At 36.6% G+C, this 60490-nt stretch overlaps 2 protein-coding genes and 1 long non-coding RNA gene across 3 annotated transcripts; 2 read left to right on the top strand and 1 right to left on the bottom strand.

Moving 5' to 3' along the window:
- The first annotated feature begins 2791 nt into the window (after positions 1-2791).
- On the top strand, positions 2792-24695 carry LOC137393486 (uncharacterized). The gene is made up of 9 exons (XM_068080060.1): positions 2792-2837; positions 14295-14355; positions 14514-15469; positions 16321-16359; positions 17635-17733; positions 18192-18212; positions 22959-23077; positions 23537-23669; positions 24402-24695. Exons 2-9 carry the CDS (start codon positions 14315-14317, stop codon positions 24482-24484), a joined length of 1491 nt encoding a protein of 496 aa, XP_067936161.1. The 5' UTR covers positions 2792-2837; positions 14295-14314; the 3' UTR covers positions 24485-24695.
- Positions 24696-26972: 2277 nt separating this feature from the next.
- LOC137394088 (uncharacterized) lies at positions 26973-50062 on the bottom strand. The gene is made up of 11 exons (XM_068080807.1): positions 49864-50062; positions 49537-49728; positions 48301-48473; positions 45758-45927; positions 43722-44025; positions 40934-41171; positions 40686-40834; positions 38655-38828; positions 37651-38359; positions 36654-36707; positions 26973-27274 (listed from the first exon to the last, which is right to left on the bottom strand). The coding sequence occupies exons 1-11, from the start codon at positions 50057-50059 to the stop codon at positions 26973-26975; spliced, it is 2661 nt and encodes an 886-aa protein (XP_067936908.1). The 5' UTR covers positions 50060-50062.
- An 813-nt stretch (positions 50063-50875) lies between these two features.
- LOC137393158 (uncharacterized) lies at positions 50876-53303 on the top strand. The gene is made up of 2 exons (XR_010978277.1): positions 50876-50980; positions 52910-53303. It is a non-coding gene; the product is annotated as an uncharacterized lncRNA (long non-coding RNA).
- The last annotated feature ends 7187 nt before the right edge of the window (positions 53304-60490 follow it).

The following is a 60490-nucleotide window of genomic DNA, read 5'->3' as shown; positions in this document are numbered from 1 at the left end:
CTCAAAATCTGCTATTGCATTTTATTATCAGTTTATATTTTGCCATATTATTTATGGTATCCACATTTATTATAATCTAGCTCCAAGATATGTCACTAAGGATTTATTTTTGTTGCAAAAAAGAGCATTTCGACTCATTGCAAATTTACATCATATGCCTGCATATATTATTCCAACAAAGGATCTTTCCAAATCTCTGCGTCTTCTTACTCTGCCTATGCTAAATATTTATTTTACTTCAATTCAATGTTTCAAGATTTTTCATGGTTTGTGTCCTCGTTTTTTACATGACAATTACAGGTTCTTAACTCATTTCAACTTACGTGATATGAACAAATTGCATACAATCACTAACAATCATTTTGAAAATATCATTGCCAGCTGCTTTAACAATCTTCCACTGAATATCCGTTCTCTTAGCAGAGAGAGGCATTTTAAACACTATTTGCCAGACTATTTATTCAATTTTAATGGCTAACTGTTGCTTTTTTCCATTTTTTTTTGTTTTTTTGTTCTACTATTGTTGTATGGCCTAATTTGAAAAACATTTCTATTTGTGAAATGAAATTATTGCCAATAAAGTACTATATATATATATATTATGAGAAAGCAGATACGAGCTCAAAACTAACTTGAAATAGGGAGAAACAGCATGATATGAGTTTCTATCAGAGTTGAGCAGGCATTTTTTCAATCTGATGATCACAAGTAATTATATAGACATCATTTGTTATTTTACGGTAAAATATGAAGAAGGAAGCAGAAAGAGCCAAATAAATAAGTCAAACTTTAATGTGATACGCAAGCCTCTCGTGAAGATAGATGATAGATCTATGATATTTAGATATAAATTTAGATGATCACATATAGACGATCAAAAGCAGATAGGTTGGCTCTGAAGCCTCTCTAATTGCTTTTTTTAGTGAAGCTAAGCCTTATAAATTCTTTTTAAAACCAAGCCACCCGCTTGCTACTCTTAGCGAATGTAAAAAGACCTAAAAGATGATAGCTTGTTGTTGAGCCGATCATAAGAAGTGCGGCATTGTAAAGTGCTCCGATGTATAATTTGGCTATATTTAAAATAGACTTGCAAGATAACAGGCTAAACATTTCATATGTATAAAATTGTTAGTTTTATTGTTTTCTTCTATAAATATAAATCTCAAAGTCTGTCGTTCAGTCTGTCCTGCTATAGCAGACTAGAGTTTAACAGTGAAGAATCTGTATAGCAGAATATTTGATCTTGGAACATCTCGTTCACCAGGCGATAAACTAACCTATTGAGCTACGCGGGATGCAGTGGTTTCTTTGGGCAATATAACTTACGTGTTACGCCACAATGTCACTAAAGCTTGCTCTTACGGCTCTTATTACTAAGTTTAGCAATACGAATACTAGCTTACTCAAATTTGCCATTGACAATGTGCCAGGCTAATGGCAAGTGGCAAGCAACTACATTACCTGCCATTGTTTATAAGCTGTATTTTAATACTCGTGCAACGCCGGACATTTGGCTAGTTTATAATAAAGAGAGATATGAAACTATAGATGAATTCAAGTGCTTTCATATAGTGCAATATTATGCTAAGTTTTGTGGAGTGAGCTACAGGTATGAAATACGGTATTTCACTGGCTTATTTTCCTTTTTTTTATTGATTGAGAGAGTGAGGGAGAAAAGGAAAGGGAAAGAGGAAACAAATCCATTGATATGACTTAGCCTAAAAATTTAGAATACGAATTTAACTTCTGAAACTTTGGTTTAACATTTAAATGTTAGAACACTTGTGAAAACTGATTGGGCCATTTTGCTAAAACAAACAAAAAAAATATATAATTATCAGTGAGACTAATTAAGAAGATGGCTGCCTTAACTCTTATGGTAAAGAGAAGGATAAAAATTGAACTGAGATTCTAATTTAAATAGGACAATAGCATTCTCTACTAAGATAGTCTAACACACTTGCTATCCAGAGGAGTCATGAAGCTACCTAAATGATGTCATGAGCTTTTGACTGGCACATTCTGTAATGAAGAGTGATAGAATGTGTCTTAAGCAACTGAGATAAAACTTTTATGTAACACGAGTCTATCTGATCATTGTATCAACAACAGTTTGTTTATTTTTTATACAAAAGTCTAATTGATACAATGACGAGATCGATTATCAAACTTGAAGAGGTAGTTTTGTCGCCTTTGCTTAGCTGTCATCACATAAACTGATATTTTTTATAGCTAACTGGCTTACTGTGTTTCATATTACTATCTAGTGCAGAGCGTATTTCTCTCAAAGCAAACTTGTAAAAGCTCAGTCTGAAACCCAAGAGTGTTTTATACAATTATGATGTTTTGTTGGTGTTTTCGATAGGTCAGTTAAACATAGTTGTTGATAACAATATTTTGTAATATTAATAACAATATTACACAATATTTTAATATAGTCTTCAAATAGTTCAATGCGTTTGCTGAAAACATAAAACATACGCTTATTTCTTTCAACTGTATTAACTATTGCTATAAAACAAACTCTTTGATGTCTTTTTTATCAAAACAAGATATCAAAGAGTCATCTTTGATTGTGAGAGTGATCTTTGACAACAAAACATCTAAACATGACACCATAGTCTAGTCATCTGCAATGTCTTGTTTAATTAAACACTCAGTATCTGTTTGTTTTCCAAGGGTTTTATCTATTGTTGTAGGTATTTCGCTAATCAAGACATTTTCCTGTTACAAAATCTTACTTTATCAAGTTTTACTGCTTCTACTTCTAGTGTCCCTGGGAACTATTTCATCAAACATCTGTTGGTGCAACTCAACATCCTATAGACTACCACAAGGTACTTTTATGTGTGGATTTCTCCCTAAGCTGTGGTTAGCTCGGTTAACCTAAGTGCACTTTTAATATTTATTTGAATTTTCTGGTTCCAACTCTTCAGTTTATCTCTTCGTTGAAATAAGTACCTGGTAAATGTTTAGTTTAGCATTCTCAACTGTGCTTAACTATGAGATGATGGTTAGAAGTATATTTTCTACAATGAGATAAACATTAATTTATAATCGGAAAGATTTCAAACATGAAAATGGGATGTAGTAAAGTTCATACTAGTAACCATGTATGACAAGAGTACAAGCTGCTTATAGTTTCTCATCATTCAAGTCATAGAACCAATCTGATTCGACAGTTGTGAAAAAAAGTTGTTGAAGAGTGATTGACACGTACGAGTTGATGCCTTAGTGGTTGACACATGTGAGTTGATCTCTTAGTTATTAACACGTGTAAATTGATGTTTTAGTGATTAACATGTGCGAGTTGATGTCTTAGTGATTGACATGTGCGAGTTGATGTCTTAGTGATTGACATGTGTGAGTTGATGTCTTAGTGATTGACATGTGCGAGTTGATGGCTTAGTGATTGACACGTGTGAGTTGATGTTTTAGTGATTGACATGTGCGAGTTGATGTCTTAGTGATTGACACGTGTGAGTTGATGGCTTAGTTATTGATACTGAATAAGTTGATGTTTTAGTGATAGACATGTGTGAGTTGATATTGATTTAATATTGATTTGAAGCAAGTTACACCTGTATAGTTATTGGTAAACATAACCTTAACCTTTAGCAGTATCTTCGAGATTCACTCCATGAGAATCAACATTTAGACTATAACAAATATGGATCTGTCAGTTTATATTCTGCATTAGACATACCGTAAAGCTGTAATACTCTAGCTTATATCCAAATTATTTTAATGGGTCACAATATATTTGGACTTTAAACCAACCAATGCCACCATATCATTTTTCTTTCTGCTTGCTGATTTCTCTGTATATCTCATTTGCAATTCGACCACTTATGTTGATAATGATAATTCATCCAACAGGAATAGGACTAAAAGTAAATCATGTTTACATCAAGCTGCAGCCATGTTGACTATAATGAAGGCTGTGTTCGTTCCTTTGTTTGAAGCCACTGGCTAAAGGTTGCAAAAATGATTACTTCATAATGGATTTGAACCCACAACATTTCAAACATCTACCTGGTACACTACCACTTGGCCCAATCATTCATCTATCAAGTTTTATTATCATTGTGCAGTTAGTAATTCTCTGTTCTTTATTTGGATATCTGATGATCTTTCTGATGATCGGCTAGCCGGGTCACGCACTCAAGGCTTTTCGCCACGCACATACAAAACAAAAACAACAGGGTAGACCCACTTTTCGCGGTCTTCGGCACGAATATTCAAAAGTACTAACATATGTCAATTCAACCGGCCAAACACAACCTAAAATTTGGTGAGCAACCTATTAATGTATCCGAATATCTCATATGAAATAGGCCAACCAAGTTGCATAATGGTTAATACCCATCTTTTTTCTGGAAATATACCTACCCGCGATTTTTGGCCAAGAATAACCAGGGTTCATCATACACCAAAATGCCTCTCACGGGTTCTGGAGGTAGCCCGTTCTGTTTATTAAGTTCGGGCGTTCATACAAACACCCTGCCCCAAATAGAGGCTACAATGTAAGCTAATCACAACACCATACAATACCTACGCGCTAGTTGTAATAGTGGAGTGGTAGTTCATTTACGTGTTCATGATTTATTCAACACGTGAATTTGATTGGCTTAAAAATAGTTTAAGTTTCGGTATGGGGACAATAAACCCACTCGATAATGTTAGATAACGGACTACCTCCGAAACCCGTATGAGACATTTTGGTGTATAATGAACCCTGGTTATTCTTGGCCAAAAATCGCGGGCAGGTATATTTCTAGAGAAAAAATGGGTATTAACCATTATGCAACTTGGTTGGCCTATTTCATATGAGATATTCGGATACATTAATAGGTTGCTCACCAAATTTTAGGTTGTGTTTGGCCGGTTGAATGGACATCTGTTAGTATTTTTGAATATTTGTGCGGAAGACCGCGAAAAGTGGGTCTACCCTGCTGTTTTTGTTTTGTATGTGCGTGGCGAAAATCCTTGAGTGCGTGACCCGGCTAGCACGTGTTCCCGAGACTGCCACCCAGAGTACTATAATAATGGCCTTAGTCGTTCGTCCAAAGCCACGATTATAAATTTGAGTAAAATATTATTTCATACAATATTAAAACTTATGGCATTCAGCTTAGTAGCCTGGCACTCGAACACCTGCACTAGTGGTATTTCTGAATAATTGTGCACATACTTATACTCTGTACCTTATCAGTGCATCTTTGGATCAATGGATTGCCAGAGTAAAGCTGTTCCAGATTTTTTACAACAGTGCTATTGCCTGTCTAACAAGCTTAGCTTTTTGTTATAAGTATTGCTATTATCTATTATTATGATGACTTTAGCTTATATAAACAGTTTAGCTTCTAACACTGGTCATTAGTTAATTTGTGAGGCCATCCCAAAGGATTACCTGAAAGTGTGCAAGTTTTATCAACTTCTCATCATGAGGGAAATCTGATTTTACAGTAAGCTCATCTGTCTCTATTTTTACTCCATGTGTTTTGGAGCACGTTCATCATGTAATTGTGCACTTTTATTAATGTCCTTTTACACATGTATTAAGTTGGACTTAACTGTTATATTCCAGGATACAATCTTTACTGGTCAATTGATTCACACGCAACAGCTAGTCTTTATTTTATCTCACCTACTTTAACTGGGGCAATTTACAGTCTTACTAATGTTTGTAGGATATCTCCTAACTATTGTATGTGATAATAACATATGTTCAATTCCATGGATGCATATGCCCGTTTTTTACCAACAGCTCTGTATATTTTGATAATATTTGTGCACATTCCTTTTGTGTTGATATGCATGATTTGCTGTATGCAGGACACAATTAAACAAATAAAGCGAATAAACCACATCAACTGATGAGAACATCTATTCGTTTGCCACCATCCATATATCCCAACCAGATACTAGCACGCTAGTGCACATACTATGCAGTGGGCAAAATGTTCTCAATTTGAAATCATGTCATCCATATCATTCCTTTGTATGACAAATAAGATTACGCTGGGTGTCCATTAGGCACCATGGAATTTTAAGTTTTTTAAAGTTAATTGTAAGTCACTTAATTTTCTATGACAGGAATGACAACTAGATAATTTTTCTGGCTATGGTGGTGTGATGAATATCATTTTGTCATGCCATAATAAAGAAACATGTTAATTAGCAACGTATCATTATTTGTCATTTTGATGGGGACCAATTAGACAAACGACTTTCAAAAAATTGCTGGCAAAATAATCTCACTTATATTAGATGAAATAGTCAAAGATGATTTGTTAATTTATAAAATTTCCTTTTTTTATACACGTTTGGTTTAAAACTGAAGTCATCATTCAAAAAAAAATTTGCTAATGAACACAGATTGGCTTACAGAATTAATATCATTTCATTGCTTTTTTCCAGTTTAGTGACTTTTAACAAAGTTTTATTATTTTGTTACTGCATGGGCACACTTTAACTCAAGATATGCCATAGCATTTTGTTACTGCATGGGCACACTTTAACTCAAGATATGCCATAGCATTTTATTACTGCATGGGCACACTTTAACTCAAGATATGCCATAGCATTTTGTTACTGCATGGGCACACTTTAACTCAAGATATGCCATAGCATTTTGTTACTGCATGGGCACACTTTAACTCAAGATATGCCATAGCATTTTATTACTGCATGGGCACACTTTAACTCAAGATATGCCATAGCATTTTGTTACTGCATGGGCACACTTTAACTCAAGATATGCCATAGCATTTTGTTACTGCATGGGCACACTTTAACTCAAGATATGCCATAGCATTTTATTATCAGTTTATTTTTTGCCGTATTATTCATGATTAATACATTTGTCTAGCTTTTAAATCTGTTTAATCTACTTAATCCATTAATCTATTTAATCTATCTCCAAGATATGTCACTGATTTATTTTTATTGCAAAAAAAAAGAATTCCTACTAATTGAAAATCTACATCATATTGCAGCACATTTTATTCCAACAAATGATCTTTCCAAATCTTTGCATTTTCTTACTTTATTATGCTAGATGTTTATTTTACGTCAATTAAAGGTATCCAAATCTTTCATGGTTTGTGTCCTTAGTTTTACAGGGCAGCTACAAGCTTTCAGCTCATTTCACCTTACACCATATGAACAAATATCGTACAATTATTTTGAACATATTATTGCCAGCTCCTTTAACAATGTTTTACCTAATATCCCTTCTCTTAGTAGAGAAAGATATTTTAAAAACTACATTTACATGTCAAACCATTTATTTGATTTTAATGGCTTCCTGTTGCCGTTTTTATGATTCTCAAGTGGTGTACTTTGGAAAAAATATTTTAATGAAATTATTTCCGACACAGTAATATATATATAGGCCCTACATATATATATATATATATTATATATATATTAAAGGTTGACTTGCAACAAAATTCACATTAAAGTTATTTGGTATCAAAAGATTCACCATGTCTTACTCTGTTGTGTTGTAGGTGTAAAATATATGGAAATGTGATTGCAAGCTCTTCAAAGCTCAAAAATGAAAAGTTAATTGCAGCCACACGAGACCACCGTAGTTTGGATTCTCTTTCCAAAATGGCTCAAATGTGATGTAGTTGTGAGGGATGGTTTCTGTTTACACTTTCATGAAACCTTATTCGTCGAAATATTTTCACAAATATACTTCACGCATTCAATAAAACTATGTCTATTGTTCTTACCCGTCTGCTTTATCGTCATTGTAATGCTTTCACTTTTAGCAGTGATATCTTATAACTTACCGTAAAAATTCGTTTAATTTTTTAGCCTTAGCTTGAAGGAGCACATATCATTGTCTGATAATCATGACGAGCCTGTTGGTCACTTTTGATAATCGAAAAGTGCTGCAGAAATTATTTGCAAAACATTGGGTCACATGATCAGATTACGACTTGCCGATTAGACCAAACCGAAACAAAACTGTATAAAGTAGCGAGCATCTACATTTGATACGGGGTCTTCGGTAAAACCCGAAATGTTTGTCATAAACTAGTGCTACGATAAATTTTATATTGAGCTTTTTATTGGCCTTTCAATTCGCGTGAGGACATCACGTGACAAGACAACAAATAAATTTTTTGGCTACGTCAGAAAAATAAAGAGATTCCAATCTACGGCGGCTTTTTGTTTTTGAGCTTTTAAGAGCTTGTATTCACATTTTCACATATTTGGCACCTGCAAAACAACAGAGTAAGACATGGTGAATCTTTTGATACCAAATAGCTGTAATGTGAATTTTGTTGCAAGTCAACCTTTAAAGATTGGTTTGAAAACTTATGTTGACATATTGAAGTGCTTGTAACTTACCTCAGCCTGCGGTCTACTGCACAATGCTTGTAACTTACCTCAGCCTGTCTACAGCACAATGCTTTTAACTTACCTCGGCCTGCTGTCTACCGCACAATGCTTGTAACTTATCTCGGCCTGCTGTCTACCGCACAATGCTTGTAACTTATCTCGGCCTGCTGTCTACTGCACAGTGCTTGTAACTTACTTCAGTCTGCTGTCTACTGCACAATGCTTGTAACTTACCTCAGCCTGCTGTCTACCACACAATACTTGTAACTTAATTACCTCAGCCTAAATCAATCTACTTCTAAACTACTTGGCTTTATCATCAACGACTCTTTATCATGGCTAGACCTCATCTCATTCATTTCAAATAAAATATCATCTAACCTACGTTTATTTTATAATATTCGTCATCTTATGAACTTTGATACAGCCAGACTATATTACTATAATTTTATCTATTTTTATCTTATATAGGCCTACATATGTTCTACCCTACAACACCTGTAAAATATACCGACACACTATTTATGTTACATAAAAGCTTTACGAATTACATGTATATACAAAGACCTAAACATACCCCATAAAAACCATAACTTACCACATACCAACAATAACAAGCACTACTGGTGTTCTTCCCTTACCTAAGCTATCACAGCACTTTACCTGCCTCACTGCTCATTCAATACTCCACAATAACTGCCTTAAATATCTCAGCTATAGCTTTCAAACCATAAACCATGATCACAAAACCAGGACCAGATTTAAATTACCAAGTGCCATAAACCTCAACAAACTCAACAGTAACCTGCTAAATTCCTTTAACAACCTCTGCACTTATTTAAGAACTCTTCCTCTGCAATCTTTTAAAACAAAACTCAAACTACATCTACTATCCTTTGACCAATAATACCATTCACCACCTAGCCTTACCTATTTTAAGATTCTTATATTATACATTTTTCATAACTAGTCATTTGTTGCCATAGATATGCATAACTATTTTCACAAAGCTTTTATGTGCCAACTTTTTGTTTAAAGGTTGACTTGCGACAAAATTCACATTACAGTTATTTGGTATCAAAAGATTCATCAAGTCTTACTCTGTTACGTTGTAGGTGCCAAATATGTGGAAATGTGATTACAAGCTCTTAAAAGCTCAAAAACGAAAAGCCGTCGTAGATTGGAACTCGTTTATTTCTCTGATGTAGCCATGACAGTTTGGTTATTGTCTTGTCACGTGATGTCCTCATATGAAATGAAAGGCCAATAAAAAACTCAATATAAACTTATCGTAGCACTAGTTTATGACAAACACTTCGGGTTTTACCGAAGACCCTGTATCAAATATAGATGCTCGCTACTTTACAGTTTTGTTTCGGCTTGAGCTAATTGTCAAGTCATAATCTGATCATGTGACCCAATACTCGAAAATAATTTTTGCAGCACTTTTCAATTATCACAGCTGACTAACAGGCTCGTCATGATTATCAGACAATGATATGTACTCTTTCGAGCTAAGGTTAAAAAATTAGATGAATTTTTACGGTAAGTTATAAGGTATCACTGCTAAAAATGACAGCATTACAATGACGATAAAACAGATGCATAAGAACAATAGACATGGTTTCATTGAATGCGTGAAGTATATTTGTGAAAATATTTCGACGAATAAGGTTGCATGAAAGTGTAAACAGAAACCATTTCCCACAGCTAGGTCATATTTGAGCTGTTTTGGAAAGAGAATCCAAACTACAGCGGTCTCGAGTGGCTGCGATCATCTGTTCATTTTTGAGCTTTTAAGAGCTTGTAATCATATTTCCACATATTTTGCACCTACAACACAACAGAGTAAGACATGGCGAATCTTTTCATATCAAATAACTGTAATGTGAATTTTGTTGCAAGTCAACCTTTAAACAACACTCATATCAATCCTCAAACTTGCTTTTTACATATTCCATGCTTTCAGTTCCAACATTATTATATTAGTTAGACTTAGTTTTAGTCTTTTAGTTAGACTATAGTTTTTGTGTTGTTCTTCTTTGTTGTTTTTTTGTACACTGCTTTTCAGTTAGTTAACCTGCTGTGGTACCTTGTGGACAACATGTTGAAAAATATTACTATTGGTTACCACAATAAAGTTTGCTCATATATATATATATATATATATATATATATATATATATATATATATATATATATATATATATATATATATATATATATATATATATCTATATATATATATATATATCTATATATATATATATATCTATATATATATATATATATATATATATATATATATATATATATATATATATATATATATATATATATATATATATATATATATATATATAGCCTGCTGCACAATGTTAATGTTATGTCCCAAAAATAACATACTATGGACTGATGGGTCAATCATTCCCGGTGATAGTATCCTCACTTCTGAAGAGGTAGTTTTGTTTCTGGCTCAACATGTACGCCATGTCTTCTTCAAATTGAATGCCTAATTGAACTTCTCACACAAATCTTTTGAATTGGAAAGATATCTGCTATAGAACAAATTGGATAGACAACTCAAAAGACACATTAAAGCATTTGCAGGAAGGAAAACAGTTGCAAGTTGCCGAAATAGGCTTCCTATTCTATTGATGGCTGTTCTTGCTGTCACCTACTTGCTAATCTGACAAAGAAAATAGGTTTACACGCTGCCGGACTGGCTACTAACACTAAAATATGACCAAATTCTCTCAATAAGCCATCTATAGTTTATAATAGTGTCTCACTTTCTATATACAGTGTGCCAAAGTGATAGGGAGGCTATTAACTCTATTAAACCATCATCTGCTACAACTCCCTTCGAATGCTGAGTATCTCTATGCATAACACCTAATGTGAATAAAACTTGGTGAAAGCTTGGTTAAGTTCTTCTAGAATGTTCTGGTGAAATTTCTTTCACTTTAATTTCATGAAAAAGGAAGACAGACTCGTTCTAGATCGTGTGTCTGAAGTAGTGTTAGGCCGGTATATATTTTAGTGTCGGATAGGATATCCTTGCATCTTTTTATCGGTTTTCCCGGTGTCGGTATCCTTGGTATTTACCATCTTCAGTATCCTTTGCCAACGACAAAAGTTTGGTATTGTCGGTATTGTAGTTCGGTATATGGTTTTCAGTGTCTGTTTGACTTCAGCTTACCTACTGCCCATTTTTATATAACGCTTTATTACACAACAAGCATGTCACAAGGTCGCCGTTAGTGTTTTTTTACTTCCTCCCATCTTTGGAGAAGAACTCCCAAACCTTTGAGGCTGGTGGCATTATCAATGTAAGACGTAACATAATAGTAGATACCTATAGGTAAGCGTGGAAATGTTCTTTGGCAAAAGAGTTATAATATAAATCGCAAGTGTTGTGTTTTCAGAATGACTGAGAAAAAAGTTGTGATTGCCAATGTGCGCTGAGCGACTCTTTTTGATTAGCGTGTTCGTCAAAGAGGCATTTTTGCAATTAATCATAACATCAATTGAAGCGCAATTGTAATCTCATTCCGTTACATGGCGATTGTGCGCCAGGCGTCAAATGAGCTCTTTCATAAGCAGCTCATTGCGCAATATATTTGTCCGCGCATCACGTCGCTGGTAATGCTGTAGCCTGTCAAAAACAAAAATCTATCCGGATAACCATTTACCGAGAGGCTTTTACGAATAAATACTGATTATATCAAACCGGCCGCGGATAACTAGCTCTGTCACCCAAAATGATTGGTTTTCCTGGATACCGAGAATCTTTCGGTGTCGGTTAGAGCGGATGACTCCTTACCGGCTCAACACAAGTCTGAACTCTGAAGCTACAATTAATCAGCTTTATTTAAATACCCTGCTCAGAGAGAGGCTGCTCTATTCAAATCTGACCATAGTTTCCTAGCTATGCCAGCTCTACGCTGGAACAAGGCCAAGAGGGCAGAGAAACAGATGCAGGCAATTTGTTCTGAACCTAAACTCCCAATGCTTTTGTAGGTAGGTCTGTTCACTAGTGATGCAACCTTGCACAAGGAAACATTAGCTTGACTACTTTTTCACACTTGACTGGCTGCCCCTCTCCAATACAGATACGCCAGTTATAGCTCTCTTCAAATGTCAAGAGTAGCTACTTGCATATCGACTAACAGCTATCAACAGGAGAAGTTTATGAACAAGTACATGAATAAGATAATTTGGCTCTGCCACTTTGAATAATGATAATATTTGGGTGGTGTGAAACTGAGAAGGCAGTTTTATTAAGATTTTGTAAAACTATGAGCAAAGACATAAATTTACAATTTATGATAGCCTCAGCTGACGTACAGATCTGCTGGACTTTATTAGATTCACTCCTATTCGCTAGAATTCTATTAGCCTGTCTTGACAAGCTGTTGTTTTTGCGTAGTTGTCCCCCCGTCGAGCGGCGAGCAACAACAGCTTGTCACAGGACGTACTGCACCTGATGCATCAGCTGCACTTATAGGGAGTTGTTCTCTTCCGTCTACGCGGCTCGGCTGCGATGTTATTCCGGTCGCTCCATTGGTAATCATAACGAATTTAACGAAATTAAGATAAGAACGTTTAACTGGCGACCCCTCTCTGCAGTAAACTTTATTAGAATATGAGAACTTAGGCAACAACAGCGACTAAACATGTCGTTATTTGTGCGCTCAGTCAGTTTTATTTCTATTTTTGTATCAGTCAGTTTTATTTGCTCTTATGGATTTTATTTTGAGTTTATTTTATTCTTAAGTTCTACTAAAGTTTATCACAAAAACTGGTCTTTGGTTAAACGTTGTAATCTTGTTTTTTTTTACATAAATTTTTGCGTGCAATCCGTTATGATTACCGATGGAGCGACCGACATAACATCGCGGCCAAGCCACGTAGACGGAAGAGAACAACTCCCTATAAGTGCAGCTGATGCATCAGGTGCAGTACGTCTTGTGACAAGCTGTTGTTGCTCGCCGCTCGACGGGGGGACAACTACGCAAAAACAACAGCTTGTCAAGACAGGCTAGAATTCTATAGGCTTATAGGTTTCAACAAAGTTGCCTTCATTTGCTATTCATGAGCAGTGACCTCAGTCTATTTGCTCTTGTAGAGGGAGCTAATATGTATTATATATATATATTTTATATATATCGTATATATTGTATATACTGTATATATTGTATAAATAACATATACTGTATATATACATGTATACTTTCTTATTTACATATATACCATATATGTAGGCCTACATATATTTACATGGCTTAAACGTGTCATCAAGACGCAACCAGTAAGCAAAAGCTTTACATTGGAGCAAAAACAGGCTCTTGAAAGTGAGTTTCTGGTACTCAAGGTAATTTCTGCAATAGGTACAATCATGGTTACAATTACTGTAATTTACCTAAAAAGAAACCTACCGCCTTCAATACATACTTTAGTTAAAATGGTAGGAAATACTTTCAACTTGGTTTCTCTGTCTACATAGAAGCACAGAGACTTTTTGCAAAGCATGTATCTAGAAAGTGTGAAGCCTTATAGGAGCTTTACTCATGCTCTATTTAAAGCCAACCATTGTGGGCTGAGCGCTAATGCGATGAACCACTTCATGCTGTGTCGCAAGGCTACATCCGACGGTAAGCCAATTGCGTGTACTCGCATTCTGATCTAGGGTGATTCACGCTAATGACGGCAGCTTATTGGCTGTTGCTGATTGTAAACACTCAGCCTCATTGCCTAACTATTTTGCAACTATCTGTTGCATCCCTTGCTAGTCAGTGGTCTAAAGTCTGTTTAGTATCTACCTTAATCTTCGCCTGGAGCTGGTAAGGAGTAGATGTAAATTAAAAATATCTTGAACTTGTGTTACTAGGTTTGTAATAAAGGTTTTATGGCTGTTTGTTCTATTTTAGCTGTGTTGGCAGAGTTGAACATGTTGTTATTATATATCGGAGCTGCTCTACTGCTGGGAAGGTGTGTACCGTTAACATGTAGTATTTGTATTACATAGTGCTTATACTCATACATCTATGTTTTAAGCAGTGATAGGTAGCAAAATACATCATTATGTTTGTAGTACCTCCTGTAACGTCACTCATTGCTGATATTAAATCTTTGTCTCATCCATGTAGCAGTGGGCAAGTTCGTGCCTGGAGAAGAGCAGAAGTTGGTTCGAAGGTCAACCACTATTACTTTTCTGTTCACCGCGATGACTTGCCAACGATTACAGAAATACAAGAAGATCAATATGATGAAGGTTTTGTTCTAATTGCTGCTGGAAATGCTGTCTTCAGGATGAATGAGCATGGTTCTGTCTGGCGTATTGCTGGAAGTAGATATGAGGAAGAGGGTGGCTACGCCGATGGTACCGCTCAGGATGCCCGTTTTAATCGAATATCGGGACTTGCTCAACTTTCGTCTACCCGCCTATTAATTGCCGATGAGAACAATCAATGTCTGAGGGTACTCTTTAGAGATGTAGGCTATGTCGAGGCATATGCAGGAGCGTGCAACTTCTCTCACTACTATAGCCCTGATGAATATATACCCATGAAAACCTTCAATAAACCTTCAAAAATGGTTTATGACTCACGGAGTGGCTTTACCTTCATCCTTGACATGCTGATTACTGATCAAAAATATGTGATCATATCAAGCTATGAAACTCAGTTTAATGCTAGAGTTAACATTAGTACACATGGAGAAGTAGTCCACAGTTTTACATATGACGGTTTATCCAATTCCTACGCTGTTCTCCAAAGCAATGAAATTATGAATATTTCTGCGGACGGTAGTCGTGATATCGCTAAAACAAAAATGGCTGATGCCTTTGGAGTTGCTTTTTTTGATGGCATACTTATCGTGACAAACATCGACAGTGGGATGGTTACCTTCATCGACTACAAGCAAGAAAATGGCAACTTTACCATTTGTAATGACACAGATTATTTTTATTGGGGGCTTCCTCAGTGCACACTGGTGCGACCCAGCGCTGTGGCCGTTATCAATGGTTTCTTATACATCGGCAGCGATTACGACAGTGATCTGGACGAAGCGAGAATCACAAAGATCAGTTTCACAACTCCAGGTTGGTAGGAATACAGAATGTGTTTGTGAGTTTAATTCATAAATGTAATTGCATGAGCTCAGCCACCCGTTGATCAATGCTTGTGCACTAGTTAGGCACTAGTTGACCAAAAGAACTTTGTTCCTGTTAGTACTACTATTCTTTATAGCTCTTTAGCAATTTTACTAAATATCGCTTTGATTGAGTAGTCCAATTAAAAATAGCAGTTTTACAATCATCTTTATGATGATCCTATGGCTGACCATTCTGAAACAATGTTGCTGACGGATACAGTCAAACCTCGACTTACATTTACTTCTGGATATTGATTATTTGACTTGTACTTAGAATTGTAACTAATATTGCACCTGACATTAAAAACTTTCAACATACGACGTTCAAAAGTTCCTAAAACATTACAATGTTGTGAGTAAACGTGAAAAACTACAAATAAAAGTGTAGCATATTATTTATATAAATGTGTAAATTAAATTAATTTCAAGTATATTGGAGTAAATTACTTCATGTAGCTCCATTATTTTTTCTATTTTTATTAATTATTACTGCATTAATTTAGTTTTAATTAAATAAATTAGCTTTTTACATAAAAATTTTACATAGTTTTATATATATTGCAATTTTTAATGCAATATGTAATTATTTGAAGTACTTATCATTGTCTTTTGAGTTGTGGAGCAAATAAAAAATACAGTATGTTTTTAAGAATAATTTGCTTAACATACATGTACAATAGTTTAGACATAAAAAAATTTCGCAAAGGATAATGCGGTATGTCAAGGTTTGACTGTGAAAAGTAGCCTGAGAACTTCTATAGTAACATCGATGTGATCTTATCACCTTGTTTTATACAGGGTCAAAGAAAGAAACCACAACTGGAGTCTACACTACTCGTATGTATATGATTGTTTGAGCTCTATTATAATTTGACTTATTGGATTTAGATCAACAGAAGTTTTAACTTGAATAATTGACTTACAGAAATGTTACTAGTGCATATTTCGTGCATATAACATATGCATTATCTGAAAATTGAAAAATTTGGAACTTACCTAATTGATTCTTTTAACATAGCTCTTTGTTTCTGCAATGACTTAACAGTTAAAGACCGGTTGGTTATGTTAGCTGCCGGCTTGAAAAACTGAACTTTAAGAGGTATTTTTGTGTAATCTACCGAATGAGTATTGCTTCTCAAAGATGCGCAAACATGATGGCAAACCCTCCCAATCTAGCGGCGTAGTGAGTTTATTATTGATTCAACGAAAGAAGATAACTTGAGATAATTTAGGTTGGCTCTGATATACAGCGTAGTTGGTAGGTAACAAGGTAGCCGCTTATTGAGGCTTGGGTCAGCATGCGTTTCAACACTGCCGTGAACTTGAGCTCAATCGAATACTTTGAATGACAAGTCACAATTGATAACTTTGATAGTGACAGCAAAGAGGTATTCTAGCAGTCCAAAGCTCTCTTTGTAGCTATTCCCTAGTCATTCATACGCACTGCATTTCTATGCGTCAAATAGCTTTGGAGTTGTTTCTACCGTGAATCACGGAAATGGTAAACTTCGAACGCATTCAATGTCATTTTGCTTCACTAAATTTGTGCGAAGGCACTTACTGTGTGAGCACTATTCATCATGGAAACGCTCACTGCTGATGGATCTAAATCGATAATTTCCGGCTAAGCTCTCCCAAGTGGAGGTAAAAAGAATTTAACATTGCGATCAATTGTGATCTATTATTTTGGTTTAATGCAATTAGTTGACTACGCACTAATTAAAAAGTGACCTTGACCTCCAACTCGCGTCTACATTAACAAGTTGCGTTTTAAGGGATACATCGTGAATCTGGGAAAGAACAATGTAGCGCAACTCTGAATCGTTAGAATGGCAGGAAGCGCATTCGTTGGCAGCGGGCAACTCCAAACCCACTTAAAGCATGGAAACTTAGTGATGATAGTACTTTCATAATGAGGCATTCATATGCAACATTATGAAAGTCATTATCTGGTCTGGTTTTACCGAGATTGCTAATAACTTGTTTTAACCAGACTTGCTCGAGATGTAAACAATGCACTCTCTATAAACGTAACAAAAAGTTTGGGTAATATAAAAAATGTCAAACAAAATTGTTTTTACTGCATATATTAGTTTCATTTGCCTATTTAAGCTGCCCCTTGGAGACCTGTGACTGACCCATGGAGACCTCTGACTGACCCTTGGAGTCCACGGACTGACGATCCCTTCGACCCATGGACCGCCGAACCAGGTAAATAGGCGTTTCAAGACGATATCTGATATAAGGGTACATAGCGTTGTCAAAGGATAGGGAGGTGTTATCAGGAGCTGAATCACAAAGTGATGAGATATTGCGGTACATAGCTTACGCTGTGATAAGATAGGAATGAGATCTGCTGCGCTTGTTCATCATGAATCTGATATCTAGGGAAATGTCTGCTGTGTGGCTAATGCAGCGCTGAACTCAGAGTAGATGACGGCGATTAGACGAGGCACAGAACATGATATTGAGACTGTTTTTGGAATAATATCAAGGAGATAACTTCGATTATGTGTGACATCAATTAGGATATATTGAAAACTTATTGATGAGATTAGCCGATATTGGACCGATGATACTAAGCAGTTGAGGAGAGGACTGATGAAATAAATACTCATCAATAAAACCTGATATGTGATAATACAATGATATATCTGTTCTGTTTGTAGATTATTATGATGACGACTATGGTGAGTGAGCTTGTGTAGAATACTAACACTAGTAAATACGTGTCCATTGACTGCTTACTGATACTAGTAAATACATGTTCATTGACTGCTTACTAATACTAGTAAATACGTGTTCATTGGCTGCTTACTGATACTAGTAAATACATGTTCATTGACTGCTTACTGATACTAGTAAATACGTGTTCATTGACTGCTTACTGATACTAGTAAATACGTGTTCATTGACTGCTTACTGATACTAGTAATAACATGTTCATTGACTGCTTACTGATACTAGTAAATACGTGTTCATTGACTGCTTACTGATACTAGTAAATACGTGTTCATTGACTGCTTACTAATACTAATAAATACATGTCCCTTGACTGCTTACTGATACTAGTAAATACATGTTCATTGACTGCTTACTAATACTAGTAAATACATGTTCATTGACTGCTCACTAATACTAGTAAATACATGCTCATTGACTGCTCACTTAAGCAAAGTGCAATTGACATTGCTCCTGTTAGACACCGATATGTCAAAATCACATAGCTTTCGATATATTGTAAAGTTTATTATTGGCGCTGTTACGACTAAGGGCGCATTTGAATTCCATAATCGCAACACAAGTCTCGTCATCAAGGAAAATGCGTCAACCACAACCCGTGGTATGATGCTTACATCATGTGGGTACACTTGCTATCCGAGCGTTCGTCATGTAGACACTATTTTGACGCTAATGGATTTTCCCAGGTTAACATGATTGCAATATTAGCAATTCAATGCAGAAGTGTTTGATAGGACCTGCTTGAAATTGGTGGCTATTCAAGGTGGCTAATATTTTAAAGAAATTGTTTACGCTAAAAATAAAATATGTAGTAGAGTTTATGAAGATTAGTTGGCAAACTGAGGCTGCGTATGACGAAATTGACAATAGAAACCTAAACCTCACACAAAATAGAAGAAGTTTGATCTGTGTTTTTGTAGCGGTGAGTGACATTGAAAGGCTAGTAGCTACAGCAATAGTAATAAATTCATGCCAATCGAAGATTTTCTGTCAGCTGCTGTAATTCAATTCAGGGCTAGTAAAATCTTTGTGAATAAATAAACAACATTTTATTTCTGTCAACGACGCAATATCTGATTGTTGACCTTTTTTGGTGATCATTTTGGCATACACATGTTATGTCAGAATCATATATGTTTATCTTTTTACTATACGCGTTTCGTTGGTTTTTTGATTAATTTAACTGGACACGAAGTTTATTTTAGCTCATGCGTGTTAATTTCTCAACCAGTCTCTGAGTGTTGATTTACTCGTGTTTGTTAGTAAGCCTACTCGCTCTTTAACAAAACTTTGTTTTCCAGATGGTTCATAGGCTCTACCTAACCTTTGCTGTAGTCATTGACATATTAATTGGTTTGGGGACATAACACATTCCGTTGGTTAACATAATAGATGATCCTTGTCTACCTTATACATAAACTTGAGTTTTTCAAGTGTGAGATACGTTAGAGATCAAAGGGGGGCGTTGTGAAACTAGCATTTAGTATTGCGGTGATGATCCGCTGCTAAACACTCTTTCAAATGAAAGTGTGAACGAATTCAGCTGTCCTTAACATGTGTACACACAAATCTCTATCATAAGTATTAGTTATACTGGGTCTTTTATATCATCCTGCAATTTTATTTGAGCCAGGCTTTAACAGTTCCTTGTGTATTCATAAGTCTGCCTCAACCTTTCATAACCTTTGATAACCTTTGATAACCTTTCATAACCTTTCATAACCTTTCATAACCTTTCATAACCTTTCATAACCTTTCATAACCTTTCATAACCTTTCATAACCTTTCACCTATTCCAGTATTGTTGCTTCTCTCTCATGATGCGTGTCACAGCTGTAATGCGTTTTAGGGTTAGATTGTTACAAAAAATAAGATTTCAACTTGAGCGCTTCAACTGAAGTTGCCTTAATCAGTTTGGCTTGTTTTGAACATTTGAGATTTGAACATAATAATGTGGGCATTTTTCAGAGGCCCTCATTACTCAATGTCTCCTTGTTATTTCCTTTTGGCGAAAAAATAATTCTATTATTGCACAATTGCTATAGGGTACAGTGTATGGTTAAGTTTATGTAAAACTGCAAGCCTGTTTTCTTGTGCAATAGAGTGTGAATAGCTTTTCGACTGTGTGTTCTCAGAAAAACTTCACATGATTAATTCGTACTACAAAATGCTTTGGATCAGAAACAGAAAAAGCGAACTCTCGCTGAAATACTAGATGAATGTTTGTGCATATCTTACGTGAGCGTTTCCATAATTGGGTTGAGTTATTATGCAATATCATGGGGCTAGAATTATTACTAATTGCTTGTGATTAGTATAAGGAGTGACATACATGTAGAAGACATCACTTAGGTATTCAATAATAAGAACAACCTTTAACTCCCCAGCCTCAGCGCAGCCTTCATATTTTGATCCGCTCATCTCCTTCAGATCTGTCCTTATCTAACCTCAATGCAAACCTTGCTTTGCTATCAGTTACACTGGAGACAGTTTACACTACCTTTAATTACAAAACTTTATTCCATGTTATTGATTGCTCCTATAATAACAGTACACACCTAGTTGTGTCATCAACTAATCGTATAACTCGTTAAATGACTGCGCTGAGATGGTCAGATAAGCTTGGAGCTAAGGCTAGACTGGTAAGTAGTAAGCCTACTCTAGGTTTTTTATTGGTTGAAAGATGCTCATGCAAAGTCAGCTTGGGATACACATTACTATCTACTGTATTTATGGCAGCAAATACACATTACTATCTACTGTATTTATGGCAGCAAATACACATTACTATCTACTGTATTTATGGCAGCAAATACACATTACTATCTGATGTATTTATGGCAGCAAATACACATTACTATCTACTGTTTTTATCGCAGCTAATACACATTACTATCTACTGTATTTCGGGCAGCAAATACACATTACTATCTACTGTATTTATGGCCGCAAATACACATTAAGGTAGCAAATCCTGCTGAACAAGTTAAACAAACACTTTGTTGCGTAACGATGTAACTTGAAGCCTCACTGGTTAACTAACTCTACTTTTGGACTTCCTACATATGGGGAGCTGCTTAGATTTGGGATATAAACACTCTGAAACTAGTTTTATGATTCAAGGTAGAATACTATGCTATTTAATCTTTCAATAATCCTTACTATAGCCAATGGTTCTATCTACTAGTTGCGGGGATCATAGTCTAAAACGAGCTGTAACTATTTGTCGCCTGTTCAGAGTATATACATTGCCAAGTTAAGAGAGCTATATATATCTGTGTCAAAAAGCATGAAGATAGATTATTTTTCATACTAGTCGACAGACACGCTTCCCATTAATTACCATCATTCCTAGCCATAACTACTTTCATTCTTAGCCATAACCTAGCCTCAGATGCTAAAATATAAAATCTAGGCGTGTTACGAAATTATGGTAATCTACTGTTATATTTTAGGCTGATGCATTAGGTCTGCGTCATTACACATGCTATACATTTCATTACACATTTCGAAACATCGTAGAGCTAATCCTAACTGTTGTACTGTTCAACCATTATATAGGAATTTTACTTATTCTAGGCTATGATTGGTTTGTTGAAACTGTCATGTATCGGGTTAAATGTTTCTATAGGTATGCACTATGGTTCATTTAGTTTATTTCACCGCTTGATCACTCCTCTCTAGATAATGCAAATAATTGCATATGACAGTAAAAGCAATAGCTTATGTGAGAGAAATGTAAAAGCTAAACTAATAAAGAAAGAATAAGAAGGTTTTTGGTGTCACGTACTTAGCGAGGCAAGGGAACATTGGTAAAGCTTTTGTGGTGCGGGTAGAGTTAATGACAGAGCTTACAGAGCCTCCCCTATCTTCAATCATGCAAGCTTTAAACTAACTTAGTTTATTACATAGTCGCTTTATCTCTTTATTTTATATTTTTCACATATTAACTTTCGAGCTTTCTACTCGCTTCAGATCATTTTCCTTTACCTTCACTTTTGAGAAACTCCTAGCACCATATCTTAGATATTACTTCAAGTTTAGAGTCAGATATTCACTAAAATTTTCCGTAGTATTCTGGCAGTTCTGTATGTTTAGGCGATCATATATAAGCGCATATCTAGCTGGATTATTACTAGTATCTTGCATCCTGATGCTCTGTGAGAGATTGTCAGGTGTCAGTGGTAAAGTGTTGCTGTACTAAACTGAAAGTTGGGAGTTGGAAACTTATTCAAAGCAATCTTTCTTTTCCTAACCTCAATGTGGTTTCAGATGGAGGCGTCTCTCATTATAGTGAAGATTTGTCTTAGTCTAGAAAGGTGGCACCTACAGAAATAGTAAAAGTTAAAAAGTTAACGATCTAAAATTAGTTTTAGTAATATATTCAAATCTGCTAGGGAAATGTAGTTTACCTAACAGCCATACATTGTGTCTTATTATAATCTGTTCCTAGTTAATTTACTCAATGGCAGTTGAGCCTAGTAGGACATGGCCTTGACCTAGTAAGTTTCTATTACAACTAGTCGAGCAGCATGCATGAAATAGGAACCTTGAAAAGCTTAACGGAGTTGGCTATTATAGCACAAGTGAAGATTAGTTCCTCTTAACACTTGTTCAACTTGAGTACTAGCGTTTTTATGTATTACACGGTGTGTACAGGTCTGGTATAACATCAATCAATGTATTTTTCTCAGGCTTATCTGGAGGCACCGTTGCTATTATTGTTGTCGCATGCATCCTTGGTGTTGGACTGAAGGTCTGTCTAATCACCTGGAGGGTTCGCCGTTACACCTACAGAGTGCGATTGAGAAGGGTAAGCCATTTTCTATATGCTCTTGTTAAAAGCGCCAGCTCAGCTCCGCTGAAATGACTTTCCTAATGAGGGAGAAGACAAGCCATAATGACAAAAAACATGTTGATATGAGACCAGATACTAGTATCTGCTGCTTTCTATAGAAAGCAGCAGATACTAGTACCGGCAGTGTACACAATAGCTGTTGATGAGGTCAGTTATAGCAATGACCCTAAAATTGCTAAATTACCCGGATAAAACCTTTTTTGTCAAGAGACCTAATTTGTGGCACTGCCTCAAATTGATTGAATTATTAGAGACAGATATAACATCTCGAGTGTCATCACTTTGTTAAGTTGGCAGAGCCTATGCTTCGAGAGTTTGACATACCTTTTAACGGGCACAAAAATAGATAACATATTTGGTGCAAGTGTTTATAGCATGACCTGATAAACTAGTTACGCTGTGCACATTTGGCAGGTTGCCACAACCACTGTTACCGTTCATCAGTCAAATGTGCCATATGGACGACTCCAAGAGCACCCGCCACCAATTACCGGAAACTTCCCGACCCCTCCTCCCTATAGCGCCTCCACAGCTATACCACAATCGGGTAAGATATATAAAACACGAGTTTTTATCTTGCTTTCCTCAAAGATGCATTAGTAGAATATTATGTGACACGAATCCATAACCATTCCTTCTTTCACTGTTCTCACATGTTTTAAAAAGCAATATATTTAGCTGTTTCACATTCTGGCCAGTTGTTGGTTATTCCACTTGTCATATTCATGAGTTTAATTTGTTGATTAGGGAATCTTTACTCAAATGGGTAACTTTTACAGACATTTTAATGGATGGAGGAAAAGCATTAATGATTGCGTTTATTTATTTTTATAATTTCATAAACAACAGGATCATTAGAAACAATCTATAGTTTAAACTCAAGCGCAGACATAAACTGTAGTTTTCAACTTTTTGTTAACTTCCCTATTATGGTAGCCGTGTTGCCAAGTTTCATTAGCAAGGATGACAGATGAGATGTGGTTTTTCTATTTATTTTATTAAAGCTAGAAGGGTACTGTTGAGACTAATTGAAAAACTGTCAAATCACACATGACACAGTTAAATATTTGAACATATTGTCGACATGTTAGCGATATTTGGAAACAGTGTTGGGCAATTATGCAAATCAACATGAGAAATTCTTGGCTGTAATCTGAATCACTGATAACACGCTGTGTTGGATCACTAGACAACTTAGCGGTAACAAAGGGGACCTTCCTTATTAGGGTGGGGTGTCAGTAATTCTTTTTTTCTAACGTACATGTATATTTCTGTTTAGCTCCTCCTCCTCCCGGGTACTTCGCTCCCACATCAGTTGTGAACAACCCTCCAAATAGCTCAGCCTCAACTACTAGATACTAAGGCTAATGAGTACTGATTGACAGGAGCCTGAACAGCTAGAACGTAGTGCTGCTGGTGCTAATGCATAATTTGGTTTCACAGAATCAGCGAGTCAGCATCGAGTATAATTTCCATTCCTATAAAATCTATGATTGATATTTTTTATTTTTTGTTAGCTGTTCATTTTGCGTCTAAGTCATTTAAAGAAATAAATTTAATATTACTAATTATGGTAATTATTTGATCCTGCAATTTAGCTGCCAGGCAGCAGCTGTGACTGAGTGGTCTGAGCTGCTGATCTGCGAACAGCAGGCTTGGCTTCATGAGTATGTTTGAGTGTTTTTGCTTTTTCAGAAGTTCTGTCTTTCAGTGTTCTTGCTCATATCAGTAGTTCTGTAATTCAGTGTTCTTGCTTATATCAGTAGTTCTGTATTGCAGTGTTATTGCTCATATCAGTAGTTCTGTATTTTAGTGTTCTTGCTCATATCAGTAGTTCTGTATTTCAGTGTTCTTGCTCATATCAGTAGTTCTGTATTTCAGTGTTCTTGCTCATATCAGTAGTTCTGTATTTCAGTGTTCTTGCTCATATCAGTAGTTCTGTAATTCAGTGTTCTTGCTCATATCAGTAGTTCTGTATTTCAGTGTTCTTGCTCATATCAGTAGTTCTGTATTTCAGTGTTCTTGCTCATATCAGTAGTTCTGTATTTCAGTGTTTTTGCTCATATCAGTAGTTCTGTATTTCAGTGTTCTTGCTTCTATCAGTAGTTCTGTATTTCAGTGTTTTTGCTTGTATCAGTAGTTCTGTATTTCAGTGTTTTTGCTTATATCAGGAGTTCTGTATTTCAGTGTTCTTGCTTATATCAGCAGTTCTGCAGATCTTTTTTTCATACAAGAAATGAAAAATGAGCAGTTTTAGCAATTTCCCCTCTTCTTTCCTACCATAAGGAGAACATTCACATAGGTGCTCCATAATTTTTAGTAGTGTTTTTATTCACTCCTCCATCTGCTGGTTTGACAATATCGAACAACTATACATGTCTAGAATGTTGCCTTTTGCTAGTATGTTGAGACTTTTAGCTATCATCACATTGTCTGTATACTCACAGCGGATAGTATTGTCACTTTGTCATTTTCTAGAATAGTGTGTACCATTATCTGCGGCTGATCAATCCAAATATTTACATAGCTGATGAATTACCTTTGCTACTGTGTAATGTCTTCTTTATTGGTTTTTTTCCACCTTCACTTGGTAACTGGAAGGTCGTTTCTTCCCGTCATTACATAATCACGTTTTATCTGGTCGTTAAGATTTGATCGTGGGCTGTGGTCAACGTACCTTCTGCTTTTGTTTGCATAAATCCATTATTAGTTCAGTTGCGGGGTTTTTTTATGAAACCTTGCCTGCTCTAAGTGTTGACTACAGTGCGACCACCCTCGGGTTACGATGATCAATATATTCGATTTATTTTGCGCTATTGAATTTTGTGCTATTGACTTATCACCAGTTCTAGCTCCCATGTGCTGAAATATTATTTATACCAAACTTATGTTGGTTTTCTGCATATACTTATGCTGAGACATGTGGCATTTTTACCACCTATACAGACCGATAGATGATGACCTATCTCATCGTCATCATTCTTTTTCATCGAATCCCAGATTGTTTACTGTAAGAATAGGTATCCCATATTCATTGCGAAGGCATTTGCTGTGATACAACTAGTCTAATTTGACAAGTTTTGTTTTAAGGGATACACTTTGAATCTTGGACAAATCTACATAACGCAACTCCAAATCTTTGAAACAGTAGGATGCAACTTTGTCAGCAGGGGGCAACTCCGAAAACATTTGAAGCACAGAAACGCAGTGATTCATACAAGAAGCTTAGTAAGAGTATCTGTGGAGACAGCAACTATCTCTTATTCACGTTCATAATAAGATACGGTGTAGGATGGTTAAGCTTTAAAGCTCCCAGCATTATTATTTACATTACAGCAAAGTTCTAAGTAATAACAGAAAAAATAGTGGTAACATTCAATAACACTGCATTGAACTGTAAAAAAAATTACTAAAAGGTATGTCATTCCTTGCTGGCCATATTAACAGGCCTTCGTTAAACGAAAGACTACCTCAATAAATGTATAGGATTGTCTGCTAAATGATATTGGCAACAGATCTTGCTTTATGGTTAATAACATCTTGTTATCAACAATATAATATATTATGTTATTATTGTTAATAGCATTGAAAGCAAGCTGCATAGCTATTTTCATATATGCAGCTATAATAGTGGGCGGGTGTATAAGGTCCAACATGTATAAGGTCTAACATCAAGTATACAAGTGGCAGTCAGTAATAGTTTAAATTATGCAAACATAAACTACTGTGTTATAATTAATCTTTTAATTGTAATTTGTAAAGTAAAATTGTGTAGGTAAAACCTTAACTGCATGAACAATTGTGTACAGTATGTGCAAGAAAAGTGAAAAATGCCGTGTAGGTACAGTAGTTAAATTTGGTGAACCATGGCATCACCTAACCTGTCATCTTCACAAATCGTGGTAATGTCTTCACTGATTCTTGGTGCTGGAGTAGGTACTGGTGCTGGAGTAGGTACTGGTGCTGGAGTAGGTACTGGTGCTGGAGTAGGTACTGGAGGTGGTGGAGATGCTGGAGGGTTTCTAACAATAACACTTGAACCACTCGCTCTGCCAGAAGGAACTGAGCAACTCTCACTTTCTGTGTATGCAAGATTGTCCATTCCTCGAACTAAAGTGTTGTTCGTGGGTGACTGATAGATATCCATCGGGCCTGAGAACAAATCAATCAAATTTATTGATTAATTTAAGAGTGACTCTCAGATAAGATAAAAACATAATTTATGAACTATAAACTTAATACTTCATTCTTCCAACATCAGAGATAATTCCGCGATAACAAAATGTGAAATTTTAATGAATGATCGGTTTTGTCACTGAGCTGCTCCGTAAATATAAATAAAAACTGCACAGAGCTACTTAGTTATAAGGCTCACACTTCTTTTAAAACAAATGAAAGCTTGACTTAAAAAGTTTTGTCGAAACAAGGAATATACCTTCAGACGAATACGGGTCTCTCACTTGACACGTCATGTACCTTTGGGCACCTTGCAATTGGTCACGACTCACATCACTAGAGTAATCTAAAAATAGAGTTACCTGACGGCTGACGGATACCTATGTTAACATGTTATATATACATACACATATATGTATGTTATATTATATATGTGGTATGCATATATATGCATACCACATACATATACATATACGAATGTATATATAAGTATATAATAATATATAATAATATATAATGTATATATATACATTATATGGTATATATATATATATATATATATATATATATATATATATATATATATATATATATGTAATTGTTTCCTCACCCCTAATACTCTGTATGGGTGGTAAATTCTGCTCTAACTCGAGTCTCCTACCAGAGACCTGGGAGTTTGAGCACTCGCCTCAAGATCTTAGCTGTTCCCAATAGCGCACTTTTCTGCAACTCACCTGAGTTGATTGTTGTTGGTATTTGGGCAAGCCACATTATATGCGCCGGTGTTATTGCCCCCAGTGCCCCAATGACTACTGGGATTACAGTTGTTCTTACATTCCAGCATTTTTCAATCTCTTCTCCAAGAGGGAGATATTTCTCTACCTTTTCTTTTTCTTTGCTGGCTATATTGTAGTCATTGGGTACTGCTATATCTATTATAGTAGCTCTCTTGTTCTCCTTGTCTACCACCACTATATCTAGTTGGTTTGCTAGGACATGCTTGTCAGTTCGGATGTAGAAGTCCCAGAGGATCTTTAGCGGTCATTTTCATTGACCTTACCAGGAGCTTCCCACCAGTGTTGTGGTTTATTAAGGCCATACTCATCACATAGACTTCTATACACAACACCTGCGACATGATTATGCCGTTTAGTGTATGCGTTTCCTGCTATCTGCTTGCATCCACTGATGATGTGTTGGATGGTCTCAGGTGCATCTTTGCACAGTCGGCATCTAGGATCGTCTCTAGTGTGATAGATTTTCGTTTGGAGTTGCCTTGTTGGGAGCACTTGCTCCTGGGCTGCCATGATTAGCGACTCTGTATTGGCCGTTAGGTTTCTTCTTTTCAGCCACATATATGTCTGGTGAAGATCGCCAACCTTAGATATTTGTTGGTGGTAAGCACCATGAAAAGGTTTCGAGTGTCAGTAAAATTCTTCATCATCAGGGCGTAGGTCCGTTGTAAGAGTAGCCGATTGAAATTCAGCTAGCAACTTATCTGAAATGGCCATGGAGGCTGCATATGTTTTGATGTTTTGCTCCTCCTCTTTCACTGTCTGCTGTACACTTTTGAGCCCCTACCGCCATCTTTCCTATCAAGATACAATCTAGTAGTATCAGATTTTGGGTGAAGTGCTCCATGCATGGTCAGCAGTTTACGAGTTGCTATATCTGTTTCTTTGATGGCTTCCTCAGTCCACTTTATTATGCCTGCTGGATATCTTATTACTGGCAGTGCGTAGGTATTTATTGCCACGATTTGGTTCTTGGCATTGAGCTGGCTCCGTAAGACCTGCCGAAGGCGTTTCTTGTATTCGGTAATGGCTTTGTGACGTACCTCGGCTTCGTGGTTGATGTTGCTTTGCATAATCCTCAAGTACTTGTACCTTTCTTCTATATCTTTGATGGTACCATTTAGCATTCTTAGGCCATCTGTGACCATAGAATGGCCTTTCTTAAGAATTAGCCTTCCACATTTCTCAATACCGAAAGTCATTCCGATGTCCTTGCTGTATACCTGAGTGAGGTGTATTAGAGAATCAATGTCCCTTTCTTTGTTAGCGTACAGCTTGATGTCATCCATGTAGAAGAGGTGGTTAATCTTGGTGCCACTCTTAAACTGGTACCCATATTGAGTCTCCTCCAGCATATCGCTTAGAGGGTTTAGGCATATGCAGAAGAGCAGCGGTGATAAGGAGTCACCTTGATAGATGCCTCGCTTGATTTTTACACTCGCCAGCTTTTTGCCATTAGCCTCCAGTTTCGTCTTCCATTTAGTCATTGACATCTTGATGAATGCCACAAGAGCAGGGTGAACATTGTACATACTGAGGCACTCAAGTATCCAACTATGGGGAATTGAGTCATAGGCCTTTTTGTAGTCAATCCAAACCATGGCAAGATTGGTTTGCCTTCTCCTGTTGTCTTGACAGACCGTCCGATCCACCAGTAACTGATGTTTGGCTCCTCGGGTGTTGCGCCCAATTCCTTTCTGAGCCCTGGTCATATAGTGACTCATGTGCTCTTCCAGTTTGTCTGCAACTATTCCTGAGAGCAGTTTCCAGGTGGTGGACAAGCACGTTATTGGTCGATAGTTTTTGGGAATCGGCCCCTGCTTTGGATCTTTTATCAGAAGTACAGTTTGTCCTTTGGTCAGCCATTCTGGATGGTCACCTTGTTCTATTAGGCATTCCATCTGCTTAGCCATTCTAGTGTGAAGTGATGTCAATTTCTTTAACCAGAAGGCTTGAATCATGTCATGGCCAGGTGCTGCCCAGTTCTTCATACGCTGCACTCTGCACTTGATGTCCTCTTCGCTGATGGTGAGTTCTTGCTGAGCCACAGTGTGTTGATGGCTCTCTTTAAGCCTCTTCAGCCAATTTGCAGTGGTGTTATGAGTAGTCTCTTTCTCCCAGATGTCCTTCCAGAACTTTGAAGTGCTAGATCGGGAAGGCTCAGACATTGGCCTCCGCAGTTCACCTTTGAACTGGGAATACACTCTAGATGGATTATTGATGAACAGTTTGTTCATTCTCTTGTTATCCCGCTCTTTGGTGTACAACTTCAGTCGTGCCGAGAGTGCTACTAGCTGCTGTTTGGCAGATTCTAGAGCTTCTATTGCGGCTTCCCTTTTTGGATGCTCCAAACTGTGGTTAGATCTCTCACTGAGCCTACTAACTTTCTTGCGCAAGTCCTTGATCTTATTTTGTAGCCTCAGCTGCCAGGATGGAATGGCTTGAAGCCTTGTTGGCAGTGGCTTAATATCCATCTCCTCCAAGATGACGGTTGCTGTACTGTAGATTAAGGCATTAGTCTCACTGATTGATCCAGTTGAGATCGACTCCAGTGCCAAGTTAATGTCTTCTAACAGCTTCTTAGGTATGGCCATAATAACTCTTCGTAGTGGTATCCTGCTTCCGTAATCATTAGCAGCTGACATCTTGTTGATGATATTTTCCGCAAGCTCTCTCACCCTTGGGTCAAGGTCCAAGTGCATGTCTTCTTCAACCCGTGAGTCAACACATGATCGTGTATACATGACAGTGTGTGTTGATATGCACTCCTCATTGGCTGAGGTTACTTGGGTGAACTGTTCCCTAATTTCATCTACCTCAAGTTCTGATATGAGGTGTCGCTTGATTATGTTACTCCTCTGAGCTACAATTGCTTAGCGGTTAGTGGCAATTCAGGGCGCATGTTTATCCACAGTTGACGCATCCTTCCCATGTAGCCCCACTTTTGAGGTTCACTCATAAAGTAGCACTGCATGAGGTCCGTGTTATCAGTCCGAGTCCATTTCATCCGTTTTGAACCAGTAGCCCATTTTTCACTGCCTTGTCCTGGTTCAGCTACAGGCAGCGCGGACCTTGTTTGACCGGGCGACGTGCGAGCCGGCATGGCTTTGGTTATTGCACTCATCATAGAGGTTGTAGACGTTATACAAGCAAGGGTCTTGTCTAAGGACCACCAGAAAAGTGCTGTTGTTTTGTTGTTTTGTTCAAGCTGTTGGGGTTTGAACCGAGGACCTAATGATCACGGTCCCAATACCTTACCAACTGTACATATATGACATATATACATATATATATATATATATATATATATATATATATATATATATATATATATATACATGTCGCGCGGCTTGAGCATGAGGACTTACGGTATATATATCTATATATACCGTAAGTCCTCATGCTCAAGCCGCGCGGCTTGTCCTCAAAACCAGAAGATTCACGAAAGAAAAAATAATCCTCCAACAAGCCGCGTATGCTCACAGACTGCAGCTAATGACTGAGGTTTTGTCGTCCTTGACCCCTTCAGGAGCGAGAGTGTTGAGAAGGGTTTCGCTATACCTCCGTCCTCTTGAATTAGAAAACAGGCTACATCAGTACATGTGAAAAGAATTTTCTTTTACTTCCAAGTTTGAATTAAAATTCCTAAACCCTTGCATCAAGAACTTACTTGCCATGTCTCAGCTAGATTTTTATTGCGCTGTTAGAGAGCTTCATGTTTATGGAAAGATGCCGGTCAAGAATGAAACGGTTTTAATAACCTATGACTGTGGTGTGGTGCTGCACGATAACACGATATAATTCGATATGACGATATATTTCAGTGGATGATTTTATATTTGGTCAGTTTTCAAGTCGATATGAATATCGAAGCCGATATTTTATCGAAATATCGGCTGATTTTAAAATGGAGTTTTAAAAATGGAGTTGTCTATTCTCTTTATTGTAAAGAGGTGACAACTCCTGTTTTTCAACTGATGTTAACCAATATTCCCTCATATCACTCATGTTAAAGCCTAACGCTATATATCAAAAGAAGACAACTCCAATGTTCAATATTTTTCGATATTCGATATATTTTGAGACCAAATAATCGAATGTACATGTACATGCAAAGATATCGTGCAGCACTACTGTGGTGAGTTAAACATTAGCGATAAATTCTTCCTTAGTCTAAAGCATTCCATAAACATGACCTTGAAAATAAACGAGTAGGTCGCCAAAAATCCCGTACATAAAAGTGTATCATGACTGCGATTCTATGGTTATAGCGCGGAACTGAGCAGAGACCACATTTATTGAGAAGCTGCCCTAAGCCTCACATAAGTTTTAAAAACTTGGCTTTAGCCGCGGCTTATGACCTTGAACCAGAAGCCGCGCCCAACGACAAGCCGCGCGGCTTGAGCATAAGGACTTACGGTATATATATATGTATATATATATATATATATACCCTGTTGTCCTGACTTTAAAATGGTGTACACCAGCTGTTTCAGCATGCTTACTTACGCTATAGACCAAGTTTCACCTCAGTCAGTGGAATACAAATGGTCGTATTCAAGGAGAACCTAACGTACACAACCTATTTCTGTGCGTCGCATCTTTATTCGCGATTTTCTCCGTTTCAGATTTTGAGAGTTTTGGCTGACGTGCCTTCTAAAAGTTTGCAATATCTCATGAACTACTTAAGCTAACTCGAAAATTCAAAATGCTTTAAATTCTTTACAAAATTCTGCATCTGGCTGTGTTACTAACTCAAATTCTGAAAATCCTTCATTTTGGTTGATTTCCATATGAGAGGTCACCTATATGTGGCTGAACAGAAAAAACCTAATGGCTAATACAGAGTCGCTACTCATGGCAGCCCAGGAGCAAGTGCTTCCAACAAGGCAACTCCAAACAAGTCTATCAAACTAGAAACAATCGTAGATGCAGACTGTGCAAAGATACACCTGAGACCATCCAACACATCATCAGTGGATACATGCAGCTATCAGGAAACGCATACACTGAGCGGCATAATCATGTTGCAGGTGTTGTGTACAGAAGTTTATGTGATGAGTATGGCCTTAATAAACCACAACACTTGTGGAAAGCTCCTGGTAAGGTCAATGAAAATGACCTTGCTAAGATCCTGGGACTTCTACATCCGGACTGACAAGCATGTCCTAGCAAACCAACCAGATATAGTGGTGGTAGACAAGGAGAACAAGAGGGCTACTATAACATATATAGCAGTACCCAATGACTACAATATAGCCAGCAAAAAAAAGAAAAATAGAAAAAGGTAGAGAAATATCTCCCTCTTGGAGAAGAGATTGAAAAATGCTGGAATGTAAGAACAACTGTAATTCCAATGGTCATTGGGGCACTGGGGGCAATAACACTGGCGCATAAATGTGGCTTGCCCAAATACCAACAGCAATCAACTCAGGTGAGTTGCAGAAAAGTGCGCTATTGGGAACAGCTAAGATCTTGAGGCGAGTGCTCAAACTCCCAGGTCTCTGGTAGAGGACAAGAGTTAGAGCAGAAATTACCACCCATATAGGTTAACTGGGATAAGGAAACAATTTTCTTATATATACATGTATATATATTTATATTTATATATATATATATATATATTTATATAGACGAAAGATTTCAGTCCAATTGCGTCTGATGAGTGCATCGCACGAAACAAATTTGTAGCGCAACTACTAAAAGTTTCCTTTCTTGTTAATAATTTTTTCAAATATTTCATACTCCACTAATTATCTTTTAGGTTTTTAGTGTAGAGTTCTCTTTTTTATATGCTTTTGCACCTGCTTTTAGTTACTATATATATATATATACCAAATATATATACCAAATATATATACCAAATATATATACCAAATATATATACCAAATATATATACCAAATATATATACCAAATATATATACCAAATATATATACCAAATATATATACCAAATATATATACCAAATATATATACCAAATAAATATATATAGGCCTAGTAATTTTTTTGATTTGAATATTACTATATACATGTATATAGTAATCTTGATTTGAAATTCCGCATCAGAATGCGGAATTTCAAATCAAGATTTTAATAGCTATAGCTGGAGGGACACACATACACCCATCTCCACACACATACTCTGAGAAATATACCTCTATATATATATATATATATATATATATATATATATATATATATATATATTTATGTATATATATATATATATATTTCTCAAAGTATGTGTGTGGAGATGTGTGTATGTGTGTTTCTCCAGTTATAGATCTTAATATCTTGATATTAAAATTTTGTATTCTGATCACTTTGAACTCACGACGAACGCATCGACGAGGTTCTTATTCGAACGAACACTCTACCACTGAGCCAGAACAACATACGTTATCTTATATCACATACCCCTTGCGCAAGCTAATTATTTTAGAATTGCGCCCACGGGTTACGATGCTTCTGCTCAGAAATATTTTGAGACGTAAGTACATGTGCACGCAACGCGATGCTTATTCGTCTTTTTTTATTAGGGCTAATTTATTCGGCCTACGATATTGACATTAATTTATCTCAGACTTAAAAATTGGCAATTTGTGTACTGATTATATACATTATTAAAAGATATAAGTTGCTGAACTTGCCATGGCGAGTTATCCGCACCCGTTATACTGTACATTCGGTATCCATTAAAATAAGAATGGTTCGCAATGAAAAAACTAATGTTAATAGTTTAAGGTTTACTAAAATAACATACTAAAACCTCTTTTTTCTCAAGTATGTGTTTAGTAAACTAAATTATTTAAGTTACATGTAGATTCAGCGTATGTCATACGTCTGTCTGTCTCGACAGTAAAAATTCTCCACATAGTAAATTGTGATGTTATATTATCTTGGACATGCAGATCATAACCACAAAATTCACTAAAGTCATTGTAGGAACCTATAGTTACTAAAGTTAACATAGTGTTTTGGCACTATTTTTAATGATGAAGATTAGTACCTATAGTCTACAACATTAGCCTACGAGCCAATTTTTGCATGCCAACACTGAAACGAACTAAAATCATATAATTGTATATCAAATAAGTTTGGATTGTAATCGTAGAAAAATAGACTTAAATGTTTGACTTCGAATATTTAGCAATTACTTGCTAATGATTTCACATTTACATTTAAACACCTTTACATTTTTATTTTTCCTTCTAATTTATTTCAATGAAACACTTCTTTCAACATATAAAATTTTGAACTTACAGTTGTTTTTAAACCTTTACAGTTGTTTTATTTATTTTTAATTTAGTTGACCTGTACAAAACTTTTTCCTCATGATGTGAAGGTGAAGTTTAAAAGTTACAGTTATTTGACAATGTTTGAAAACCTTTACAGTTGTTTTTATTTTCTCTCTTAATCTATTTCAACTACACAAAACACTTCTCCCATGATATGTAGTTTGAATCTTAGAACGGCAACTATTGTTATGTGTTAAATACAAATCAATTTTCTGTCCGAAGACTTTTTTATTACCCTGGCAACGCCGGGTAGCACAGCTAGTATACATGTATATATATATAATTTATACATATGCTTGTGTACATGCAAGCATACACATGCTCAGCATGTGTATGCTTGCATGCACACAAGCATACACACATGAGTTGATGTGTACATGCAAGCATACACACACCAACTCACCAAAACAAAAATGAGTGAGGTTTGCAACTATATTTTATTGCAAGGTTTGAACGTAAAAAACCGTCATGTTAATAAAAATTTCAAACCTTTTAAACCGACGTGATGCCAACAGCGATTTTTGTGAAATCTTGCTCAAAATTTTAATTTGCTTGATTGAGTTCTCACCAATAAATCAAGATGCTACCATTCTGTTTCAAGTTGTGAATACAACAGAACAAGTTAGCACTTGTATTGCGTCTGCCGTAAAATCCATGCCTGACACTAAAAAATCTTGTGAAATGTTTATTGAGCGCAACGTCGAGCAATTGAATGAGCATTCACTAAAGGTCACTAAAGGTCACTAAAAGTCACTAAAGGTCAACTGTGATACTATAACTACCCCTAAACACTCGTCAGCTGTTGTTTCAATGTTATGTAAAAGGGAAGACTTTAATTTTCATAAATCAAATGTTAATGAGGGTGAGACAACTCTATCAGCCTAGCAAGGTCATGTTTCCTGCATGTGTAGCTGATAATACATGCAAATTAAAAACTTGATTTTTATTTACATAATATTTTTTTTAAAGTATGTTTTGCATTAACTTTCAAAGTATGTTTTATATTAAATATTATTCTTACATATTACATGATTTATGTAATCATCTATATGATATTAGCTTACATAAATTATTCAAACGTGTTTTGATAACAATACAGCCAAACTTCTGCATAAGAGTTTTTAAAGTTGCACTTTTCACTAGATTTTCACTTTAAATAATTCCTTCCATCACGTAGAGGTAAATACATTGTGAAATTGCTAGTTAAGCATGAATAGAGCTGCAAAACATTTTGAGGTGATTTGAAAATTCTATACTCACTGGAAACATCAGCATACTGGCTGTCACGTTCTTTGTTTCTCTTTGTCCACCACTCTGTAACAAATTTATGTTTGCATAAACAAATGTGATTTATCTTTATACTTTTTAAGATATTAAAGTTTGTAAGTTTGTAATGCTTATTAAACGAATATCAACCGGAGCACATATTGTCAAACTATAAGGGTTTGTCTTCACAAGTTCATTCATTATTTAAGGAAGAGGAGAGAGAAGAAAAAGAGGATGTAGAGAGGGGGAGGCACGACGCGGAAGCATCTGGCGATGTAAACTTTACTGTGTTTTTAGTTATGCAGCGTTTCTCCATTTTCTTTGAGCAGGAGAATGAAAACATCAGTTAAAATAATTTGTAGTTGTATTATCTTGACACAGCTTTTTACCTTCTGCTATGAATGAGGTAATAAAGAAACCATTTAATGTCTACATTAAACCACAGACAATTATTCCTTTCATAAGTTATCCTTTATCTACTTACATTGTACTGTTGGTAAAATAATCACTTTTTGTTATTTTGTACTATATTTCAGACACTACATGTATATATTACATACTATACATTCTATATTACATACTATACATTCTATATTATTTTTTCATTAGTTTATTGAAAAACACTAAAAACTACAAGTAAAAAGAAAAAGATGCAGCAAGCTCTTTTTTCAAGCCAGTCTGCTGATGTTGTTTTCAGGGAGAAAGAGAGAGAGAGATGTCTCATGTTTAAGGGTTTCACACCCTTGAATGGTAACGAGCTGATTCTAAACATGGCAACACCTTAAGAGCCCTATCGACACGGTATCAATAAAATTTCAATGGTTAAATAGATGTCATTTTTTATGGCGTTACACTAAAATGCTGTGAACTTGTTAGTAGTGAAACACCATACTATGGGCTAAAAAAAGCAAGCTTTAGCATTACTATAAATCTCTAACATAAACCATATTTATATCTCTAATTACCACATGCAGACCCTGAGATTACTCACTGTGACCAAAATAGATTGCAGCCAAGATGATGATGACGCCTAAGATGACCCCCATGATGGCAATAAGTGCGACAAAGGTTGAAGATAGTTCTTCTCTCTCTGGTTCCACAGTCGTCGTAGCAGCGACTGTTGGAACGCACTCCGGGCGAACGCTCTCTATGTCTTTCTTCACTTGCCCTGATTTGTAGAAAGAAACTAGTTGCTCAAATGCTCCCAGCTCTTCTGTTTTATCGTAACCTGTCTGGACAATCGCTACATACTCAGGCTCGTCATCGATATTATAGATGGTGTATCCCACCTTCCCGTTACCATAAGTATCGCTATCAGCTGACCTCTGAGTGAATGGCTGGTGGTCTGGAACTCCTCCCTCTAGTTGTTGGGGTATTTTGATTTGTAAGAAGGAATCGTAACGCGATGTTATCGTGTCCGGATCAAAGAGATAGTTAGGATTTGAATCAAGGTGGTTGAAGGCTAGGTTATGGAGTGCGACGGTTGCTGTTGTTAAAGCCTTCATCATATGCAGGGAGTAAGACTCTTTAGCAAAGGCACTGAGGTCTTGGGCGGATATGCATGGCGCTGAATATTCACTCATGAAGTTTCCTCTTAGTTTACATTCGCCTACTTCCTGTTCTAGCGTAGACAGCCAAGGATTTACATTTTCCACAGTAGGCAAAACTCGATTCGTCAAATTGCTGGCCAGATTTTCACTCTGTAAAATAACAAACAGATGACTATGTTATGCATAGGTTAGCCTTAGATTTCAATATACCGTAACTCTTTCTCTAACCATTCCGGCTTCCAAGCTCTGAAACCGGCCCAGCCAGATTACACTACAGATACACAGCCAGTAATAACTTGTTTAGTGTGAGCAGGCAAGTAGACAGTCAATTTACATAGCGCTTACCTCATGATAATCATGCTCACCTCATGATAGTCATGCTTACCTCATGATAGTCATGTTTACCTCATGGTAGTCATGGTTACCTCATGATAATCATGCTCACCTCAAAGTCTGCATTGAACTTAAATGAGAAACTTCCTTTGACAATTTCTCCATATTTATCAAGTAGTTCGGGGTCATCATTCCATGTATCACTAAATATAAAGCTGAAGCCATGGCTTAGCCACGAGTTGCGGTACTGTGGGAGACCAATAGTATCCATCAAGTTTCTCACATGCTGAAACACATGATGCAGATAAGTAAAGCTACGCAATCACTAAAGCTTTGTGTAATTTACTATTCTAGTTACTCTATATCTCCACCAACCCTTGTGTTTGTAGTCGATTTTGTATTGAGAGGTCGAACAGCTCTGACATGACTTTATAAATTGATACAAACATGCATTCGCATGGTTTTACAAGAATGGAAATGTCTAATTGCATTTTTGAACGTGTCAAGAAAACTTTATGGGTGACAGCAAAACGTGCATTCCAAATTAATAATGTTTGCTTCAACATCTCCAAACTGCCTTTATGAGATATTTTTGACTGATTTGCTAGTTTATAGCATTTACGTTAAGACGTCGTCTCACCTACCCAGGCTAGACACGTCGCCAAGAGAGTGCAAACATCTTTTAAATGGAAATGTAGAGCTAAATTTTTTCATAAAAACAAAACTATATAATTGTAGTTGAAAAAAAGAAAACCCAGAGTTGCACGAGTGATGAAGAAGTTTTTGCACAGAATATCAATTTTTCATCAACATTCTTACTTCTGATCCTACACATTTGTTGAAGATCTAAAACAGCTTATAAACAGTGACAGGTAATATACTAGTTGCCATCAGAGAGTTTCTTTACCTAATGAATTTGAGTAATTTACCTGGAAAGCTAAATCTTTAATAAAATCTTTACTAAAACGATGCCCACGTTTTGGGCCAGCTTAACAATTGTGACAGTAACAGTCAATAGTGCTAGTTATTAACCCTAAGCAAGCACTTTAAGCGAGAGCATTTTAAACAATGTGATGAATATTTGCCCAACCAAGCCATTGCATTTCATGTAATTTAATTGGTCAAGTTCACCGCCTCTAGATCCGGAGGTTCTGAGATCAAATCCAGTGCCATGAGGAATTTTCATTACTAGATTTTAATTGCTCTAACTGGACACGGGTTTTAACAAAAAGACAAACATTGAGATTTATGTATTGAGATATATGTATGTATTGAGATGAGCTCACATACATGTATATTTCCTAGAACAGAGAATAATGTAAAATACTTCTGAAACAGCATCTATAATCATTAACTGTTCTAGAACTTTCTGATACGAGTAAAAACAACATGAGAGCTTATTGATTTGTCTAGGAATTTCTCATACAATCAATCTTAGCCTCTAAGTTACCAAAAATATTAGCCGTTTTGAGAGCACGAGCGGTTTAGAACACTGTAATGGGATAGTAAACAATGAAAAACCTACTGGTAGACCCACGGTCTTTCTGATAATATTAACAAAAGCCAGGGAACGCGCAACTAGGTCCAGAACTCTCTAAGAATATTAATAACAAAGAAACTTACAACTAGGTCGACGACTCTATGAAAATATTAACAACAAGGGACTTACTACGTACTGGGTCTAGGACTTTCTGATAATATTAATAACAAGAAAACATACCACTGGGTCCAGAACTCTCTGATAATATTAATAACAAGAGAACTTACCACTGGGTCCAGAACTCTCTGATAATATTAATAACAAGAGAACATACCACTGGGTCCAGAACTCCCTGAGAATATTAATAACAAGAGAACTTACCACTGGGTCCAGAACTCTCTGATAATATTAATAACAAGAGAACACACCACTGGGTCCAGAACTCTCTGAGAATATTAATAACAAGAGAACATACCACTGGGTCCAGAACTCTCTGATTATATTAATAACAAGAGAACACACCACTGGGTCCAGAACTCTCTGAGAATATTAATAACAAGAGAACATACCACTGGGTCCAGAACTCCCTGAGAATATTAATAACAAGAGAACATACCACTGGGTCCAGAACTCTCTGAGAATATTAATAACAAGGGAACTCACTGGTGGGTCCAGAAAAGCTATGATAATTCTAACATCTTCAGTTTGCTCCAAGATATTTTGCACAAGTGATTCGAAATCGTTCGATCTAGTTTCATTGACTTTTCTCTCCAGGTGCAAACAGATATCTGTCTGAGCCAAAGATTTCTTCACTTCCTAAATAACAAAAAATGGGTCTCCTTACCAATTAAATAAAAGTCATGTCAAATATAATTATCTGTGAAGTGCTTTTGACTATGTCAAGGTCTTGCCTACCTCAGCGCCACTGCGCCCATATAGTCCATCCGTAAAGAGAATGTTGACAGCATTCACCGTTTGTCGACTGTCTTCCTTGATTCTCTTTAGCAGCTCGACCATAAAGTATGCCTGCAGGCCATCAGGAGGATTTGTTCGAAGAAAATATGGGAATCTTTCTCTGTCACTCAAGGTAATACTGGAAGCTCCGTAGGAAATTTGAATGATTGGGATTTCCTCTAGCACTGTTTGTATCTAAATGAGTAATAGTTTATCAATAATCAATATTTGTGGTTACTGAAATATATTTGATTAAATTCACTTACTGTTTGAATGTAGTTGTTGGTGTTAGAGAAGTATATTGAGATCAACATGGATACATATTCAGATTTGAATGCCAACTTTTAGATTCAAATGCAGACCTAGAGCTATTTGTCAAACCTACAAGTTAGAGAGCAATCAGTCAGACATTGTGATAGCGAAGAAAAAGAGAGAAGGCTACTATTAATAATAGATATAACAGCAGGCCATGACTACAATAATTATAGCCAGTGAAGAAAGGAAAAAGTGGAGAAATATCTACCACTATGAGAGGAAATTGAATAGTGCTGGCATGCAAGAGCAACACTTGCATATCAAAGATGGCTGACCCAAATATCGGCTACAATCAACAAAATTCAGTTGCAAAAAAGCATTTTATTGGGAACGGCTAAGATCTTGAGGCGAGTGTTCAAACTCTCGGGTTCCTGGTAGCAGACTTGAGCGTGAGAAAACATTACCACCCATTCAAGTTCTCATTCCTGTTAACTTATCTGTTGTTAATTTAACAGGAATGCAATAAAAATTTAGGTTGTAGGCTATATATGTCAACAACATCTTTATTGAGGGTTTCAAAGATTTCTACATGCACATTTACTAAATAGTGATTGACATTTTGGTTTTATGACATTTTTGTCTGATTGTAAACATCTTTTATGTTGTTTTAGATATTTAAATGCTATTATTAGCTTGTAAGAAGCATATGAAGCTGAAAGAGTAAACTGGCAAAGTCTGGTGAAGGATTTGTAACTAACATAGAATCGTGGAGAATAGCCAAGAATGTTTGGCACATGACCAATAGCCTGAGAGTTGTGATCACCTAATTGATTTATTCTAATCGTTTAATAAGTTAACACATTATGACAACATTCCAGAATATCGGTTGGCTTCCAGAATATTTGTTGGCTACATTCCAATATTATCACTCAATGATTGACAATGAAGAGATGTCTCCACTAAAGGTTGACTTGCAACAAAATTCATATTACAGTTATTTGATATCAAAAGATTCACCACGTCTTACTCTGTTGTGTTGTAGGTGCAAATATGTGGGAATGTGATTACAAGCTCTTAAAAGCTCAAAAACGAACAGTTAATCGCAGCCACACGAGACCGCCGTAGTTTGGATTCTCTTTCCAAAATGGCTCAAATGTGACGTAGTTGTGGTAGATGGTTTCTGTTTACACTTTCATGCAACCTTATTCGTCGAAATATTTTCACAAATATACTTCACACATTCAATAAAACCATGTCTATCATTCTTACGCGTCTATTTTATCGTCACCGTAATGCTGTCACTTTTAGCACTGATATCTTATAACTTACTGTAAAAATTCCTTTAATTTTTTAACCTTACCTCAAAGGAGTACATATCATTGTCTGATAATCATGACGAGCCTGTTGGTCGCCTGTGATAATCGAAAAGTGCTGAAAAAATTACTTTCGAAGTATTGGGTCACATGATCAGATTACGACTTGACGATTAGTTCAAGCCGAAACAAAACTGTAAAGTAGCGAGCATCTATATTTGATACGGGGTATTCAGTAAAACCCGAAGTGTTTGTCATAAACTAGTGCTACGATAAGTTTTATATTGAGCTTTTTATTGGCCTTTCAATTCAAGTGAGAGCATCACGTGACAGGACAATAACCAAACTGTAATGACAACGTCAGAGAAATAAACGGATTCCAATCTACGGCGGCTTTTCGTTTTTGAGCTTTTAAGAGCTTGTAAGCACATTTCTACATATTTTGCACCTACAACACAACAGAGTAAGACATGGTGAATCTTATGATACCAAATAACTGTAATGTGAATTGTGTTGCAAGTCAACCTTTAAACTAGTTGCCTGTGTACCAATATCCCTGTTCATAGATTGGCTATGTACAGATATTCTTGTTCCCTGATTTGCTATGTACAGATATTCTTGTTCGCTGATTGGCTATGTACAAATAATCCTGTACACTGATTGGCTATGTACAAATATCTCTGTTCACTTATTGCCCATGTACAAATATCTCTGTTCACTGATTGGCTATGTACAAACAATTTTGAACGATCAATAATTTAGGTCTGAAAAACTTTTGAGAAGTTGTGTTTGATTGCATGCCAAGCCTTGCTTTCTAGAATTATTGGCTCATCAAACCACATGTTTTGATGCATTTTGTATGCACATGTATATATAGTCATGAGACTTCGCTGAAATTTATGTTTCACTCATTTTGAATATTTGTAGCCTAGTTATCTACTAATATATTCTGTTTTTTACCGCAGCGCAGTATTAACGGTAAGGTAAAGAAGTACATGCCATACGTCTTATATTCAATCAACATCAGTATACACACTTTCGTAAAGCTCTCCTTGTTATCTCCTAGATCTCTTAAAACCTTCTCTTTTGTAGCCGAGTTGCTATAATTGTTGAAAGGTCATGAGAGTCTGAAAGGCTCATCTGTTTTTATTGCTTATGTAAATGTTGATAACCTTACCTGCTGACTGACGGCACTGCTATAGTCTCCAATGAAGGCAGCAATCTTAGTATGGTTAAAGCATTTGGTTGAATCTTCTGTGTCGCATATCTCAGAGTCAAGGTCACCTCTGACAATATCATATAGCACGCCAGCTGTTTTTAACTTATCTCCGCATGAGTCCAGCACTAGCAGTCCAGTGTTCTCACCAAATACCGCTGGGTATTTTTCGCGAAGGATAGAAAAGGCATACGAAGCCACTTGAGCTCTGTAGAGCCCGATTTGTGTGAACCCGATACAAGTCCAACGGTTGCTAGGGTCTGCTCTGGAATGAACAAAATATTAGTGGTACCACCCTAATGTAAGTCTGTACAAACTTTCTTACATGTATAGCTAATAAAAATGATACAGTCAATCCTTTATATACAAAGGTAATATTTTTTGATATTTTTATGTATTACAGGCGTTACGTGTTACAGCAAACGTTTTTGTAAGTGTAGTCAGGGTGCAATTTCTTTGACTCATTTCACATTTCACAAATGCATGATAGTTGCTCAACAAATAAAACAGGTGATAAACCACACAATAACATTAAAACAAATGCATTGACGGGTAATAGACTAATTACTTGACGAATTCTAGTAACTTACCTAGAAAGCTAAATCTTTACTATAATAATACCAGTGTTTTGGGTCAGCTTAACAATCGTTATGCATAACACTCAACAGTACGGTTATTAACCCCAACTAAGCGCTTTAAGGGTAAGTATCTTAACCAATGTAATGACTATTTGCCCAATGAATCCATTGTATTCCGCGTAGCTTTATGGTTAAGTTGGCTGCCTCTAAGTCTGATGATCCCAAGATCAAATCCACTGCTATGCGGATTTTTCATCGCTAGAATTTAATTGTTATTACTGGACACAAGGTTTAATTGCTATAACTGGACACAAGGTTTAGCAAAAAGACAAACACTGAGATTTCTGAATATAGATTCACAAATGAATTAAAACAAAATTAAATTGTATGTGACAAATTGAACAAATAATGTAATCATCAATATAAACAGGTTTTCTCACAACTTTACTTGAAAGGCAGGCAAAAGAAATGGTAAGTGGGTTTGCAACGAGATAAACCTTTAAGATGTGGGAAACTGAAATTCCAAGTTTGAAAGTTTAGTGAGACAAAGAAGAAACTGCGGTTTTGATTTGTATTTTAAATTGAGACTATAGACTTCTTACTATATTTGTAAGCGCTAATTTAAGAGTTAATTTTGGAGTCAAATTTAAAATTTATTTTGGAGTTAATTTTAGGCCATTTATGCAAAAACCATAAAACAACATAAGTATAAGATTCATATACTGTGGGACACTAAATTTTGACAATTTTCCTCTGCATTTTGGCTGATATTTCACCTCTTTTAGCCTCACTTTGACAAAGACCATCTACTAAAGTTTGGAATTACCAGCTATGTCAGAGGCTCTTAGATGTTTTCGCACTAATTGCTTTTTCCTGATTTCATGCCAATTTGACGTTCGGAGAAGTGGAGAAAGCCGCTATATATTACTTTGCAAAGTCTCGAAATCTTGTAATTTTAGGAAACTCGAGATCAAAAAGTCTGAATCGAGACTTTTCAACGAGAGTAACGTCACATTGCAAACCGTGCCGAGTAAGCTTTGCCATGCATAGACTTAGAGGAGAATGTCGTACTAGTGATACATAGCATAATGTCTCTAAGTTTAATTAAATATATTTTAAACAAACTTACTTTATGTATTCTTATTAGCTTACATTTTTAATAATTCGGTTTGAAATAGTTTACATTACTTTTAATATTTACTGGCCTCTTTTTGATAAAACTGTAATGTTTGATGAGCTCCGAAAATCATATGTTGGAAATTACATCAGATTAGAAGTAAACTTGGTCAAGTTTGTATGTAGAGGTATGGAAAGGTTTGATTATATGTACTTATTAATGAGGAATACCTTCTATTATTACTTTTACTGAATTCACGATAATAGTATAACAACAATAATAGTATAATAACAAGATCTTACTCTTTGCCAATAGGAAGGGACATGACAATCATCCAGTCCCCAGGAATGTAGAGGTAGTTACGTTGGAGATGCTTGCACTGGTCACGGCAGTCTGTCACCGTTGGGTCACATAAAGATGGCTCTTCTAAACCCGAATCTGGTGTAACACCAGACAGCGTGATGGTGGCCACCTGTTAGAGATGAAAAGAAAGTATGGAGTCGCATCTACTACAACAAAGACTTTGAACAAGCCCGTACAGAAAAGCAAGCATTATCATGTTCACTATGAACAGAACTTAAAATAATATAATTTGTGTTGTATTAAATAGAATGCCGAATATCTTTAAAAATTTCTGTAAAAGTTTGTCTTTAGTATTCTAGAAGAACGCTTCGTGACTCTTCAATCTTTGTCTTGTACAACAGAACTATAATTCTTCATATACAAAGCTTATGCATATGCGAAACTTTTACATTACAGGCTTTAGTCGAAGAAAAATAGAACATTACCTACTTTCATATACATAGGAAGTTATCACTTAGCAAGTCTTTGGCTTGTCTTCCCAGTAAAATGACCCTGGAGGCTGTAGTGTGAAATGAGTCAATATCAAAAAAAAATTATTAGGAATCGTAGGAAATTCATTTTCTTTCATTTTTAATGAAAAGAAACATGTCCTGCTGGGATGAAAGTGAGATTCAGTTGTCAACAGACTCAGCATTATTAAATATATTTGTCTATAATCATGCACTTTTTTATGTCAGTCAGAAAAGTCGACATATTATGTTAAAAATAGCATTTTATTAGACTTGAAACTACTTGGTGAGTAATCTACATAAATAACCCATTTTCGCATGATATACCTGAACCATTTCACTTTATTCAACCCTGTGTCATACTGTAGATAAATCTGAAATTAGTACAGCAAGTTATGATATGTACTCATACAAAGCAATAAGTGATACTACCAAACTATGAGTGATACTATCAGACTGAGTGATACAACCAGACTATGAGTGATACAACCAGACTATGAGTGATACTACTAGAGTATGAGTGATACTACCCGACTATGAGTGGTACTACCCGACTATGAGTGGTACTACCCAACTATGAGTGATACTAGCTGACTATGAGTAGTACTACCCAATTATGAGTGATACTACCAGACTATGAGTAGTACTACCAGACTATGAGTGATACTACCAGACTATGAGTGATACTACCAGACTATGAGTGGTACTACCAGACTATGAGTGATACTACCAGACTATGAGTGATACTACCAGACTATGAGTGATACTACCAGACGACGAGTGATACTACCAGACTATGATTGGTACTACCAGACGACGAGTGATTCTACCAGACTATGATTGGTGCAACCAGACAATTACATCAGCGAGTATGACTATGTGGCTATATCTAATGCTGCAAAATACATTTGTACAAAAACAAAGTGGGTGAGTTGCTCTTTAGTCTTTAGCATTGTAATTTCTATGAGTTGTTCACCTCTACACCTTCAGACACTTGCTTTGCTTATATTTGCTTTGTTTGTAATATTGACTTTTGTGTGCTTGTAAAAGAAAAACCTACACACAAAGTGTAACAGGTAAAACTTTATGTTAGGTCTTACCCGCTAGTACCTCAAATGTGGTCATGTTATGACTAAATACATGTGTACAAATCTACCCTCACAACCTGTTAGGATAACTCCTCATCTGCAAGATACCAAGGGAGAAAATAATTAACTAAATTTGACTGCAACTGTTTTACCCAATTTTGCTCAATATAATCGTAGGTGAGAATTAAAATCATTCTTGAGTGGTCTTATTTTTATAATATAAACAACAGTGTAAAAGGACTTGGATAATATTTTTAATCGTACAGTTTTTTGAACCAGTTCAATCAAGGCTGTGAGTGCTATTTTTATGGTGAAAGAAGTTTTGACTGCCACTAGTTTATAAACTCGAGTCAAACAAGTGCTTATTACAATGAAGATTAGTTCTGACCAAGAATGTTATATTTCTTTCTATATCTATGTACCTGGTAAAAGTGTTGCTTCAAAATCTTATTTAGCAATTTGCTTGTACCAAAAAAGTAAGACAAGCAGAAATAAATAAGAGGTAACTACAATCCTGATTGCATCTTTTATGACTATACAATGTTTAGTAAAAGCTCTTATATTGGCCATCAATGTAACATAGTCACAATAGTCTGAAGAGTAATTTGACAAATGGGTAAATTTGCTTATTGTCACAAATGAATAAATTAGTATTTGTGACTGAACACTTAAAAGACTTATATAATGTAAAGTTTAAGCCATAAAGCATTACTTTAAATTTTATGTTTATTCCACTTTTTATAAAAAATAAATCTGCAGCAAGCCGACTCGAAATTAATTAGTTAGTCAAGAGCCACTTTAAACTCAGGCTTATTTTGTAGAACAACAACTTACTACAGCTAAAAGCTTTTTAACTACCGTATGAATTCACTTCAGTGTGCAGACGACTCCTAATCATTGTTCAGCTATAACGTGATGTGGGTAAAAATGATTGTAAGAGCTTACCATTTCACTAGAAGGATACTTGAAAGCTTGATATGTGCCAGTATCAGGCCTGTCTTTAGATGTAACACTTCCATCTTCTTCGATTGTGTAGCTCTTAGGACCATTAATCTCGATAGCAGCCTCAGTCAAAAGATTCTCTTTAAAGCTGTCATCATAGCACGCTTCAAAGTTTTCTAAAACAAAGAACAAATTTTAAGGTTTTCAAATTCTACAGAAGACAAAAACTGGTAGTGCTATCATGTTTTAGTTTATGATTAGTTTATGATAGCAAGAAGGAGGCTTGTCTTCTATACAGTCTTATAGATAAGCGTTGGAAGGTCAAAACAATTGTTAGGGCGGGACGACTCTAAACTTCAAGGCCCATGGAGAGCCCATGAATTCATGCCCATTGCCTATGGAGAATAACACAGCTCTCTATTAAAGACTGTACTACATTGTTCTCGCATTTAGGAAAGGTTTGTCCAAATCACTTTTTTATTTGAAACCAGTTCGAATCAATCACGACCAAATGATTACCGAATGATATCTAACACTCTATCTAATATTAGCCAATTTAGCAGAAAGCAAAGATATCAAACGGTTAAATTAAGAGACACAATCTGCCTATCTTTACTGCCTGCCATTTGGTGATTTATTTTCTTTATCAATATCTGAAGCTTGAAAATACCATCGATAGAGCACGGTAACCAGCACTAGGCTGAAGGTTCTTATACAAACATCATATTACATGGACCGCTTTCAATGGTAACCTCACAAGACCTAGGCTGCTTGAGCTAACATGTACAGTACTTCTGACATAACCAATCACATATCTGCTAACAGATTGCATGGGAAAATGTCTGTTAATAATCTGTTTCTTTTTTCAACTTCAAAAGATAATCGTAAATAACTAATTTTTTCAAATTCAAATCTAAATCAATTTAACACTTGTTCAAAAAAGATCAATTTGAATGATTCAAATCACCACAAAAAAGATTTGTTTCAAATATTCGAATAGATACTCTTCCCATTGGCTTCAAACCTGGTCTATAAATGACTCTTTAGACCCAACCTATAACAGAGCGCCTGACATTGTTCAACTTTTACAAGGCTAGACAAGCTTTCAATTTTACTTATTTTAACTCTCAGCACACACAGACACGCACACACGCACACACGCACACACACACACACACACGCACACACGCACACGCACACTCACACACACATAACAGATTATGACAAGCAATATTGTACCTGCTTCGCAGCCCTCAGATATTGTAGAATGCAGGGCTTTGCCTAATCCAGCTAATGCCTGAGTCACAAGGTCTTCTCCTGATCTGATCACTGAGTAAACTTTGCCAGGACCTCGCAACTCCAAACCTTTGATGTTCAAAGTTGTTAGCCAAGTTTTATCCTTCAAGTCGGCCAGTGTCAGCACACTCAGACCTAAAATTGAGGTTTTACTATTCAACACAATTGATGGAAAATGTCGAATCCTGACTTGTCGTATTTTCTTTTATAACATTCTCACAGGGTTTTAATGATGCGTAAAGAGAGACATGTGCTAGCGCTTCTACTTACCTATTCCCTCAGAGCCGAGGTAAACAACTCCTTCTGTGTTTATCTCTTCATCAAATTGCTCTGAACTTACTGTTATTACTTTGTCTATGCAGAGATAATACTTGGAGCTGAGGCTTCTGAATGCTTCATAGCTGTTCAAACCAGCTTCATCATCTGAACGTACTACGGTGAGGAAATCCCAACTCAAAGCTACCATAAACTTGCTCAGTATCTACAGAAGACAGCAATTATAATAAGCTCTGAAAACAAATAAAGTTCAACTTACACAGTTACACAATTACACAGTTACACAGTTACGCAGCTACATGAAAAATGAGTGTCAGAGCGACATGAATAAATACAAAGACTCTTAGAGTGGAGCTAAAATTAAAACAAAGGAACCTTTTGTCACTAAATCTTACTTCTATTAATACATGCAGAGGATCTCCAACAGCATAACTAATGTAGTCTGGTGACCCAACACCAGTTTGGTAACCATCCTTTGCAACAACCAATGGGATGCTTGCTTTAGAAATCAAGCTAGTCAGCTCATAACTGATTGGCTGGAAAGTGGATATGATTCCTGTAGAGTAAAAAGGTTTTGGCTATTACATGAGAGGTATGTACATTACATGTAAGAGCTTCAGTATAAAACAGCTAAAGTATCAGGATCATATAATGTACTACTGCATGTATATGGTGATATATCACACTGAGTATCATATAATGTACTACTGTATAGTGATATATCACACTGAGTATCATATAATGTACTACTGTATGGTGATATATCACACTGAGTATCATATAATGTACTACTGTATGGTGATATATCACACTGAGTATCATATAATGTACTACTGTATGATGATATATCACACTGAGTATCATATAATGTACTACTACATGGTGCTATGTCACACATAGAGACCGCTCTAGTTGTTGAGGCATTACAGGAGCTTATCTAGCGGCTGCACTCAAGCAAAACGTGTAACTCTTGAGTTACATGTTTTGCCAGTTACCAGAAAGGTTTGCTTTCACTCTTGAGTCAAGAGTGAAAGCAAACCTTCCTGGTAATAAGCTAATCACATTGATACATAATATTATTTGCATAGCATTGCTGAATAGAGTCATCCAGGTAGGCGAGTTAAAATACCTACATAAACTCTTTGACTAAATTCTTACGGAGTGAACGTCTATTAAGGATTCTGTACCTATTGGCTTTTAGATTACATCAAACAGCCGCTTTGTTGAGCTCATTCATCCATTTGTATTGAATCGGTATTATTAGTTATTTGACGCTGGCGAAATCAGTGGCCTAATAATGAGCTAGGCATTCAGGAGCTCTAGTAACGCGAGACTTATTAGGTAGTAAAGACATGAACTGTAAAAGAATAATCTGGTCGTGTCATGTGGAGTGATGACAGCTATCAATTATTTCTCATTCAAGTGTGTATATCACAAAGGTTATTTTCCATTTCTATAACTAAGAAAGGCTGCACTGAACACAATATAAATCTGCTGAAGGCATCAATACCACACTTAGGAATTTTTAGTTTAACATATCAGTGACCTGAGTAAGGCGCTTGAGTAGTTGTTAACTATTATATATTAACTATCATTTGGGTTCAAACATGCAGTAATTTTCTTATCATGAGCTAGTAGTAGTAGTTTTCTTACCCTGAAGAAAAAAAGTGTTATTACTCAGGTTTCAACAAGATGCAAAAGGTAAGGCTTTATCATTGCTCAGCTTAGAGACCATCACTAAGACCATTTCTATGTTGTATCCATAAAGATGATAGAGGTTGTAGAATTGATAAAATGATTCCACTTATTCTCCTAACAATTTTTAAGTTAACTTTTTGAAATTCTAATATCCAAGCTTCATTGCAATTGCTTATGTTGTCAAAAACATAATAAATAGATACTGCAGACTGAAGATATTACAGCCATTCTTTAGCCAAAGTATGTCTTGTCTAGCTTAATTCCTAGTGTTGTACTGGCAATAAAAAGTTTTTTCAAACATTTTTTTAAGCAACATATACAGCATTTACCATTCTAACTTTTAAATGAAGGTGTTCGTTTATTTCTTTGTGTGCTATTAATTCAATTAAGTTTATGCTCCATGTACATATATTTATACCATTTTGGTCCAGGCAAGTCTAGGCAAGTTTTTTTTAGTAGCTCAGTCGTGCTAGCTGAAGTGTGAGATGTGCACAACTAACCAATCACCATAAAAGATTTAATGTATTTAACCAATCGTTCTCAAATTTTGGCAGGTGTAATAAGTATACCCACAATTGCCTGTCTGCAAAAATGGTAGTTCCAAGTTCAATTCCAATACAAAGCAATTTTTCATTTATATTTTATTGTTATAACTGGGCACATGACAGACAGACAGTCACTGGTTAAATGCTCAGCGTTGCACGAGTAATACAAAAAGGTTTTGATTAACTTCTGAATTCATAGATTGAATATATGAATTGTATGAATTTGAGTAACTTAGGCTAGTCTAAATCTTTACCATAAGAGCTGTGTCCCTCCTTCCGTCGGAGCTTTTAGAAAAGATATTGCAGCTAACTGGAATCAAAACCATGCATTTTATAAATGCATGAATGTGAAACCAAGTGCACTACTACCAAGTCCTCAGACTACTTGCCGCAACTTGGAATAATTATGCTTATAATCGTAGCGCATCATGATCTCTCACGCAATCATGATTTTCATGCGAGCTGAATTGAACAGTTATTCTATAACAACTGAGCATATAAGCTATGTGACATAGTGGATAGCACACTTGTCTTCACAGATATTAGTTCCGAGTTCAATATCCATGTGAAACAGTTGTTTTGTAATACCAAGGTCATACTCTCTACTACTAAGGTCATACTCTCTACTACTAAGGTCATTTTATCTAATATTAAAGTGATACTGTATACTACTAAGGTCATATTACTGGTAAGGTCATACTCATTGATGCTAAGATCATATTCAAGATCACATTACTTACCAACGCTGACTGGAGAGTCAGCAGCTGTACATATGTCTGTTGCTATATTATTTTCAGACAGACTGCTCCAAGGTACCAACTCATGAATCAGTTTGCTAGCTCTGTCAACATCTCCACAGACATCGAGAACACGCAGTCCTATAGTCAATGATTCCGGTAATGCCGTACCAGTCCATAGCCTGATGCTATCGCCGAGTGGATTTACGGTTGACTCTGGAGCGACTTTATCACAAGCGCTGCCGTAGTAGTTGTTAACTAGTATGGCTACCTGTATTTGACCTGCAACATATTTAAAGGCAGCAATGCCATAGTTTATAAGAATTACTCCTATTTATATTGCCACAAGTTTATGTTAGGAACTAAACTAGTGTGTACAGGGTTGCACAGAGAACCTGTATTAATAGGTTAACTGTAGAGATATTGTTTCCAAATAGAAAGTTTCACAAACGAACAGATTTGCTGATCTTCCCCATAAACATAAACTTCATCCAAACTTTTGGCTTTTGATAATCTAAAATATGGCTTTAGGCTTATATCAGAGGAACCAGAGTAATTAAGGGCCTATTTTGCAAAAGTTTATTTTTAGGTGTTCGAACCTCTTCTTCATTCACTAACAGCACGAATAACGCACTCAGTGAAATATTAGTTTCCTTATGAATTTGAAAAATTTAAATTTAAAATCTAAAATCCTCCAAGCTATTTAGTACGCACCTGTAATTGTGGCATTGGTACAGACATAGTCTGTCTGTCCAGCAGTGAGCCCCAGTAAAAAGAGCAGAAGTAAACAGGTTATACAAAACATGTTAGCGGATCGAGGTCAATGCTGTAACTACAGCATGGGCTAGCATGCTCAGGCTTGAAAAAAACTTGACATAAAAGAAGCCTGTTGTCCTCACTTGAATGGGCATCTTTCATAAAAATAATAGAACAAATAGAGCCCCGCGCTGGCAAGCTTGAATACATGCTTCAGAGAAACAATGTGTAGTGATATGATACTCAGACAACTCAGTTATGTCTATGCGTGTGTCTGTGCAATTTAATATCTGTTAGCTAGCTCTGATACATCTTAGCATTTCAACATTTTTAGTTTGTATGACAGATACATGTATATAAATAGGACCAGAAGTGGCCCACAAATATCATTAGACTAGATGAATGCCCAGCTTGCACAGGTAATAAAATGTTTTTGCACAGAAAATTTATTAAAAATCAACTTGTAAAACATTTACCATTTTAATTTTTAAATAAAGCTGTTTGTTTATTTCTGTGTGCGCTATAAGTTTAACTACGTTTTTGCTATATGCAAATTTATTTATAGCATTTTGGGGAAGTTTGGGCTCATATTTGTTCTAGTACACTGGCAGTCCCAGGCACCATTAAAGATTGGAAGGTGTAATGAGCATGTCCAACATTATTCCATATTGTGATAATGTGATCATGTGGTGTAGGGGGTAGTGTGTATGTTTTTAAACCTGGTGTCTCTGAGTTCAATTCTAGAATGAGGTGGTTTTCTTGTTTCAGCGAGAGTGTATTTTATTGCTATAACTTGACATACAACAGGGCGGTAAACGCATATATAGATAATATAATATACATAGATAAACAGTCCTTGCTTGAATCAATATCTACATCATAATAGTATTTACTAGAGAAACGGTTGATGCAGTTGTGCATGTAACTAATAAAAATTTAAAAAAATAGAAGTGGGCCCAGGCTAGTTCTTTTCACAACAAAAATAGCTGTGTTATACCGAGTTAACCTTGTTTGAGCCGTGTTGCTGATACAAGTTTTGCTTTTGCCGCTGCCTTTAAGCCGCATTTGCAAGAAGACAGCTGCAGCAAAGACGAGAACCAAAGTTCTTACAGCAATCAAACAAACACCTTAATATTGTAATATGTTTTTACTCACCTTAATCGCATCCTCCAAACTATTTTTAGATACAGAAGTAGTCCAAATCTTACGAAACCTTGTTGTATCTCTAAACATCTCTCCCTTGTGTGCTTCTAAATAAGTATTGCTTGAGGTGACTGTAATTTTTTGCAAGTAATAATCTTGCTAAAAGTAGATAAAATAACTTGGAGCTACCTGTAGGCACTTGTCACTAACTAGGAGCTACCTGAGGGCACTTGTCGTTAACTGGCAGCTACCTGTAAGCACTTGTCACTTACTGGGAGCTATCTGTAGGCACTTGTCACTTACTGAAAGCTACCTGTAGGACCTTGTCACTAACTGGCATTTGTAACAGTTAGGGCAAATCCTTTACGGTGTCAGCTAAATGGCTCACGCTCTCAAGTGGCATGATAAGCTGTGTTACCAATTTTCTCCTTTTCACGATTTGTTGTATCACAGTTTTCATGTCATGGCTTTGATAATGTAAGAAAAGCGAGTTTAAACATGAAGGAGTTAATTCGCTAATCCTCCAACAAGACTGCTGATGAACCAAAGGGGCTAACAAATCAACCATTTATTGACTAAAATCTGTAAACTTGCTAGTGAATCAGTAAGATCAGCTAGTGAGCCAATAAGATTTACAGATCGGCCAGGGAGTCAATAACATCGCAGACCAAACAAGGAATCAACAAGATTCCCATAGATTAGCCAGGAACCAACAATAGTCAAAAACAGCCAGTGAACCAATCAACCCTACAAACTGTTAGACAGCAGAGCTTTGCAGCGGGATGCTTTTATCGGAAATTTTTCCACTCAGGGATATGATTTGCACCGCCTAGCTAGCAATATCTCTTGGATAATTAGGTATATAACACATATAGATATTCATTTGGATGGTTACACAACGTGCTCATTTTAAAAACTTCATGGTAAGAAAAATAAGTCAGTGTTTTGGCTATAGTTTCAGTCAACGAGTTGGCGGCTTGTTTGCAAGTCAGAACACTCTATCAGTGTAATTAGCAAGCTGCAGCACTGTGGCAGAGTGCAGCCTGCTATACACTAACAAGCTGAAATGGAAAACAATTTCATCTTATGTCAACTTCTGCATTGATGTGTTGTTTGCACTCTACAAGGAAGTTTTTGAGTTACACCAGTTTTTGCCAGGCAAAGTTCCGGCTATCCGATGATTAAAGATTAAGTATAGGTTATGCGCCCACTGCGCCAACGATAAAATAGTGCCACACATCACTTTGATTGTTATTATGAATGCTGAACTATAATGAGTGCGCAATGCTCTTATTATAGCTCCTAATAGCTAACCCATTTACAAAATAGGAGTTAAATCTGATAATAGGCCAGCAGTCATTATCATACTGCACTGATAATGACTGCTGGACAAAGGCCAGCGGTCATTATCAGCGAGATTTTATGGACCCCTTTTAACTGATCACTTGCTATTATGGGTTCGTAAAGGTCAAAGAATGTCAAAGTGGCGGTCAAATAAAAGTACATGTAGGTTTCAAATAGAGGACGGCGCTTTTTTTTTCACTCCATCTCCCTATAGTGGCGGTCAATTATAGGTGGTGTTCAAGTAAAGGTAGCACCGACTAGAGCTTTTACGGTATGTTTGCTAGAAACATATCTTTGAATTAGACCTCATTGTGCAAGAACATTATCTTTATGATAACAGGAAACGAAGGTGGAGGTAAGCATGTATTTCTTGAGGACGAAATGGCTGATAGTAAAAGTAATAGTTTAGAATTATGAGAGAAGGATGATGAGGGATGCCATTGCATTTGTGGCATAAATTAGAATACATACTCTTCTTGCGTAAGTTCTATGACCTTTTTGCTTGTTATATGTGAACTAATAGTCATGAACCAATCAAAATATGAGCTATATGTGGGCTAGTAGTCATGAACCAATTGTATTGCAAGTTCTATCGATCATTAAGCAGGCGAGTATAACCGAGTTTTAATTAATCCTTTCGATATTTTGTGGAAGTAAGGCAATCAGTGTTATGCCTTGAGTGTCAGTATTCATAAACAGTCAGTGTTGTGCCTTGAGTACCAGTATTCATAAACAGTCAGTGTTGTGCCTTGAGTGTCAGTATTCATAAACAGTCAGTGTTGTGCCTTGAGTACCAGTATTCATAAACAGTCAGTGTTGTGCCTTGAGTATCAGTATTCATAAACAGTCAGTGTTGTGCATTAAGTACTAGTGTTCATAAACAGTCAGTATTATGCCTTGAGTACCAATATTCATAAACTCAACTAGTCAACTAGATTATTCTGAAGCAATTCTAGCTGTGCTACCCGGCGTTGCCCAGGTAATAAAAAAGTCTGGACAGAAAATTGATTTGTTTTTAACATATAACCACATTTCCCATTCTAACTTTCAAACTACATATCATGAGAAAAGTGTTTTGTGTAGTTGAAATAAATTAAGAAAAAATAAAAACAACGGTAAAGGTTTTAAAACTTTGTCAAACAACCGTAACTTTCAAGCTATTAGCCTGGCGCATTGCCAATCGAAAATTCCAGTAAGCTGCTAGGCTTCTAATGAAGGTACTCCATGACATTGCGTCAGCATTGTTGTCCAGCTGCAGTTATTCTAATAATAGCTATAGCCGGAATGCAGACAGACATACGGACATACTTTGAGAAATATATATAGATATATGTATATATATATAGGACAGATAGCGCAATTGGTAAGGTATCGGGACCGTGATCATTAGGTCCTCGGTTCAAACCCCAACAATTGCACTTTTCTTCTGGTCCTTGGACAAGACCCTTGCTTGTATAATGTCTACAACCTCTATGATGAGTGCAATAACCAAAGCCATGCCGGCTCGGATGTCGCCCGGTCAAACAAGGTCCGCGCTGCCTGTAGCTGAACCAGGACAAGGCAGTGAAAAATGGGCTACTGGTTCAAAACGGATGAAATGGACTCGGACTGATAACACGGACCTCATGCAGTGCTACTTTATGAGTGAACCTCAAAAGTGGGGCTACATGGGAAGGATGCGTCAACTGTGGATAAACATGCGCCCTGAATTGCCACTAACCGCTAAGCAATTGTAGCTCAGAGGAGTAACATAATCAAGCGGCACCTCATATCGGAACTTGAGGTAGATGAAATTAGGAAACAGTTCACCCAAGTAACCTCAACCAACAAGGATCATCGAGTGCATATCAACACACACTGTCACGCATACACGATCATGTGTTGACTCACGGGTTGAAGAAGACATGCACTTGGACCTTGACCCAAAGGTGAGAGAGCTTGCGGAAAATATCATCAACAAGATGTCAGCTGCTAATGATTACGGAAGCAGGATACCACTACGAAGAGTTATTATGGCCATACCTAAGAAGCTGTTAGAAGACATTAACTTGGCACTGGAGTCGATCTCAACTGGATCAATCAGTGAGACTAATGCCTTAATCTACAGTACAGCAACCGTCATCTTGGAGGAGATGGATATTAAGCCACTGCCAACAAGGCTTCAAGCCATTCCATCCTGGCAGCTGAGGCTACAAAATAAGATCAAGGACTTGCGCAAGAAAGTTAGTAGGCTCAGTGAGAGATCTAACCACAGTTTGGAGCGTCCAAAAAGGGAAGCCACATTAGAAGCTCTAGAATCTGCCAAACAGCAGCGAGTAGCACTCTCGGCACGACTGAAGCGGTACACCAAAGAGCGGGACAACAAGAGAATGAACAAACTGTTCATCAATAATCCATCTAGAGTGTATTCCCAGTTCAAAGGTGAACTGCAGAGGCCAATGTCTGAGCCTCCCCGATCTAACACTTCAAAGTTCTGGAAGGATATCTGGGAGAAAGAGACTACTCATAACACCACTGCAAATTGGCTAAAGAGGCTTAAAGATAGCCATCAACACACTGTGGCTCAGCAAGAACTCACCATCAGCAAAGAGGACATCAAGTGCAGAGTTCAGCGTATGAAGAACTGGGCAGCACCTGGCCATGACATGATTCAAGCTTTCTGGTTAAAGAAACTGACATCACTTCACACTAGAATGGCTAAGCAGATGGAATGCCTAATAGAACAAGGTGACCATCCAGAATGGCTAACCAAAGGACGAACTGTACTTCTGATAAAAGATCCAAAGCAGGGGCCGATTCCCAAAAACTATCGACCAATAACGTGCTTGCCTACCACTTGGAAACTGCTCTCAGGAATAGTTGCAGACAAACTGGAAGAGCACATGAGTCACTATATGACCAGTGCTCAAAAAGGAATTGGGCGCAACACCCGAGGAGCTAAACATCAGTTACTGGTGGATCGGACGGTCTGTCAAAACAGCAGGAGAAGGCAAACCAATCTTGCCATGGCTTGGATTGACTACAAAAAGGCCTATGACTCAATTCCCCATAGTTGGATACTTGAGTGCCTCAGTATGTACAATGTTCACCCTGCTCTTGTGGCATTCATCAATATGTCAATGATCAAATGGGAGACGGAACTGGAGGCTAATGGCAAAAAGCTGGCGAGTGTACAAATTAAGCGAGGCATCTATCAAGGTGACTCCTTATCACCGCTGCTCTTCTGCATATGCCTAAACCCTCTAAGCAATATGCTGGAGGAGACTCAATATGGGTACCAGTTTAAGGGTGGTACCAAGATAAACCACCTCTTCTACATGGATGACATCAAGCTGTACGCTAACAAAGAAAGGGACATTGATTCGCTAATACACCTCACTCAGGTATACAGCAAGGACATCGGAATGACCTTCGGTATTGAGAAATGTGGAAGGCTAATTCTTAAGAAAGGCCATTCTATGCTCACAGATGGCCTGAGAATGCCAAATGGTACCATCAAAGATATAGAAGAAGGGTACAAGTACTTGGGGATTATGCAAAGCAACATCAACCACGAAGCCGAGGTACGTCACAAAGCCATTACCGAATACAAGAAACGCCTTCAGCAGGTCTTGCGGAGCCAAATCAATGCCAAAAACCAAGTCATGACAATAAATACCTACGCACTGCCAGTAATAAGATATCCAGCAGGCATAATAAAGTGGACTGAGGAAGCCATCAAAGAAACAGATATAGCAACTCGTAAACTGCTGACCATGCATGGAGCACTCCACCCAAAATCTGATACTACTAGATTGTATCTTGATAGGAAAGATGGTGGTAGGGGACTCAAAAGTGTACAGCAGACAGTGAAAGAGGAGGAGCAAAGCATCAAAGCATATGCAGCCTCCATGGCCATCTCAGATAAGTTGCTAGCTGAATTTCAATCGGCTGCTCTTACAACGGACCTACGCCCTGATGATGAAGAAATTGACTGGCACACGAAACCTCTTCATGGTGCTTACCACCAACAAATATTTAAGGTTGGCGATCTTCGCCAGACATATACGTGGCTGAACAAAGGAAACCTAATGGCCAATACAGAGTCGCTAATCATGGCAGCCCAGGAGCAAGTGCTCCCAACAAGGCAACTCCAAACGAAAATCTATCACACTAGAGACGATCCTAGATGCAGACTGTGCAAAGATGCACCTGAGACCATCCAACACATCATCAGTGGATGCAAGCAGCTAGCAGGGAAGGCATACACTGAGCGACATAATCATGTCGCAGGTGTTGTGTATAGAAGTCTATGTGATGAGTATGGCCTTAATAAACCACAACACTGGTGGGAAGCTCTTGGTAAGGTCAATGAAAATGACCGCGCTAAGATCCTCTGGGACTTCTACATTCAAACTG

Source organism: Watersipora subatra, chromosome 4 (assembly GCF_963576615.1).
Source record: "Watersipora subatra chromosome 4, tzWatSuba1.1, whole genome shotgun sequence".
Taxonomy (NCBI): domain Eukaryota; kingdom Metazoa; phylum Bryozoa; class Gymnolaemata; order Cheilostomatida; family Watersiporidae; genus Watersipora; species Watersipora subatra.
Note: the sequence above shows the minus strand (reverse complement) of the source record. Positions and strands in the feature narration are given on the sequence as shown.

Coding starts and splice junctions, on each gene's coding strand:
- LOC137393486 (XM_068080060.1), top strand. CDS start 14,315: ATGTTGTTATTATATATCGGAGCTGCTCTACTGCTGGGAAG. Junction 14,356..14,513: donor GCTGCTCTACTGCTGGGAAG/GTGTGTACCGTT, acceptor TCATCCATGTAG/CAGTGGGCAAGTTCGTGCCT. Junction 23,078..23,536: donor ACAGAGTGCGATTGAGAAGG/GTAAGCCATTTT, acceptor CACATTTGGCAG/GTTGCCACAACCACTGTTAC.
- LOC137394088 (XM_068080807.1), bottom strand. CDS start 50,059: ATGGTAGCTTTGAGTTGGGATTTCCTCACCGTAGTACGTTCAGATGAT. Junction 45,928..48,300: donor AGTATCCTTCTAGTGAAATG/GTAAGCTCTTAC, acceptor CATCTCTAACAG/GTGGCCACCATCACGCTGTC. Junction 36,708..37,650: donor TGCAATCTATTTTGGTCACA/GTGAGTAATCTC, acceptor AATTTGTTACAG/AGTGGTGGACAAAGAGAAAC.